Genomic DNA, 71,582 nt, shown 5'->3' on the forward strand with positions numbered 1-71,582 from the left:
TTTTTCATTATTGTTTGAATGCTACGATAGCTTTGGGCACTTTCAAGGTAGCCCAAAGAATATCTGTTGCAGGGATAGCAAAAGAGGTCTGGCTACTGTGAAGCCCAGATATGCGAAGCATTTCTGAAGTGTAGCTGGGAAGGAACACTGTTTTGGACGCGATCACGTGGCGTAAGACCCACAAGAATGGTAAATGTGGACCCACTTTTCTGTTATTTCAAATTACTATGCACTGCTTATCTGAAATTAATTTGCCTCTGCTTTTCATGAAAATGAAAGCCTCTGGGTGTGAATCATGCCTTAATAAACAACTTTAGTACTTCTGGCCAGCACAGGCAGCGCCTGTCGTCTTTGGGGGTGATTTGAAAGTGTGCAAAAAGAAACATCCGTCCGGTTACCTTGGAAGCTTGAAACAAAGATCTTATTGCCCCAGGGGAAAACTTCCCAGATTCTACCTCTTCACAGTGATGAATTCCTTCTGTATTTTATGATTCAACTTCTTAATGAAATTCTTATAAAATTCCGTATGAAATTTTCCTAATTATGGGAAAAAATACTGTCTTTACTAAGATCCGTGACACTGCAGCTGTTTCTGCACTATGGAGATAAATGGCTCTCTATGTCAATTGTCTCAGACAAATGACTTCTCTCTTTTTTTTTTTTTTTTTAAGTAATGGACATGAAATGGAGAAATAAGAGTTTCTCCCTTCTGTGCAATGTTGTGCAAATTACACTTTTAACACATCGGCCAACACAGAACTGGGTACCTTAATTTGTTCAACAGTTGATGAATCCCCTCCCATGTACCAGACATTGCATTGGGAGCGAGAGATACATCAGGAAACAAGACATAGTTCCCGCCCTCATGTAGCTTCACATATAGTGGGGAAGACTAATCAAGTATTTTATTTTACTTCCTAAAGATTTTTATTATGTGTGATTTATTGGAGAGAGAGCGAGCATGAGAGAGAGGGGGAGCTAGGGGGGAGAAGTTGAAGGAGAGGGAGAAGCAGACTCCCTGCTGAGCAGGGAGCCTGACAGAGGACTCGATTCCAGGACCCTGGGATCATGGCCTGAACTGAAAGCAGATGCTTAACCGACTGAGACACCTAGGCGCCCTAATCAAATATTTTAATTTGGGTAAGATGTCATGAAGGAAATGTATGGGATACAGGAAACACAAATAAAAGTAGAAGAGGAAAGACCTGCTTACATAGGGCAGGAAAGGAGTCTTTGAAGTGACACGGACATTAAGGTTTAGAAAGAGAAGGAAGCTGCTATGGGAAAAGCTGGAGGAGAAACATTACACCAGAACAAACAGAATGTGCTAAGGTTCTTGACTTGTGTAAAGAAGTGAAAGACACAATGGTTGGTGTAACATGATGGTTGGACAGAAGTGACATTAACATGAGTCTGGAGAGAAACACCATGATAGGATTTATATTTTAAGGTTACCCCACCTATTTTGCTAAGAACAGAAGTAGAGCGACCAGTAGCTTAGACTAGGAAGTAGTGGAGATGGAAAGAAGTAAATGCGGTTCAAATATATTTGTAGGTCGAGCTGATGGGACTTGTGAATGATCTAACTATAGGAGATGAGAGAAAGAGAGGAGTCAAAGAAGACGCCTGGGTTTCTGGATTAAGCCGCTGGTGAATGGCAGTGTCATTACAGCTGGAGAAGGTCAGAGAGAAAGGGGTTTGGAAGAAAAAGTAAGAGTTTGCTTTTTAGCCATGATAAATTTGAAATGTCTGTGGTATAAGGAAGAAGGTATAACAAGTTAACAGTTGTGAGTCTGAGCTCAGAGGAGAGGGCTGGGGACAGACATAAGGAATAATGCTGGAGGGATAGTAGTTTAGTCTTGGAGATGGGTGAGATCTCCTAGGAAGACCGTGTGAAGAGAGAAGAAAAGAGAGCTGAAAATTAAGTCTGGAGAACTGACCAGGTGAATAGCTGGGCTGCTAAAAGAAATACTGAAGGAGATGAAGAGGAGCAAGTGGTTTGAAGAGGAAATTGATGCTTTATCTTTGGAACTTGATAAATCTGGGGTACTGACTGGATTCTTGTCATTTCTGGTGTGGTGTCCCAAAATGTATAGGTCCCCTTGCTAATGTTAATGCTCTATTAACATATTATTTTGTGATTCAGTCTTAGTATAACTGTGAATTTTCAGAATAAACCATTCCTAATCACGCCTGAATTAGAGTTTGGAAGAGGAGAAAAACGCCACTAAGATCCATGACGCTGCAGCTGTTTCTGAATTACGGAGATAAATAGTTCTCTATGTCACCAGTCTTAGACAAGGGGCCATTTCTTTTTTCGTAATGGACGTGAGATGAAGAAAGAATAATTTGTTCAATGTGTAGCAAGCACACTTTACTGGTAGCACACAAGCTGAGGAGAATGCAGTGACACGACTCATATATGAGCACCTACTATGTGCCAGGCACTGTGTTAGGCTCTGGGGATAACTCAAAGAATAAGACAGACAGGACTTGGAGCTTCCAGACTAAAGGAGATGAAAAAAAATTAACTTACAAATAAAATAACTACAAAGTGTGGCAAGAGCCATGAATGAAACAAACATGGGAAATAAGTGCAGGGTGCTATTTCAAATCTAGATTTTTAGGGAAATGTACCTTAAATAGGTGACATTTACTTCAGTTGACTCTTAAAGGATGAGGAGTTGGTCCTACCAAGATTAGGGGGTGTGGCTGGCCACTGATGATCCACCAAATTGATTTGTGCAGTATTTGTTCCTGAAAAGTAACGGCAGGTTGAATAGCTCATATTGGTATTTCAAGAGTGGCACGCCCAGGGTTGGGGAGGTATTGGGAGTGGTCTGCCCTCATGGGGAGAATTTTATCACTGACGTTGCTTCAAATTGCGTGCATGTGGTAATAATAAAAAGTAGACTGACAGTTAGTTTTACTATGATTTTAAAATTTTTTACAGGCAATGCCCCTGTTGTGGGATGAATGATTGCCCCTCAAAAGATGTGTCCATGTCCTAATCCCTGGAACCTACAAACTAGCAGCTTATATGGTAAAAGAGTAAATGTTACCTTATGTGAAAAGATAGATCAAGAATTTTGAAAATGTATATCAGATGATCTTTTTAGTTGATCTGAATGCAGATATCAGACTGAGAAATTAAGTTACCCAGTTCTTAAGATAAATAGGTACATATTTTGATAGAGTTGTAACTGTAGAATTTGATGCTGTGTTGAGAGAAATGTTCCTTATTTCTAAGTTTGCTTACACCCAAGTAACTTAACCTAACTTAAGCTACATGCCTGGACTATGTAGACATTTTGTATTTCCATTCCTGTTGTACAAGGAGGCCTCCTGGTAGCTCATGCTGGCCCTCTCAAGACAGGACTACAGTCCTGGGCCTGGTCACAAGTTTTGTTTCAGTACGGACTAGTGTTAAGGACACTTAAACACACTGAGCAAACTCATTAAGTCTGGCAAATGACAAAATTCGAGTGTTTAAGAATATCTGCCAATGAGGGTGCCTGGGTGGCTCAGTCAGTTAATCATCTGCCTTCAGCTCAGGTCATGTGATCCCAGGCAGGGTCCTGGGATTGAGTCCCGCATCAGGCTTCCTGCTCCTTGGAGAGCTTGCTTCTCTGTCTCTCTCCCTCTGTCTCTCATGAATAAATAAAAAAATAAAAAAATCTTTAAAAAAAAGAATATTTACTAATTTAATGAAGAATGAGGAACTTTGTATGCTATTAGTCTACTTTCTTACCTTAAAGGCAAGTCATGTATAATATGAACTTCTGTTCAGAATATAGCTAGGTGATGACATCATAGCAAGCAGAATAATTCTGATGAATGTTTTTATCTCTGCAGTAGATAGCCTTGAGATGACCTTCAATGAGAGTGTAGTATTCATACTTTCCTGTGATCCTCTCCCTTCTTCTGTAGATTGAACTCATTTCTTCCTTTAAAAAAAAAAAATATATATATATATATATATATATGTTTTTATCATTATTTATTTATTTATTTGATAGGGAGAGAGAGCACAAGCAGAGGGTGAGGCAGGCAGAGGGTGAGGGAGAAGTAGGCTCCCTGATGAGCGAGGAGCCTGGTGGGGGACTCAGTCCCAGGACCCTGAGATCATGACCTGAACCTGAAGACAGAGGCTTAACCGACTGAACCGCTAGGTGCCCCTTGAGTTCTCCCTCTTGTTCTATGATTGAATCTGAGGGAAGACAATTGTGTTGTGTGCTGCCATTGGAGAGACCTCCAGTCAACAGCCCGTGAGGTACTGAGGTCCTCTGTCCAACAAACCATAAGGAACTGAATCCACCAAAAACCACATGAGTGAGCCTGGAAGCAGATGCTTCCAGTAATTTCAAGAGAGCCAGAGGCACCCAGCTAAGCAGCACCTGGATTCCTGATCCTCAGAAATGATGAGATAATAAATGTTTGTTGTTTTGAGGCACTAGGTTTGGGGTAAATTGTTACACAGCTATACATAACTAACACAAAACCAATCACATAACTTTTGAAATGCTAATTTTAAAACACCAAAAGAGAATGGGTGGGGATAAAATTGATATGTTGTAGCTTTCATGGCTATACTATTTATTTTCTTATAGGTTCTTAGGCATTCTAATCACACTGACCAGATTCCCTATTAGTGGTTAATTTCATCCGGTTTATGTGGAGTCTTACCAGTTTTATTCTTAGGGAGTGACCTTTTATACAACTTCTGGATGCATTTAATTATGGATTCCAACAAACTGAGAATACGTCCTGACAACTAAATACTTATTGATTCATTCAAACATAAATTCATTTCATCTACTGGGAACTCAAAAAGGAATGCAAAATGGCAGATTAATTCTCTTGGCCTTTTTTTTTTTTTTCATGTTCATAGGATAATTGGATGTTGAATTCATTGATTTTTTTTTAAAGATTTTATTTATTTATTTGACAGAGATAGATCACAAGTAGGCAGAAAGACAGGCAGAGAGAGAGGGAAGCAGGCTCCCTGCTGAGCAGAGAGCCCGCGGGGCTCGATCCCAGGACCCTGAGATCATGACCCGAGCTGAAGGCAGTGGCTTAACACACTGAGCCACCCAGGTGCCCCAAGTCATTCATTTTTTAAAAATACTTTCTTTTAGGGGTGCCTGGTTGGCTCAGTGGGTTGAAGCCTCGGCCTTCGGCTTGGGTTATGATCTCAGGGTCCTGGGATCGAGCCCGGCATCGGGCTCTCTGCTCAGCGGGGAGCCTGCTTCCCTTCCTCTCTCTCTGCCTGCCTCTCTGCCTGCTTGTGATCTCTGTCTGTCGGGTGAATGAATAGAATCTTAAAAAAAAAAAACCACAAAAAAAAACTTTCTTTTTTTAAAATAAAAGGAATAAATGCTCAATGTACAACATTTAGAGAAAACAGAAAAGCAAAAGAGAAGAAAGTAAAAGCCAACTCTGCGCGTGCTATTTGAAGAGGACTGCTATTGAGATGGAATGCACTACTGCTTTTAGCTGACATTTGCCTTTTTTCTTCAACATAATAAGACTTTTGGTCGCCATGAAAAGTCTGAATTTTAAACAGCTTCTTGGACTGGTGGCTCTTATCTATTGGCTTGTTCAACTTCAGCACCTGTCTCATCCTAAGTTGTTTTTTTTTTTTCCAGAACTACTAGCCACCTTGACCATGAAGTCCCATGAGTTTTCCCCATACACACTCAGGGTTTTCACCATCTTCACTTTTCAAACAGAGACATGATGGAGTGGAGAAACAGATTGGCAAGCCTCTTCTATGTCTTTTCCAGTGCTGCCTGGAATCAGTTTATTGACCACTTCTTTCAAATCATTTGTTTGCTCCTCTCAGGTCATGATTTCCATCATCTTCCCCTGGATTTGGCAGAACTGTTGGTGCTTAGTGGGAGAGGTCATCCAAATCTGATTATTTGAGTTTTTTCTTTCTTTCTTTCTTTCTTTTTTTTTTTTTAAAGTAGGCTCCAAGCTCAGCGTGGAGCCCAGTTTGGGGCTCGAACTCATGACCCTGAGATCAACACCTGAGCTGAGATCAAGAGTCCAATCCTTAACTGATTGAGCCACCTAGGCGCCCCTGATAATGGAGATTTTTAGTAAAACCAACAATAGAATAGACAGAGAAAATAACCATTGGTAGTCTTGACATCAACATGGGCTTCAACCTCAGTCTGCCATTTTTGATCATGGAGCACATTTTGTCACTGGTAAAATCCATGCCATGGAAGTTAGTCAGGCAGTTTTTGCCCTGAACATCCTCAGTAATTAGCTTGGATTTTCTAAATGCAACTTCATCGTTCTGCAGATCAGCAAGGCTTACTTCAAAAACTCCACCCTTGAGGCCATCAAATGCAATTTTCATTCCTTGAGTGCTCTAGACTAGTGTTTTTATTTCTTATATTGAACACAGCTGGTGCTTTCATATCATACTATATTTCTAGAAAATGGATTAGCCACTTTCTTCTTGGCAACCTTTTTGCAGCCTTTCATAAAGTGCTTGCTCTTACTTACTACCATAGTGCGGCTCAGACAGCCAAAGGGCTATTTGCCTATCATTTCAAAAACTGGGAAAACACTCTATTCTTGGTTAACTTGCTAATTGATTTCTCTGAAACTCAGTTTCTTTAATGAAATATATCTGAGAGTTTATCTTGATATATCTCATATTTAATAATTTGGTATCACTAACATTTGATATTTGACACCACTTACTAATATTATAAACACTATACTCAACAACTTTGTGTATATTATCTTATTTAAACTTCGCCACACCTTGTGAGTTAAGCACTAATATTACTTCCTTTTTTCAGCTGAGTAAACTAAGCCTTAGAGAGGTTAAATAATTTGCCCAAGCCAGGTCACTAAGCTAAGCAGTTTCAAAATAGAGATCCCATCTCATTTTTGTCTGACTACAGAATATAGACTATTCTGCTGTAGTTTCTCTCTCAAACTTTTCCCATAATACTTTTCATAAAAGCAAAATGTCACTTTTTAAAACTTTCATATTTAGAAAAGTTGTCATATTCCAGTTATTAAAAGACTAACCTAATTTACCCATACCTCTGTTCAATTCCTTTGAAAGTTTTTTGAAGTTAGTGTCTCTAGGCAAAAATATTAAGATCTAAAGGAAATATACATGAATAAAATTCTTTCCCTGCTGAAATAAAACAGTGGATGTTACTAGTGATTTGCCTCATTTTGAAACTGGAACTATCATCAGAAAGCCAATTTCTATTTATATAAAACTACATAATATTGTTTCTGATTATAATTTCTGTAAAGTTATAATCAATTGTTACCATTGAAAAACTCAAATTTTATCAGCTAAATTTCCTGCTGTTGTATACTTTTATTATAATGAAATAAAGGGCTAATCAATCTGGAAAGAATGAGCAGAGATATACAATCATACATGTTAGAATGGGAAAAAATTTGGAAGCCTCTTTGCCCATTCTCCTATTTTAGAGAGGAAAAAACTGAGGTCTGGAGAGTTAAATATTTCTAGATCTCTTAAGTTGTCATAGTACACGAAGTATAAGATTAAAGGTGTATAAAAAGTCATTTCATTTGATAATTAAGACAGTCTTGCAAATATATTTAACCAAGTTCCAAAACTGAATCAATAAGAGAAATGGATTAAAAAAATAAAACAAGGGGTACCTGGCTGGCTCAGTTGGAAGAACGTGTGGCTTTTGATATTGGGAGTCATGAATTTGAGCCCCATATTGGGTATGGAGATTATTTAAATAAATAAACTTTAAAAAATAAAATGAAATGAAACAAACAAATGACACCCAAATAACAAAAAGCATAATACCTGGTACATTAAAAAATGCCTAATCAATATTTGTGGATGAGCAAATGGATAAAAAGATTTTATTGCTTTCATTTTTCAAGTTCCCTCATAGTCTTTGAATGCATATTTTATACGCAACAATAATGTGTATATAGAATTTGTTACTTTGCTTTTTGCACTTGAATTATAGTGTCAATATTTTCCCATATCATTATAAAATATGACTATACCCTTTTAAAGTACCTATTGAGTTACAACACTTCTGAGATTCCCAAATGACTGTTAACCAGGGTGAGCCTCAAATTGGGAGTCTTCCCTCATTAAGGAATAAAATACAAAAACATATTACTTTAAAAAATTTTACAAAATAATGAAAAAATATCTAACTCTTTCAAAAGGTCATTTCTAGGAATTTGGAGGGGCCTGTGCACTGAAGGGCCCTGAACCTTCAGTAGCTTCAGAGTATACCCTGCCTCTATTAATAACAGACACCATCTTCACAGTGGTTGTGATACAGCATGAATGTTTTTTCAGAAGTTTACTAAAGTTTTAGAAATGTATATTACGGGGCACCTGGGTGGCTCAGTGGGTTAAAGCCTCTGCCTTCGGCTCCGGTCATGGTCCCAGGGTCCTGGGATCAAGCCCGGCATCAGGCTTTCTGCTCAGCAGGGAGACTGCTTCCACCTCCCTCTCTCTGCCTGCCTCTCTGCCTACTTGTGAGCTCTGTCTGTCAAATAAATGGATAAAATCTTGAAAGAAAGAAAGAAAGAAAGAAAGAAAGAAAGAAAGAAAGAAAGAAAGAAATGTATATCACTTTGATAGTGTTAGAAATTCTTTCTATCCAGCCAATCTGGCATCTATTTCAGGCCCTGTTATAAACTTGGTGGCTTTCAGTCATAAGCAATTCTCTTAACTAATTCAGGCCTCAAATTCCTTATCTCAAATTCCTTATCAAACAGGCTTAGTATCTATCTTAAAAAGTTACAAATGGGGGCACCTGGGTGGCTCAGAGGGTTAAGCCTCTGCCTTCGGCTCCGGTCATGATCTCAGGGTCCTGGGATCGAGCCCCGCATCGGGCTCTCTGCTCAGCAGGGAGCCTGCTTCTCCCCCTCTCTCTCTGCCTGCCTCTCTGCCTACTTGTGATCTATCTCTGTCAAATAAATAAATAAAATATTTTAAAAAAAGTTACAAATGAAAACAAAGATAAAATACTTGGTACAGTTCCTGACACATAGTAAATGCTCAATAAATATTAACAACTAGGATTATAGCAATAGTTAAAACACTAACCTACTTCCTATCACCATTAAAACTTCCCACACTGGGGGTGCCTGGGTGGCTCAGGTAGTTGGGTGTCTGCTTTCAGTGTGGGTGGGGATCCCAGGGTCCTGGGATTGGTCCCACCTTGGGCTTCCTGTTTGGCGGGAGGCCTGCTTCTCCCTCTCCCTCTGCTGCTCCCTTTTTTGTGCTCTCACTCTGTCAAATAAAGAAATAAATAAAATCTTTAAGAGAAAAAAACAAAAAACAAAAAACTTCCCACATTGAATGTAGGTAAAATAAGCTGTAAAATGAATTTCAAAGGATTGTACAGATTCAATTTTTTAATAAATTTTTAAAAATGTTATGAAAAGTAATAACTACATAACAGAACACTTGGAAAATAGAGAAAAGGGGGACAAAAGCATCCGTAATTTTACCAGACTTGTTATAGTTTCCTGATGTGTTTTTCTCCTTAGCGCAGATGCTATTTAAAAAATGTCTGAAATAGGGGCGCCTGGGTGGCTCAGTGGGTTAGGGCCTCTGCCTTCGGCTGAGGTCATGATCCCAGGGTCCTGGGATAGAGCCCAGCATCATTGGGCTCTCTGCTCAGTGGGGAGCCTGCTTCCCCCTGTCTTTCTGCCTGCCTCTCTGCCTGCTTGTGATCTCTGTCTGTCAAGTAAATAAATAAAATCTTTAAAAAGAAATGCTTGAAATAAGAATACCCAATTATTCTCTTTTCACAGAGGTTTGATATTATGGCATCATTGTTTTCAAATACATGGCACATTTCAAACATTTTATATAAAACTTTTGGAAAAATCAGATGGAAGAAAAGGTACATATTCTCATCCTGTATTTCCATACTTATTTTTAAATATTCACGTTTTACAAGGTTATGATGGTAGCATACATAGAATTTAATATTCTGCATTTTTTCTTATGTCATATCACAAGCCTTTCTCCATGCTGCTACATGCTACTAAGGCAATATTCATAGTAACTAAAGCACCTGAAGCCAAATTTCCTAAAATTCATTCAATTGTATGTGAAGAAAGTAAGGTAGGCTAAGGTGTGGTAAGTCAGAAACTCAGAGTAAATGCTTTTGGTTTGCCTGCAACTGTAATGTAGAAAAGGGAGAAACAGAAGTTAGAACTCAGGAATTCTTGCCTTCCAACTAAATGTCTAAGTCAGGAAAGGAATCTAAAACCCTATCAACATAATTCTAACTTGTACATGCACTTTTATTTCTTTTTCAGTAGATGAGAAAGTGGTGGAATACTACTCAATGGGAAAGACTTATTTGTCACAATGTTATTATAGGGGTTTAAGTTCTCAAAATTAGGTAAATGTACTCCCCATCATACCCTAAATGGGTCTTTCTTCAGATTTTAGCAAGGCGACACAAATCCTTCACTATAAAGAACAAGCCAATATCTGGTCATGGTTGTCTGAATTCCCCGACATATGCTGTCGTAAAAAGGCTTTTACCTTTTAATTCTGCTTTTGTGTTGATATTCACTAATTTCAGAGCACAGATTTTTCCCTTAAAGCTTCTTTGTTCCTTTAATATTGTCCTGCCATAATAAATCAAGCCATTTTATTTATTTATTTATTTATTTAGGATGTTTATTTATTTATTTTCCAAAAGATTTTATTTATTTATTTGGGAGAGAGAGACACAGTGAGAGAGGGAATACAAGCAGCGGGGAGTGGGAGAGGGAAAAGCAGGCTTCCCACTGAGCAGGGAGCACTATCCCAGGACCAGGGATCATGACCAGAGCCGAGAGCAGACGCCTAAGGAATGAGCCACCCAGGCACCCCAGAGTTTTATTTTTAAATAATCTTCACACCCAACGTGGGTCTCAAGCTCACAACCTAAGGTAAAGTGTTACATGTCACTGACAGAGCCAGCCAGGTACTCCTGGAGCCACATTTTAAAAACTGTAAAATATACACTGAGGAAACAATCCGTAGGTCCATTGACAAATGAATGGATAAACAATATGGGGCATATACATACAATGGACTATCATTCAGCTTTAAAACTGAAGGAAAATTTGATACATACTACAATACAGTGAACCTGGAAGATGGGTTAAGTGAAATAAGCCAGACACAAAAGATTAGATATTGTATCGTTTGACTAGTATGAGGTATCACAGAGACAGAAAATATTGGTTAAAAGGGAATGTGGGGAAGGAGAAAAGGGGAATTATGGTTTACTGGGTGCAGAGTTTCAGTTTGGGATGTAGAAGTCCTGGAGATGCACAGTGGTGATGGTTGCACAACAATATGAATGTACTTACTGCCACCGTATACTTAAAAATTGTAAATTTAAAAAAATCCCCCTAATGTAACATATACTGAAAATAGTGTAATATATATATGCATACTCGGTTTAAGAAGTAATTCTAAAGCAAATACATGTGTCATTACTATCTAGCTCAAGAAATAAAATATTATCAAAGGGTACTCCTGTGCCCTTCCCCAACACAACCCTTCTCTTTCTTCCTGAGTAATCACTCTCACTCACAATGTTCCTAACATTTGATTTTAAAAAATCAGGCTGTGATGTGATAATGCAGAATAAATTAAACCAACATTACAAGAGCAAGAGTATTTAAATTCCATTATTTTCCATACATGCAAATTTTTTTTTTAACTTAGTAACTTTTAAAGTGCCCTTTCGCTCTTGAAACTTCATATTCTACAATTTATCTTGGTTCTATAGTTGACCTCACCTGGGTTAACAACAACAACAACAACAACAACAAAACTACTTCACTGTAGATTGTAGATTTTCATTCCTCCCGCTCTCCCTTGCCTCCAACTACAAAGAAACAATGATTTAAACCCTTTGTGCCCTCTTAGAAAATTACACAGATACCCCATTGTGGAACCCTATAATCCCTTCGTGGAAAGGAAGAGATTAGCATATGAATACAAAGCAAAATGAATCCAGAATACAAAATGATCTACGGGATTGTGAAGCGCTTGTGTTCTTTAAAAAAAATGTATTTATTTCCTCTTTTTGTATTGCCCCTTTAGTGGTCTCAGGGTTAAGGGAACTGAGCTTCTCCTCTGGTTACCCGGAAAAGGATTAAAAAAAAAAGCGAACAGATTCTAGGAGGTGCAAAACCCAACAGATGGCTCCCCGAGCCAGTGGAATTGCCAGTGGAATCGCCAGTGGAATCTGCTACACTCGACGTGAGTTTGCTTGCGGGTAAGGAGTGTAGAAAGTGCCGTTCGCAGACTGCGCGGTGAAGGAGAGAAAGCGACAGAAGAGAGAGCCATACTGCTGACGTTGAAGGCCCGGCCCTGTGAGGTTGCACAGGGTAAGTGGCGTTGGCCAGGAGGCAGTGGCGAAGGGGAAGGAAAGAGGATTTGGGCTAGGGGCGGGGCCTGTGGCCCAGCGTGGCTCCTGATTGCTGGAGCGTCGCTGCCAATCTCGCAGGATCGCTCGGTTAACCAGTGCGCTGGCTAGACGCGCTCAGATATACTGAGTGAGCCCCAAGAAGCAGTCTCAGATCCTGACGGTGCAGCAGCCCGCAGCCTCAGCCAGGGAGTCCCAGCCGCTTTCAATGGAGGAGAAGCCCGGCCAGCCACAGCCTCAGCACCATCACAGCCACCACCATCCGCACCATCACCCCCAGCAGCAGCAGCAGCAGCAGCAGCCGCACCACCACCACCATTATTATTTCTACAACCACAGCCACAACCACCATCACCACCACCATCACCAGCAGCCTCACCAATACCTGCAGCATGGAGCCGAGGGCAGCCCCAAGGCCCAGCCGAAGGCGCTGAAACATGAGCAGAAACACGCCCTCCAGCAGCACCAGGAAACGCCGAAGAAGAAAACAGGTCTGGGAGGGAGGACGAGTGGGGGAAGGGGAATGGGGGTGGGGGGTAGGGGAGATGGGGGTGGGGCTGGATGTGGAAAGCGCGATCGCGGTCGGAGTGGTGTGTGTGCGTGTGTGTTTGTGTGTCTCTGTGACCTGCGGGTCTGGGGAAGCCCCCTTCCATTCTTCCAAAGCCCGGGCTGGGCCGCGGGGTTTGCAGCGCCCTCTCCTTCCCCTCAACACGGGAGAGGCCCAACCAGGCCAGTGTGACCTTCCCGGCCCCCGCCAGGGCTGGAGGGAGACCCGGAGGGTCGGCCTTAGAAGTCTAGCCTTATTATATCTTTCCCGTTTACCTTCCTGAGGCCCCGGAGGAACCTTAATCTTGTGGCCCTGAGTTGGGGTGACCACAGCTCCCCCCGCCAGAAGCCTTCGGGGTGTAGCTCAAGAAGGCCTGGCGAATCCCGACTCGGGTGATGTCGCGAGACCCTTTTGCAGGCGGCGAGGCGAGGGTAGGTGGGCAGAGTTGAGGAAGTGTCCTCCCTCACTCGCCACCCCAAGCCCACCTGTGGCCTTGGGGTTCCCCGTCTGGGGGGGCGGCCGGGACCCCTCGTCTCCCGAGTCATTTGCACCTCTAGATGCCCCCTCTTGGGCAGCAGATCCCGCAGTCTACCCTCACGGCTCCTCGCGAGGCCGGCGCCCCGGGCCCGCTCCCCCCAGAGCCGGCGCGGCTGGAATGTTCTCTCCTCCTCGCGGGGCCGCTTCCTGTCCGCCATGTTGGAAGCCGATTCCTGTCACCGACTCCGGCCCACTGAGGAGCGGAGGGGGAAGGGTGTCGAGGGGGCTCGGCGCGGCGGAGCTGGGGGTCTCGGGATCCCCACCCGCGGCCGCCTTGCCCCCCCGCACTGCGGGGGCGCCGTCGCCCCCGGCCCTTGGCCGCCCCTCCCCCCGTCGCCGGCCGGGTTGTGTAACCCGGTGGCGGCCGCGCGGCCCCGGGCGGGTCCCTGGGGTGAGGGGCGGGGGCGGTTGGGGTGGGGGAGGGAAGCGGCCACGAGGGGAGCGGCCTGCACCGGGCCCCGCGCGCCGGCGGCCGCGTTTCCCGCTCCCGGGTGCGGCGGGAGGCGCGGGCGGTCCGGGAGAGGAGCCGGCCTCGAAGTGGAGCCAGGAGCAGGAGGCCGCGGGCGGCGGCCGCGGCACTCCTTGGGGCAGGAGGGCTAGGGGGGTACATTTTGGGTAGAGGCGGTGCCTGAAGGCCGGGTGGGGTACCCAGCGGGAACCAGGCTCCCCGGTCACGAGTTTTTCTGCCACAGGAACCTCGTCTCCTGCCAGGTTCGCTCACGACTCCGCCTCTCAGGCTTTCACTTGGGCCCTTTCCTTCTAACAGCTCATTTTTTACAAAAAAACCTGGTTTAGCTCTCTCAAGCCCCCCAGCATTTACTTTCTGGGCTTGGGTGGTGATTTTGAGGAGCGAGATTAGAAAAATGATTGGATGGGGTAGCGGGCGAGGTTTTTTTTTTTGACCCCTGTTTCTTGTCCTTAAAGGAGAAACGAGATGGTTCATCCATGCGGTTGGTTCACTACCATCTTGCCTTGGACGAGGCTTTTTTCCATGTAAAAAGGAAAGGTGTTTTCCTATTTTCAAATTGATGCCGAGCCCCAAACTCTTGATTTGAACAATGTTAAATTGAGGGTAAAAGTCATTTTAGAAAACATTTTAGAAGAAATGAACTTTAAAAGTTTGTGACCAGGCAGATTTTTACAAATTAAAGGTTCTTTATAAATTGGAAGAGAAATGAAGGGAATGGTAAGAAAATGGATGTTAAACCCAGCATATCAGATGTGATACAAACAGTTACTGAGAGCTGGAGAAAAATTACTGTTCTGTTGAAGATTAATGTAATTTGAAGACTGAAATTGGAATGCCAGATTTTCCACTTTTGGGGGTAGGGACATCAGGTGTGCAGTAGAAATGAACATATACGTCTATTGCGAATTAATCTTAACGGATTGGAACAGTTTGAAAACTATCAGAAGATACACATCACTAAATGTTTTAACCTTAGGTCTTTTTCAGTTTAGAGGAAAGAAAATCTTTATCATGGTTGCTTGGAATATAAAGCAGTATTACTGTTCAGATTGGAAAATTTTATTTAGTTGGTCAGGTATTAATATACACCACCCCTGCAGGAATCGTCTCTACATACAGAAGAGCCCCTGAACCATTCAGCCTCCGGCATTCTTCAAAGTAGTATGTCTAATCCAGGAAGAGGATAAAGAGGGGAAACTGGGCTTAGCGATTTTGAGAGAATGTAAACAATTTGGGATGAACAGTTTTCCATGTGTGGCCTGGTCACGGTACTGTGGCGTCAACATGTATAATGCTAATTTACTAAGAAAACCGAGCATTTTTGAAATGTGTCTGTAATATGTTGAAGTGGGCTTTTATGACCCATTACCCACAAATCTATAAAGAGGAACCCGTTTTCATTTTCCAGAAGAGGGCGCAAGAGAGGGCCAAATGTGTTCAGTAATTTGGGTTTCTAATCCAAAAGCTAGATTTATTAGGACTGAAGTTTTGCAGAGTCCATTTAAAATAGGGTTAGATGCTTTAGCATGGCAGACCTGAATAGTGAAAGTGCAAAGAGCCCTTTGATTTCTCTCAGTGATTCTGTGGTATTTGCATGTTTTTCTTAAATACCTAAGTTTTTAAAAGAAAATGTCTCTTACACACTTTGTGTAAATTTCTATAGAAAAAAATTTTAAAGATTTTATTTGAGAGAGAAAGAGAGCATGATGGGGTTGGGGGGCTGCTGAGGGAGAGGAAGAAGCAGTCTCCCCACTAGACCAGGGCTCTGAGATCATGACCTGAGCATAAGGCAGATGCTTAACTGACTGAACCACCCAGGTGCCCCTAAAAAAAAAAATTCAGTTAAATGAGAAATGTTTTTTGTTACTAAAACTTGGGAGTGGAAGTATAGTGTTTTTTGAGCTGTTAATAAATTGTTAGGTGATTCCTGATACTGGAACCACTAAATATTAGTAATTTCAGGAAAAACTATTCTGGTTCACTTAAAAGTCTTGGCTTTGGTTCAGGTTAGTTTGGACATTGAAATTTTTTTTTCTTAAGATTGCTTACCTTTGAGAAAGTTATGACTAATAGGCCCAAGAGTACAAAACCTTTGTTTGGCCTGTTAGCATGAAATGGTGTATGTAGTGTTTTTTTTTTGTTTTGTTTTGTTTCTTTGTTTTGTTTTAGTCTAGGGGTACACAGGTAAACTTGGATCTGTTAAAAACGATGAGAGTCTCTATTTAGGAACTTGCTGCTTTTCTAAAGAAAAAAAAAAAAGAAACTTTCAGAAAACATCCTAAGGAATGGTCTCTTCTTTACTAGTAGTTTCATAGTTAGAATTTTTCCACCAAAAGTTTGATTTGATTGGCTATCCAAAAAACACATTCAGCAGTCAAAAAAATTTAAATACAATTCTGCAAAAGAGCTTTAACAAAATAAATTTTTTGTGTTACAAGTTTTGTGCCACTGAATCTTAGGAACGATTATAGTCTTGAGTTATTTTCTGAAAGTTAATACAGTAGGAGAAAATGCCTTTGTTCATTCGTAGCATCCTTATCTTTTTCTCTGATACGGAATGAGTGCCTTAAAATTACAGTAAATCCTGCTGTGCATCTTCCCAGACTGTTCTATTCCACATCAAATTATTTTAAAACAATGGTTCTCACACTTGGGGGGGGGAAAAAACAAGGGGTCCCTGGGTGGCTCAGTGGGTTAAAGCCTCTGCCTTCGGCTTAGGTCATGATCCCACAATCCCGATAGAGCAGGTCATGATGCCAGAGTCCTGGGATCGAGCCCCGCATTGGGCTCTCTGCTCAGCAGGGAGCCCACTTCCCTCCCTCTCTCTGCCTGCCTCTCTGCCTACTTGTGATCTGTCTCTGTCAAATAAATAAATAAAATCTTTAAAAAACAAAAACAAAAAACCTTAGATCCCTTATGCTTTTAAAATTCACAAAGAGCTTTTACTGTGGGTTATGTATCTATTGATGTTTACTGTATTGGGAATTAAAACAATTTCAAAACAAGAATATACAGCTCACATTCCTTTTAGCCTTCACAGGCTAAAGACCCACAAGAATGAATGAATAAAAGTGACAAAGGCAAATTACTTAGTATTCTGATTGGATGCCCCTCCCCCAGTCCCCTAAAAAACTCCCTTAAATGAATTTGTGTTTATCCTTCTGTTATGTATCTGTTTCTAATTACTTGACCTCAAAATGCTTTTGGGAACATTTCATAGAAAGGTGGATAACTAATATCACTGTTTAACTGGTAAGGAAATGGGAGAAAACTGTTGTTAGCCTAGTTAAATAACGTATGGTAATAAACTGTTTATGGCAGTTGAAAGTCTGAAACTTGAACACCATAACACGTTTTAAAATTAAATACCTTTCAAGGTTCCTGGGTGGCTGTCATTAGATATCTGTCTTTGGCTCAGGTCATGATCGGGGTTCTGGGAACAAGCCCCACATTAGGCTCCCTGCTCAGCGGGAAGCCTGCTTCTTCCTCGCCCACTTACCTGCTTGTGTTCCCTCTAGCTGTATCTCTCTGTCAAATAAATAAATAAAATCTTTAAAAATAAATAAGTTAAATAACTTGCGTTGTAGTTTTGTTAGTAAATAATACTGCATCACTTGTAGGCAGTATTACATAGTAATAGGAAACTATGTCATAGGCAGGCTGTAGTTCACATTTCCAGTTCTTTACTTTGTGACTTGGGCAAGTTAATTTCTCTGAGAGTCTTCTTACCCAGATATAAAATGAAGAAAATGTATCTTAAAAGAGTTAGAAACATTTGGTTTCATACATAAATAGTATGATCTAATGTCTGGGAAATGTTAAAATAAATTCAAGACTAGTGTAGAAAAATTTCACAAGTATTAGATTTTTCTTTAGCAGAATGCAGTAGAAACTGCTTATGGTGACTACCAGCCATAGAAAGGGATATATATATATACATATATATATATATGTGTGTGTGTGTGTGTGTGTGTATATACATATATATATATTTTTTAAGATTTTATTTATTTGAGAGAGAGCGCGAGAGAGCACGAGCAGCGGGGAGGGGTAGACAGTTGTCAGGGGAGAAATAGACTCCTTGCTGAACAAGGAGCCTGATGATGTGGGGCTCAATCCCAGGACCCTGAGATCAGGGCCTGAGTTAAGGCAGATGTTTAACTGAGCCACCCAGGTGGCCCTAGAAAGAGATTTTTAAATTTTACTGTAATACATACAATTAATGTATCAATATAACTTGATTTTTGCCCAGAGGGTAGCTCTGCTCTTAATTGTAAAGGAAATTTTACAACAGCCTGTGAGAACAATGGGTAAGTTGATTGTTAGATGAGAGAGTATGGCATACAGTTTAAGAGGTCTTGTTCTTCCTGACCTCAGACTTTGGTTTGAATTCCAGCTTGGTTCAGTCTCTTGCTTGGTAGACTTTACGGGGCTCACAGGTGTTTTCTCGTAGTTGTGAAATAATAACAGATAGTCAAGCTAATGCTCCTAGCATAGTGTCTTTAAATGTTAGGTACTGTTGGGGTGCCTGGGTGGCTCAGTGAGTTAAAGCCTCTGCCTTCAGCTCAAGTCCTGATCCCAGAGTCCTGGGATCAAGCCCCTCATTGGGCTCTGTGCTCAGCGATAAGCCTGCTTCTCTTCCTCTCTCTCTCTTTCTCTTTCTCTGCCTGCCTCTCTGCCTACTTGTGATCTCTGTCTGTCAAATAAATAAATAAAATCTTTAAAAAAAAAAAAAAGTTAGGTACTGTTGTAATCTGTATATTGTAATTGTTTAAAAAAAAACCTTTTTTTTCCCCCTCTAGGCTATGGTGAACTAAACGGTAATGCTGGAGAAAGAGAAATATCTTTAAAGAGCCTGGGTTCTGATGAAGCTACCAGCCCTATTTCCAGGGTCCTCAATGGCAACCAACAAATTGTAGACACTAATCTGAAGCAGACTGTAAAGGCCAGCACCTTTGGGAAAGCAGGAATTAAAACCAGGAATTTCATGCAGAAAAACAGTATGGACAAAAAGAATGGGAAATCTTATGAAAATAAATCTGGAGAGAACCAGTCTGTAGACAAGACTGATACAGTAGCAATTCCAAATGGTGTTGTAACAAATAATTCTGGCTATATTACTAATGGTTATATGGGCAAAGGAGCAGATAACGATGGTAGTGGATCTGAGAGCGGATATACCACTCCTAAAAAAAGGAAAGCTAGGCGCAATAGTGCCAAGGGTTGTGAAAACCTTAATTTAGTTCAGGACAAAATAATGCAACAAGAGACCAGTGTCCCAACCTTAAAACAGGGACTTGAAACTTTCAAGCCTGACTACAGTGAACAAAAGGGAAATCGAGTAGATGGTTCGAAGCCCATTTGGAAGTATGAAACTGGGCCTGGAGGAACAAATCGAGGAAAACCTGCTGTGGGTGATATGCTCCGGAAAAGTTCTGATATTAAACCTGGTGTGAGCAACAAAAAGTTTGATGATCGGCCCAAAGGAAAGCATGCTTCTGCTGTTACCTCCAAAGAGGACTCGTGGACCCTATTTAAACCACCCCCCGTTTTTCCAGTGGACAATAGCAGCGCTAAAATAGTTCCTAAAATAAGTTATGCAAGCAAAGTTAAGGAAAACCTCAACAAAACTGTACAGAATTCTTCTGTGTCGCCATCTTCATCTTCATCCTCTTCGTCATCTACTGGGGAAACTCAGACCCAATCTTCAAGTCGGTTATCCCAGGTCCCTATGTCAGCGCTGAAATCTGTTACTTCGGCCAACTTTTCTAATGGGCCTGTTTTAGCAGGGACTGATGCAAGTGTGTATTCTCCAGGGGGTCAGCCACTGCTAACTACTGCTGCTAATACTCTAACACCCATCTCTTCTGGGACTGATTCAGTTCTCCAGGACATGAGTCTGACTTCAGCAGCTGTTGAACAAATTAAATCTAGCCTTTTTATCTATCCTTCAAATATGCAAACTGTGCTCTTGAGCACAGCACAAGTGGATCTGCCCTCTCAAACAGATCAGCAAAACCTGGGGGATATCTTCCAGAATCAGTGGGGTTTATCATTTATAAATGAGCCCAGTGCTGGCCCTGAGACTGTTATTGGGAAGTCATCAGATCATAAAGTGATGGAGGTGACATTTCAAGGGGAATATCCTGCCACTTTGGTTCCACAGGGTGCTGAAATAATCCCCTCAGGAACTGAGCATCCTGTGTTTCCCAAGGCTTATGAGCTGGAAAAACGGACTAGTCCTCAAGTTCTGGGTAGCATTCTAAAATCTGGGACTACTAGTGAGAGTGGAGCCTTATCCTTGGAACCCAGTCATATAGGTGACCTGCAAAAAGCAGACACCAGTAGTCAAGGTGCTTTAGTGTTTCTCTCAAAGGACTACGAGATAGAAAATCAAAATCCTCTGGCGTCTCCTACGAACACTTTGTTAGGCTCCGCCAAAGAACAGAGATACCAGAGAGGCCTAGAAAGAAATGATAGCTGGGGTTCTTTTGACCTGAGGGCTGCTATTGTATATCACACTAAAGGTAACTCGTTTTTTCTTATATAAAGATTCTTACTGGTCGATTTAACTTACATTTATTAGCTGGTGTATTAAGGGTGAATTTTGGAAATTACTATGAGATTGTTTAAGAATTTGTGAACTAAGTTGACAGTAACAGTGGATAAAGCTGCTGATAAACTAATTTAGGGTCTTTGGCAATAGTACTATTTTGAAGAAATTTTTTTTCAACTTAAAAGCATTTAAAAATATATATATATACAAGTGTATTTGACTTCCTACACTTAGTTCAAAGAGTGAAGAAGGGTGGGGTTGTGCCTAAAGGGATGACATATTTTCTCTTGGGTTGTTTTTAAAATTTTTCTTTGAACAGATGTTCCCTCTCCTTTGCTTTTTATATCATAACGCTTCTTTATTAGTGAGCTCACTTGATAGTTCTAATACGTGTAAAATGAGTAGGAGCAGTGTTTTTGAGGAGGAGTCCAAAAAGATGGTGTGTCAAACTATTTTTTCTTTTACACAAAGGAATAATGGGTGCTGAATGGTAACTGGAAAATAATTTTGATAACTGCAACAGCAAGCCCAGTTAGCATTGTAGAACCAGGCACTTGGAGTCTGTACTTTTCATAGCCCTGAAGCCTGTGTTTAAAAAAGGAATCAGATATCTTTCAAGTTCCATGCCCATAACTTTTTTTAGAATATGGTTTCTTGGTGTCTTATTTTAAATTAAAATTCATTTTTTTCAGAGAGAGAGCGAAGGTGAGGAGGGGCAGAGGGAGAGGGAGATACACCGACTCCCTGCAGGGAGTCCACCTCTGGGCTTAGCAGGACCCTGAGATCATTATCTGAGCTGAAATCCGGAGTCTGGTGCTTATCTGGCTCTGCTGCTATTTGTGTCTTAAAAATTTGCTATATGGTGTCTTAAAAATTTGCTATATGCTATATTGTGTCTTAAAAATTTGCTATACTTATTTAAATACCTACAGCAAATAACAAGGCTTAGTGAATGATGTTTACAACCTTGATACTTTTGAGAACAGTAGTTTTCAGTCTTCCGTTTCCATATTCCCCTCCTCCCCTCACAAATCTATACCCCATGCGTGCATACACACACCTCAGATATGCTGCACATTCCCATTTTTAGTATTGGCTCATTTAAGCAGTGACCTGGAACTGCAGGGAAGGGGCAGCATATCATATAGTGGGGATGAGGTAATTCCCATATTCTCCCTGGAAGAATCACTGCCTCGGAGATGAATAACAAAGCTATTTATGTGACTTTTAAGCAAATTGCCGCCTCTGCATACCTTACCTTATCTGCAAACTGGAAGACATTAGTAAAATGAACAGATGTCCTTTTACTATTTTTCTTCCTTTAAAAAATGGGAGTAAGTAGTAGTAGTGCCTTTTGGGAGTTTAGGAGTAGAAATCCTGGCAGATAAAATTACCTGTCTTCACTTTTTTCTCCAGCACTGCTGTTTGGAAATAAATGAATTGACCAAGAAGTGGATGTTTTTAGGAAAGTCAAGACCAAAAAAAATTGCTTAGTTTCTTAAGACTTGTGGTTAATTATAAGTTAAATTCTGCTGGGGGAGTTGGCGTTTCTGGTGATATCTTCTGTGCCATCGGCCCTCCAGAGACTTTTACTGGGAAAATCTTTACCTGAGTATTTTGTATTGGTGGTCATTGTGTGAACCTGAGAGCATATCCGGTTTTCTTCCACAGCCTGTGGAAAAAGTCTGGGACAAGTTGTTCCATTAAGTGGCTCCTAGTTTTATATAGATTTTTATTGTGGTGAATTGTAAGCCTTTTTAAATGGGAGTATTAACTCCAATTTATTTCTAGGTATTCTGTATGCATTTTCCATATAGGTAAGCTAACTAGACATGAAATCAGTGGTATTTAGATGAGCTAAATGCCCCTACATGGATGCAGTTACATTTAATTTTGCTGATAGTAATGAATGATTTGCTTTAGTGAAGTGCATCAATTCAAATTTTGTAGTTGAATATTATTGAGATTAAATTGGTATTGATTGTGTTATTGCTGCATCCCCCTTCCCACCAACAATGGATAACATTCAGTTCAGTTAGTTCCTGAAGTGGCAGGTTCTTTGAATTACTGCCAAATGTGGATTGGTTTATTAGGTCACTAATTTCTCTTTTCTTTGAATTTGTTTTGAATTACAACCTTTTGAAGATCTGAAGTTCTTATAAGTGAAGGCTGGCTTGCCTTTTTTTTTTTTTTTTTTTTTAAGTTAAACTCTAAAGAAGGTAATCCAGAAGCTTACTGGAATATCCTTTAAAAGAACACCTGTATTTTTTTGGTCCTTTAGCGTAGTCTTCTCTTTAAACATTCAAAGGCGATCACTTACGAAGTTAGTTAGGCTCAGGAATAGAAGTTCTTATGCATACCTCCTAACTTGAAAAATAAGTTCTTCAACAACTTTATTTGAAAATAGTAGGTAAGAGGGTGCTCAGTAAGTTCAGTAGGAATGGTGCATTTTTTAGATTAAACATTAATTATTTGCAGCCTTGGAAGTATGTTCAGTAAATTTGAGGATATGAAATAAAGATAGATACATGAGGCATAAAAAAGGGATTGGTGGGAATTAAAATTCTTGGGATTTTTCTTTTAGCTTATGATATATGTTATGCTATTAACTTTCCTTAAGAAACCGAGGGTTAATCTTTATATTATCGGAGGAATATTGTACCATTACATAGTAGTATTAATATGTATGGTGAGACATAGGTCCTGTTTTCTATTTTTTTCAAGTGGCACTTAAGGGGTGAACTTTAAAGTGTTATCTTTTTAAATTGGCCATGAAAAAATTTATATTCAAAAGTGGAACCTATAATGAACCCCAAAGTACCCATGTCTAGCCTGAACATTTAAAAAGCTTAGTCATTCTTGTTTAACCTATCTACCTTCACAGTTTCTTTGGTAGGAGTGTCAAGAGCAAATTCCAGGTACCTAACATTTTACTCATTGATACTTCCATTGTGTTAGAGTGATAGCTTTTAATGCACGTACAGGACAGACAGCTGTTGCCTCCTTTAAAGCATTTAATAGACCCTAACTCTTTGAGGTGAATCTTTGATTTTGAAATGGTCATTTGAAGCCAAATCTGTTGAAATAAATAAGGTAGGTTGGTGTGAGTTGTGTGTTTGGTCAGTGTTTAAACCAGGTTGATTTATCTTGCCTAATACTGTGCTGAAGGTTATCAAGCATTCAGAATGCTGATATTTTTGTAATATTCATGAAAAAATAATTTTATATGGTAAATTTTATCCAGCATGTAGAGCTGCAAGGGGAGATGAATAAAATAAGGTGTAATTCTTGACGGTTGAAGTGAGTCAGCATGGCAGTTATCTAGTATAAAATATCCTTGAGAGGACACCAGGCGCTACAGTATAAAACTTTAAAAATTTGTTTCTCTGTTATCTATAGGTTATTGGCATAAATGATTTGAATTCACTAGATCTGGCCTACACCCTGGAATAAAAATGTATTTTAACTCACTAGGTGGTTCTCATTGCCTGCTAGGATTGAGAACTCTAGAGAGCTTTCTTCAGCTTAATCCTTTTTTTCTTTTCTCTGACACAGTTGTGCAGTAATTGTGTGTGTGTGTTTTCCTTTCACTTATTATGTACTTACAGGCAAAGTACTTCACTTAGTTTTGGAAGACTTTGAAAGATTGAGTCTTTTTCTTTGTAGAGCTTAAGTAGAGGCAAAAGTACACAAGTTTATCAGGCAAGATTTTAAGTGTATACAGATATAAATAGAAGACTTTAGTGGAAGGAGAATTTTTAATGGCGTAAAGGTGGGAAGAGTAAATGCGGGGTATGTTTTCATGGAGGCAGCAGCATTTAATCTGAGTTTTGATGGACGGGGGAAGATTTTTTGACGTATGGAAATGCAGAGAAGAGGAAAATAAAGAATGGATAAGTTGGAGAATTCTGAGTAAATGTAAACAGTGAAAGGGTTCTGCTTTGGTTATGGTGAGGGGACATAAAAGAGAAAGAAGGTAAGTTGCTGCCAGATCGTCAGGTCGGTCTGGAGGCAGGTGGGAAGCCACTGAATGTCAGGGAGATGGGCTGGTGGAATGGAAGTGGCTGAAACTGCACAGGAGACGGATGAATGCCGAAATATTCCTAATTTTTGTGTACTTGAAAAAAATCATTTGTTCTTAAGTCTGGGCTTCTAAATTTATAAAATAGTACATCAGCCTTTGTTTTATTTTACTGAAGAGCTTGAAAAACTGAGTTGGTATTATTGACCTGCATTCAGGTAGATTAATGTGGCACCAGTTTGTAAGATAGATTGGAAGGCATTTTTCTAATGAGCTCTTAAAATAGTCTAGGCAGAGGAGTAACAAGATTTTCCCATTTGTATTTGTAGTCATATGAATGTATTACTTATCTGAAAATAAATATTTAGTTTAAAAAGGGGATTTTAGGTTTGGGAGTGAGGAAGTTGATCTACAGGGTAGGAGGAGGCAGGAGACAAGTTATGGTTAATCCATCAAAGGGAAAGAAGACTTTTGTTTACAGAAGCATCTGAATACTAAATTTTCTCCTTTACACACAGTGTTGAGCAAGTATTTTCACCTTTACTGCATTTTACTATTACTGCTCCCTGATTGCTTATGGCATCACAGCTGTCTTTCTCATAATCTTAACTACAGGTGCCTAAAGATTTGAGTTTGGTTTCAGCCCTAGTTGAATTTCTTAGATTGGGGAAGGATCCTTTTGTCCCCCTCTATAATATGGGACATACAGGAATGTTTGTAACAATTTAACGTGGTTGTGAGATCCTTTTTTTCCTAGTGACTTACCATTTTAGCATCCGTATTAAGATGCTTGATGTTTCATTAAGTCTGCTTTTATGAGTGCAATAGTAATGAATTTACTTTGGTATTAGTCTGAAAGGTAACTTGTAAAGAATTTATAGAAGGTAAAATTTAACCCCCAGATTTTGTTAGCTTACCACCTGAAAGTGAGGGAAGAACCTCCCATGCTATAAAAGCAGAAATTGTCTATTACTATCTTAGTAATAGCAGTTTCATTCCAAGCAACTTGAATTTGATATTTTACCTTCAGAGTAAACTGGATTAGAATAAGCATGGAAGTAGAAATGAACCAGAACCCAAAAGCAAACCTTGAAGCTCCAAGTTTCTAATGTATATATTTAGAGGTGGTCCAGACAGTTCTATTTAGTCTGGTTTGGTGTAACTCCAAATTGGGAATATAAGATTGAAATTGAACCAGTGAAGAGTTTTAAGTATCTCCTGAAAAGGTGATGACTTCTAACTACTTCAGTCAGTCTAGGGCTTGTGAGTTTGAGCTGCACATAGGACGTAGAGGTTACCTTTAAAAAATTTTTTCAAGGATTTTATTTTTAAGTAATCTTTACCCCCAGCATGGGGCTAGAACTCACAACCCCAGACCAAGAGTCACGCACTCCACGGACTGAGACAGGCAGATGCCCCTAAAATTTTTTAAGCAAAGATAATAAGCTGCTAATTCTCTGGTATAGTCAAAAATGGAAAAGGAAAGGGTGGGGAGAAGATTCTGACAGTCTTTGCAAAAGAATAGGGAGGTACTATGGAGTGGTTGGAGAAGGAAATCAGAATAGCAAAACAGGGTGATAAGGTAGCCATCATTGATGAAGCATCGGAAGGCAAAATCAGTGGTAAATTGACCTGGGGGAGGTTCTCAATTGTGACAGTCCTCTTTTTTAGCCTTATATTTGACTGACTTCCTTTTTTGGTGGGGAGACATGCTTTTTATTTTGGTTTTTAGACTTTTAAAAAACTTAATATTTAGATAGTGTGCTTGTGTAGGGGCAAAGGGAAAGGGAGACAGAATCTCAAGGAGACTGTCAGCGCAGAGCTGGACACAGGGCTCAATCCCATGACCCTGGGATCATGACCTAAGCCAGAATCAGGAATTGGCCGCCCAAGTGACTGGGCCATCCAGAGCCACCCAGCCACGTGCCCTGAGACATGTGCTTTTTAAAATGTTTAAATATTTTTGGGGTACATAGGTGGCTCAGTTGGTTAAGTGTCTGCCTTCAGCTCACGTCATGATCCCAGGGTCCTGCGATGAAGCCCCACATCACACTCCCTGCTCGTTGGGGAGCCTGCTTGTCCCTCTCCAACCCTCCTCCCCTGCTTATGCTCACTCGCTTGCTCTCTCAAATAAATAAATAAATCTTTAAGAAGTTTAAATGTTTTCAGAAGATTTATTATTATTATTATTATTATTATTTTTGTAAAGAGAGGAAGTGTGTGAGGACAGGGAAGATGGGGAAGGCAAGAGAGAGAAAGAATCTTAACCAGGCTCTTAGCCCAGCACAGAGCCCAGTGTGGGACTTGATCTCACCACCCTGAGATCATGACCTGAGTGCAAACCAAGATTCAGATGCTTAACCAACAGCCACCCAGGTGCCCCTTAAATGTTAATATTAAACTGGGACAATAGTATCATTCAATTTTAAAAGTTAAAAAAAAAAAAAAGTCTCAAGTTTAACCTTTAACCTTAGCTTTAGTCTTTTTCTTTGGAGAATTAAATGCTGAATTTTTTGTTGGACCATATGTGGTTGCTGTTTTTGTAGGTCAAAAATGGTTGAATATCGGTTTCAGTGGACATAATACTACTTTGTTATATTTTTGCTTCCTGACTGATTTATGAGTAGTATTTTGTTCAAATATTTACATATAGCACCAAGCTCTGTGGGAAGCAGTTGTGATAAGGAGATGAAAAGAGATTATTCATGTCTTTAAGGAATTCCGTCTAATAGGGAAACATACACGGAAGGAAATACATGACTAGTATGACTGCTCTGTAGAAAAATATATAAAATTTGTGTGGAACATAGAGAAACTCCTAAGGGGGGGTGAGAGGGTCAGAGAAGGCTAGTCGGGATTTAAAAAGAAGTGGAAATTAGTTTATTTATTGTACAAGGAAAGTCATAACTATTTTAGGGGGAGGAAATGAAATAGTATTTGAACATGCTAGTCATTTCAGAGTGATTCAAGGAAAGTGAGTGATATAAGTTAAAAAGTCTTTAGTTGCCCAGTTTATTTATTGATGTACAGCTGTGTCAAATGCTGGAAATTTTATACAAGACGAACAGATCTAGTCTCTGTAGGCCATGAGAATCCATTGAAATGTTTTGGTCCCTTTCAGATTTATATTTTTAGAGGGAGAGAATGATAGCCATGGTGTAGAAGATAGAAAGTGAGACCCGATTAGGGGTGAGAGAAGCCTCTTAAAAAAAGATTACAGGGCAGAAATGTTCATAAGGTACCACTGCTTGACCAAGGCAGTGACATCTAGCTAGGGAAAAAGAGAGTGGCTAGAAAGTTAACAGTCTTAACTTTTAATAAGAATTGCTGTAGTTGAACACTCCCTTCCTAAATTCTCTAATTTGCATTTCCATAACTACTCACTTTCCTCCCTTTTACATCTTCAGCATAACCTGCCTGGTATCATTCTTTTTCTCAAATGTTGGTGTTCTTTCAGTCTCCCTTTCATGCTACCCAAACTCCTCTGAGTAATCTCATCCAATTCTGTCATTGTGTATTAAGCTCAAAACTTCAACTGCTTTTACTCTGAGTTCAAACCACATATATTCAACATCACCACTCTAGTCTTTGTATATAACACTGAATTCATTTTTTTCCAAACCCTGATGATTAGTTTATATGGATCCTGTCTCTAACATACCCATTTTTTCCTTTCTATCTCTAATACAACTGTCCTAATGTCTTCACTTTTGCAGTAACATTTACTGGGCTCTTTTTCTGTACAGTAGTCCCACCTTATCCGTGGTTTTGCTTTCCGCGGTTTCAGTTCCCCGCGGTCACTGTGGTCTGGAAGCAGATGATCCTTCTGAATCGTCAGAAGGTCAGTAGTAGCCTAATGCTACGTCACAATGCCTATTGTCATTCATCTCACTTCATCTCATCACTAGGCATCTATTCATCTCACATCATCACAAGAAAAATGGTAAGTACAGTACAGTAAGACACTTGAGAGAGACCACACTCACATAACTTTTTTTACAGTGTGTTTTTTATTGTTTTATTGTTAATCTCTTACTGTGCCTAATTTATAAATTAAACTTTATCATAGGCATGTATGTATAGGGGAAAACATAGTATATGTAGGGTTTGGTACTATTTGCAGTTTTAGGCATCTGCTGTTGTTGGGGGAAGGGTCTTGGAACCTCTCTCCTGATAAGGGGTATGACTGTACTATCACTTCACCCATACTCTGCAGTTACCTCAATTATTATTGATATTTAGTATAATAATCTCAGATATTTTCAGTGGCTTCCCTTCAGCTGTATGGTTTAAATAGGAAATTTTCCTTTGTGTGTGCTTTTGTGCTATCCCCTGAGTAGCAGAATAGCATTTGTCTTTGTGTAAGTCTTTACTTCTTAGTGACTTTTAGCTCTGTTCCCTGAGTAGTATTCTTTGTCTAAATCTTTTTGTTTTAGTGGCATCCAGCCTTACTAAATAATTTTGACCACGAAAGCATAGGTTAGCAAACTTTTTATATGAATGACTAGTTAGTAAATATTTTAGGGTTTGTGAACCACGGGGTCAGTCTCTCCTTGCAATTCTAGTTACTTGATTCTGTCTTGTACACAAAAACAGCCATGGCTAATATATAAAATGGGTGTGGCTCTGTTTCAAGAAAACTTGACTTGCAAAAACAGGCAGTGGGTAGAAATCAAGTTTGCTGACCCCTGCTTTAGCATACCTCCTACTTGAATATCACCAAGGTTTGTTTGCATGTTGATACTTCTATCTAGAAAAGCTGTTTCTTCTACTAAGCTCACGGAGCTAGAGCCTTTCTAGTTTCACATCTATATCCCTAGACCCTAAATAGTAATTTTTAAACTACTTGAAATTTAGAACTTCTAAGTTATTGGACATCTACTACAGGGAGCATTGTGATAGGGAGCTATGTAGGAAGTAGAAGTAGTCTGCTTTCAAAAATTGAATTGAATATTAAATTTTCTTTCGTGATGAGGTTGTGTAACTAAATATTTGAAAAATTTTATATGGTAAAATTTAACATTTGGATGGTGGCAGTCTAAATTGCAAAATTTTAACAAAATCGCCTACTTTGGTATATTTTCAAAGCAGAAACCATGACTGCCTGTGGCCATTTCTCAATAACTATTTGCATAATTAGGTGCTGGGATCCAACTTTAAAAAGAACCTGGAAGTAAAAGATTTTGGGGGAGATGATGAGGGCAATATTAGAAGTAAACTGTGTTACGACACTGTATAGTTGAATGTGCCTTACTTTGTTCAGCTTCTCTTATGGTAGTTAAAACAGTAAGTAACTTAAGTAAATAAGTTACAGAGTAACTCATTTTGTATTTAGAATCTGCATGGAGACTTTTGTAACTTCAAAAAGGGCAAAAATACAGTTTTCTCCTTTCCTATATATTCTCTTACTAGGTTCTTGTTAATCATGCAAACAATATTTGATTTATTCCCTTCTTTCTGATCTTAAGTTTCATAGAAACTTAAAATTCTAATCAAGGACATCAAGTTGCTACTAGTTATAGAAGTATTTAATATTAAATAACTAGAAGGGGAATTTCTCAGTTCAGTGTTTCAGATAATGTTGATTTATTTCTTGCTACAAGGTTGGTTGGCCATGGCTAATTTTTTAGCTAGGTCATACATCCCTTTACCTTCCTCAAAAAGCATAATCAAATTCACTGCTCCAGAGCCCTTATTTCAGTGTAATAAGACTTTCTTACCAGAAATCATGTAAAATCTATGTTTAAAACCTAAAACTAAATCAGGATTAAGCTAAGGAAATGATTTCAATCCATTAAAGAACTTGGGTGGTTTCAAACAGTTATATTTTGTCTTTAAAATTTAAAAGTACTAAAGTACTTCTCTGGACTCTTGAGTGTAGTCCCTCCCCATCTCCTGCACCAGAAAAGGATGGCAGGGTAAGAGGCAGGTTGAGGTTTGTGATGGGGGAGGAGAAAAGGAAATGTTAAAGCATAGGTGGGTCAAAATGGAAAGTTTGGTTTTTTTCAACATAATATAACTAAATACACATTTATCTTTACATTAAACAGTTAACAGTAATGAGCATTGAGTAATCAATACATACAGAACTCAGGAATGTATTTGTTGGAAAATGTGGATTTCTGTACTTTCACTAAAAGAAAAAACATTTGTGTTGGATTAATGTTTTTGAAGTCAGGTCAACCAAAGAAAGGCTGATCTTTGAACTTCTTAAAATAAGCCATTCTGAAGTACAGAAATGTTTAGGATAATGGCTCTAAAGACCATTTCAACTATTCCTAATTGTCTGAAACTAATAGAAATTAGAGGATAGATACTAGTGTCATGACTAGAATAACCTTCCTGCTTTATCTTCTTTTTTCCAGATTAAATTGATCACAATTCTCTCCCCTTAGACCTAGGAAATTTTCTTGACAATCTTTGGATGGATATCTGTCCAGTGATTTTTTTTTTTTTAATATATTATTTATTTGACAGAGAAAGTGAGCACAAGCAAGGGGAGGGGCGGGGGGGAGGGAGAAGCAGACTCTCCACTGAGCAGGGACGCCAGTGGCGGGGGCTTGATCTCAGAACTTGAGATCATGACCTGAGCCCAAGGCAGATGCTTAACCAACTGAACCACCCAGGTGCCCCTGTCCAGTGATTTAAAGCCCTAACGTCCATCTGTGCTCTTGGACCAAGTGATAACTAGTGTATTATTTCCCCATTTTTGTTTAATCAGGCATTTATTTTTTTTAAGATTTTATTTATTTATTTGACAGAGATCACAAGCAAAGAGGCAGGCAGAGAAAGAGGGGAAAGCAGGCTCCCTACTGAGCAGAGAGCCTGATGCAGGGCTCGATCCCAGGACCCTGAGATCATGACCTGAGCTGAAGGCAGAGGCTTTAACCCACTGAGCCACCCAGGCACCCCTAATTGGGCATTTATTGTGATACCTTGAATGCAGTGTTATCTGGATAATTAGTTTGAATAATTAACCTATTGTTCCAAACATAAAATTATGACAAATTTTCAAAACTTAAGAGTGAATTTGATGAGGGATAGAGGAGAGCAGGGAGACTGTGATCTGCCCTTCTCTGCCTCCAACCGTAAACATAAAACAAAAAAAGAATAATTTGAGATTTGTACACTTTTAGCCCTGGGGAGAGATTATGTTGTACCTTAACTATGACCCATGTCCAGATATATTCTATCTTATTGAGCTCCCGTTTTATTTTTCTTTAACTATAATTGGCCACTGATAAATTGTATGGAATACAATTACACAAAATCCAGTTATACAGAAGAAAATCGCCTTTTTGTCTTCAGAATAACAGTTGTATGGCCATGGGAAGAACACTTATTCCGTAGTCATAGTTAGGTTCATTCCTGTTGCTGTGTAGTCTTTGTTTACATTGTAAACCCAATAGGATATTTCCTTTCAAGGTATTGTAATTTCTATTTTCCTGTTCTTTGGTTCTTGTGATACAGTAGTCATCTATTGTTTTACTCATCAAACCTTCAAATAAGCCCTCTGTGAAGCTTTCCAGAATGCTTCCAGATAGAATTTTTCTCTGTATGTCACTCTAGTTTGGTCATGTGCATATTTTCTTCACTGTAAGTTATCAAAGTAAGCACATTGTGATCATATTTCAATGGAATTAGAGCAAATGAGGATTGTGTTTACTAATAAATGGGTATGGATTGGCATTTTGACCTTACGGGTTAAAAATAAGAGTAGGTGTGGTTTGAAGAGCACAATTGCTTGCCTACAGCAAAGAGTTAAGTAAAATTTTAATAAGGCCTTTTAAGCATCATGTTTAATCAAATTTGAGTACTTTATTCAGAAGACTTTTTGGTACCATTGGGTTATGATGGATTGCCAAAAAATACTTCATTTTTTAAATAATAATGAGCTGTTACAAAAAATACCACTTTATGGCATGCTTCAGCATATCTTCACTATTTGTATAGATAGAATTGCTCTCTTAGTAGTTTAATTTCAGTCAGTAATTCACTTTTTTTTTTTTTTTTTTTTTTAAGATTTTATTTATTTATTTGACAAAAAGAGAGCACAAACTGAGAGGGAGAAGCAGGTTCCCTGCTGAGCAGAGAACCTGATGCAGGGCTTGATCAGAGACCCTGGGATCATGACCTGAGCTGAAGTCAGGCACCTAATCAACTGAGCTGTCCAGGTGCCCCTGTAATTCACTTTATATTATCAACTTAAGGCAATCTGAAAGACACTTCTTGAGAATTCTAAGAAAATAAGAATGTTTTGTCTAAGATTTAGTAGAACTATGCCATTTCAACCCTATCTCCAGCCCAGTCTAGGTTTTTTAGGTTTAAAGTGAAAATCCTAGCTTTAAACTTTGCTCTACAAAACTTAGTATATAAAATAATGTTTGTTTGTTTTTCTTTGCAGAAATGGAATCTGTTTGGAATTTGCAGAAGCAAGGTAAGAATAGTTAGGTTACCTAAAATATTAGTACTAATGACTTAAGCATATGTTATGTTTGGGTAGGAGTAACATAAACAGTGACCCACCAAGGAAATAGGCTTTACATTTTGAATTATTTAATAACTGCAGTTAAAATACATTTGCTCCCATACCAGGATTGCTAAACATGGGATAACACTGTAAATGAAAAGAGTATATGAAAATACTCTTCACCTGCAAGGTGAAGAACATGAATTTTTTCCTCCCTGATTATGAAAGTAAGACAACATAAATATTTTTAATGTAGGAAACCAACATGAGTAAGTGTTTCCACTTATAGCCAGTTTTAATCTGTATTTGTGTGGTAGACAAAGTGGTATTCTAAGAACTGAAGTTCATAGTTCAGAAAAATATTGGCTCTTTTAGAAGCCTTATTTGGGCTGTATATTCTTTGAAATAGTATAGGGTTAAAAATCTAAAGAACAGCAAAGTAGCTTCCTTCATGAACCACATGTATAAGATGTGAATAGCAGGAAGGCAAAGGGAGTGAATAGTCCACATCTGATTGTTTGGAATTTTCCAAAAAAATCAAATTGGTTATCCTAATTGTGTGCTTTTCTAAATATGTTAAAATGTGGTAGCTGTGGAATACCTGAAATAAGGTAAGTTTCAGTCTGTGGAGGACTAGTCACTAATAGATTTGGGCTTTTAGAGCCCTGTAACTGAATTGCATCCCATTTCCCATCCACTTTGCTAGCTAATATAAGTGAGAAAGGTCACTGTGTAAGCCAGAAAGTGGCAAGATTAAATGTACATTTCCTTGGGGGCACCTGGCTAGCTCTGTTGGAAGAGCATGGAGCTCTTGATCTCAGGGGTGTGAATTAGAGCCCCACGTTGGGTGTAGAGATTACTTAAAATAAAATCTTAAAAAAAAAAAAAAAAGTAGGTTTCCCTGATTTCCAGGGATTGCTCCTCCTCCCATCTCTCTCATACTTAGGTCAGGTCTTACTTGTCTAACACAGCTGTGAAGATAACTAGCAAGCTCCTGAATTATTTTGAGTTGCTTTCTCTGTCCCTTCTTACTCAAAGGCAAACGAGAAAAATAGACTAGAAAATATACTCTGCAAAATTAGACTTCCTATATTTACTGTAAAATGGCTATTACTTATTAAGAGCTAGCATTATCTTCATGGCAGGTTGCTAGAGGACGGCTGTTACAGTCCTAGAAAGGATATTATCTCTGCGCTAAATTAGATTGACTATTAGGCTCAGGTGAGCTTGAGATCTTTAAAATTATTTTTAGGCCTTTATACTTTTACATTAGGTGACAAATTTTATTGGTTTCCTATTTTGTATTAAAAGCATGTATTACTTTTAAAAGTTCTTAGATAGGGGAAATGGTACGTAATAAAATTAATGCCTCTCCAGAAGAGGGGGAGCATACAGCTAAATAATTAGAATTTAGAATAGCACCTGAATCTTAGCTTATGCACATTGCAGAGAATAAAGACTGGGGGTGCTATGGGAAATTTGGAGGAAGAAAGAAATAAGTCATAATTAGGACTGAATTGATAGTTTTGCCAATCTTAACTGGAAGTTTTTGGTGTTAGATGTGCCTCGAACAGTTCCTTATTAGTCCATATCAGTTAAAGTAAATTTTGACTTCATTTTACTGAGAACAAAAGTTAATAAATCTGGGACGGCTTGGTGGCTCAGTCATTAAGCATCTGCTTTTGGCTCAGGTCCTGATCCCTGAGCCCTGCATTAGGCTCCCTGCTCAGCCTGCTCAGGGAAGCCTGCTTCTCCCTCTCCCACTCCTTCTGCTTGTGTTCCCTTTCTCAGTCATAAATAAGTAAAATCTTTAAAAATAATAATAAATAAATGAATCCAGGTGTTTGTTTTAGTATTGGATTATGAACGATTTAAGCTTTTTTTTTTTTTAAGATTTTATTTATTTATTTGACAGAGATCACAAGTAGGCAGAGAAGCAGGCAGAGAGAGATAAGATAGGAGGAGGAAGCAGACTCTCTGCTGAGCAGAGAGCCCGATGCGGGGCTCGATCCCAGGACCCCTGGGATCATGACCTGAGCCGAAGGCAGAGGCTTTAACCCACTGAGCCACCCAGGCGCCCGTAAGCTTTTATAATTGGGAGAAACACCTAAATCCTTTTTATTTTTATTTATTTATTTTTTTAAAGAAGATTTTATTTATTTATTTGACAGAGATCACAGGCAGACAGAGAGGGGAAGGGAAGCAGGCTCCCCGCTGAGCTGAGCAGATGTGGGGCTCGATCCCAGGACCCTGGGACCATGACCTGAGCTGAAGGCAGAGGCTTTAACCCACTGAGCCACCCAGGCACCCCGACGTAAATCCTTTTTAACTTAACTCAGCCCCTCTCTAATCTGTAGAAACTGAAGCCCTCACTGGCTAGAGGACACTGTTGCTGGAAATCCTTTGGGATGCAAAACTATTGGGTCCTGGAAAAGTAGATCATATGTGTGTTAATACAAAGAAGTGGTCTTTTTTTTTATTATTATCTCTTTCTCTCTCTCTCTTTTTTTTTTTTAAGAGGGGGGAAGGGGCAGAAGGGGAAAGAAACATTTTTTTTTTTTGTAAGATTTTATTTATTAATTTGCGAGAGAGAGAGAGAGCACACGAATAGGAGGAGAGGCAGATGGAGGGAGAAGCAAATTCCCCCTGAGCAGGGAGCCCAATGCAGGGCTCAGTCCCAGGACCCTGGGATTATGACCTGAGCTCAAGGCAGACGCTTAACCGAGCCACCCGAGAGAGAGAGAATTTTAAGCAGGCTCCACACTCAGCGCAGAGCCCAAGGTGGAACCCAAAACAGGGCTCAGTCTTAACCCTGAGATCATGACCTGAGCCAAAATTGAGTCAGGCACTTGACTGACTGAGCCACCCAGGTGCCCAAAGAAGTGGTCTTTAAATTGTGTTTTCGTAAAAAAGGAGGCAGCTAAAATGATGATGTTTATTTGGAATATGGGCGGGCCTTTTGGCATTCCAGACCTTATTTTTATTTATGTATCTATTTCTTAACCTTCTCTCCAGATCCCAAAAGGATAATCACTTACAATGAAGCCATGGATAGTCCAGATCAATGAAGGACCAGACTGCCTATTTGTAACCTTTCTGCAGCATTAGAGCCACCGTTCATGGGGGACACAAGGCTTTTATGCTCCTAAATCTTCAACGCAGCAGAGGAACCATAAGTAGAATCACAGGATAATATATACAAATATATATATATACATATATATATATAGTTATTTAAAAAAAAAAAAGGCAACTGAAAGTAATTAGACTTCTTAAGGAATCAAATTTATTTCAAGAGACTACACAAGGTTATTTAATCTCCGGTACTGAATAGTTTTTTTTTTTCTTCTGTTAGTTTTTGTTTTTAAGTGTGAATGCAAGTGATTAATGAATACAGACTTATTAACAAGCGTGGTTCTAAAGTTCCTGCTGTCATCAACTTGGGCAACAAATGACCCACTGGAAAGGCAAATCCACTTAAAAGATCTCTGTATCTTGTTCTGTGACTAAAGTGATACACTAATCACGGGGAACCCAGAATGATTCACCATTTTCCCCCACTCCTCCCTTGATCTTTTGGTTATACTTTGAGCCCTGCGAGAATGCTGGATAAAAATGCCTTGAAGTTTGCAGGGGGTGTATTTTTTTCTTTTTTTCTTTCTTTTTTTAGCGAATATGATTTGCATGTCTTGCCAGGAGTTGAACAGCCTCTATGGGGGTGTTGGGGAAATATTTTCTTTTCCTTTTATTTTTTGTGGGGTGGGAATAGGGGAGGGCATTGAAGTTCTGTAATTCTGGAATAGTTGGTGGTACATAGTTCACTTGGCTTTGGTTACATATTGGACTTCAACAAGTGAAGAACCCATGAGTGTCATTTAAGGAAAAGTTACAGAGCAGACAATTGGCTTTAGATATTTAATACGAGAAAATACTCCTTTGCCCATATTTTAATGTAATTGTGTAAGTGGGAGCAAAAATATATTCTGCTTTTCAACTGTAGGTGCTCCAGACTTGCTCTCTGTCACTAACACTAAATGTGCTGTTTTCCTTGTTTTTCATTGAACATCTAAAGAGAACCTTCTGTACCTTTCTGTAAATTCTTTTAATTTCTCAGAAATATCTAAAAGGGGAAGAAAAATTTCCATGAAAATTATAAAACTTTTCATGTTTTTAGCCAGTGAGGAGGTAATAAACCCTGCCTATAGAAGGTGTTTTCATGCAAACTATACTTCTGAGCTTATTAGCTTCTAATTATATCTTAATAAATATATTTTATTACTAGAGCAAAATGGGTTTTTTAAGGAAAATAATGTGAAATTCTGGAAATTTTCTTTTGGGCAGAGAAGAGCATTAGCCCTGTCTTATCATCACATTGCCATCCTGTTGCACTGCAGCTTGTATATAGCATGCTGAAATAAATTTTTGTGTGTGTGTGCAGAAACTAAGGGTCCAATTTAAGATTGGGTGATGTTAGTGGCATAAAAACAAGTTCTCTGGCCTGACATAGCATCACATTACACATACACACACACACATACACACACACAGAAATTAGTATATCCATGTATGTCAAATACAGGTTAAAATAGCAGGGCATTTATATAGAGAGGTGTAGTCTTCTAATAAAAGTAGACTGGATCCCCTGGGGCATTTGGGGGGAGAAGGTACCTACTTTTGCTCAAACCCTTTGCTTAAGAAATGTCCAGTTTTGAGCGACTGTAGTATGGATGAGTTTTCTTGTTTTGTTGATTATTTGAGACTTTTAACAAGTAGTTTGTGGAAGAAGCTGTTGGGCTCAACATAGAGTAGAGGAAATATCTTTAGTCTGGATTCCTGCCCTGCTTAGATTTTTAAAAGTATAAGCATGGATTGCCAATTCCACTTGATGTAAACAAAACTTTTTATACATAATATATATATATAATAACTTATTGTATCAGTCCAGGTTCAGAAACTTGTGGTAGGCCAGTTCCAGATAGTTTCATTTCACCTGTAAACTGTATCACTTTTACTGATATTGTAATTTTCAAATGTATAATATGTTTACAGATGTGCCCTGCATTTAGTCTGCCTTGTTCCTATTTTGATTTTTGTTGAGTCTCCTGCCTGCTTGCCAAAAGCTAGGATGCTTCAGGCCCATGTACAATTGAAAGCAGAGGCATCCTTGAGCTTTAAAGCATTGAACAAACTGGAAATTGCAACATACCACATACTGAAGTGAAAGAAGTCTGTGTTTTTGTGTTCTTTTTTTTTTTTTAAATAAAAATTTTCAAAAAGTTAAAAAAAAAAGATATAAGGTTGATTAAAGGACAAAAAGGCTCCAGTTTGTTTTATAGGTTTTAAAGTTCTGCTGTGTGTTCAATTGCCTTGTGTAACCACTTGTCGCCTTAGGGCCAGATTCCCCCTGTACCTCCCCCCTTCTTTTTTAAATGTCCATTTTGCTTGCCTGGAATTTAAAAGCTCTTCTGTCTCACAACTCACAAGAAACTTTCTGGGTTTGTGACATAGAGGTTGAATGAATATATATATTTAAAAAGGAGAAAAAAAAAAAAAACAGCCCCTGTCTGAATTGGGCTTTTTAATTTAGAAGCAATGCCTAAAAAATACCTTTAGAAATCTCTTGTTGCTTTCCTGCTTCCCTTCCATATAGCCCTCAGGCCTCCATGTTTAGAGAAGCCAAAAAGAATGTATCCCTTATCTGTTTGTCCAAAGGTTTTTGAGAGTCTCACTTCTAAATGAAACAATGCAACATTTCACCTTGATTTTCTCCACTGAAATTTCCTTAATTATATGGTTAGAGGTATATAGTTAGGAATGTCTCTTTCTGGGAACCCTAGTGCCCCATCATATTAATTGTCAGTATTTTTGGGCATTGGGTTAATGGACTTAATTGCCTAGGTACAAGCAGGACTTTGGGACAAATCTCCTTTGTGCTGTTTGGTAACACTTGTCGCAATCTTTCTCCTTAGGTCCTCACACAATTCCTTACAGAGCACTTATTAAAAAAAATCTTAAGAGTTGATCTGTTTTCTGATTATTTTTGTGTAAGCTTCTAAACAAACTTCAGCTGTGATTAATTTAGCACATTTAAATAACATTAATGTGTTATTGTTTGGTATAAAGAATTTTCCTTCAACTCAGAGTATTAGTACTGTAGCATAAACCAAATACAGTCTAGAGGGGATTTTTAACATCCCTCCATTATAAAGACTGAAAAAGGAGTGTGTGTGTGTGTGTGTGTGTGTGTGTGTGTGTGTGTAGTGTGTGTGTATGTGTGAGGGACAGAAGGAGGTAGTAAAATTAGTAAATGAATGTGTGTAAGACATTATATTAGTATTCAGAGAATGAACTTGTATTTATTTTGTGCCATTTGTTTTCATTACACAGAATAAAAGTCAGGTGGTTTTAATCCTTAAAAGGGTAGTATTTGAAAAATGGCACTAAGAATGAAATCATGACCTATTTTTTTAATAGCTATGAAGATACTAATTATGGGTGAAGATTTCTTTTTAAATCTGTCTTGATTGTAGGCTTCTGTGTCACATACCACTCTTATAGATATCTAGAATAATTCCCCTTCCCCACAAAAGACAGGGTGTATTTATCTTTCTCTTTATTCACCCCCACTTTGCTGAACTGAAGTTAATTGCATAGCCTTTCCTCTGACTTTCTTAGTAATGAACTTTGACGTAAAGTATATTTACAGCATCTGTAGTTAGCCCCGCCTCCTCCTTTCTGGGAGGGGATAGACAATAATTAGGAATTTGTTAATGCCAGTTTTTTCTTCGAATAAATGGCTGGAGAAGGTATCTCCATTTTAGAATTTTGCTGTTGTTCTTAATCACCTGCTTATCTACTCATTGAGAATTTGCAAAAACTTTATAAAGAAAAAAAGTGCTGCATTGGTTTTTCAAATAACAGTTTCTAGGGAAAATATGGCAAACCTCAGTTACGAGTATTGTCCACAGTACAAAATGTGTTTCGTCACAAAACATTACCATAATGGTAGATTCATATTTGGTTTAGTCTTGTTGCTAACCCAACTGGAGGCCTCTAATGGTTTATCTTGAAAACTTTCAAACGCAAAAAGCCATTTAGTGTGAAATTTTATGTCATATTCAATGGCCACAGGCAAGGAAAACTGGAAGAGGACTTATTTTAAATTGTTAAGTAAGGGGGAGTCATTTTGTCAAGGCTATTTTCAGAGAAAAAGGTTTGAAAGTCCCATTTCCAAGGATTAGGAGTATAGTTCTACCACTGGGCCATATCCTTGATACATGATTCTTGTATACCTATGCTAACTGCAAAATAGACTAGTAGGACAGGTACATATTAGGGACAGTTTTTATAATCAGGTCTGTTATACAACGATGTTGTACTAGTTGACTTTGATTCTGACTGGGCAGTGTCCATTGATAATCCTACCCAAAACTGAACTGCTGCATTTTGAAAGGTGTAGGATTTGCTCATCTTTTCCTCCCCAAAGTATTGATACTTGTTTAAAAGGGAGGGTCAGAGGACAAGTATGTAATAGCTGCTCTAAGTTTGCAGATGCATAGGTTATCATTAGTTCTTAATACTGATGTTATTTTTATTAATGTGATAAATGAGCAGAGCACCAGGATTATTTTATGGTGAGAAAGATGGGCTTATGCTTTGAGTATCTTAAAATGTTCTTTTTAAGTACACTTAAATCTTTTCAGATGCGTGAGAGCCAGGACCACCCTGGTTTGGTTTAAAGAATGATAAATCATTGGCTCCCCTCAAGTGCACTGCTTACTGAGTTTTAAATTAAATTTCACACTGTTTTGCCACTCAATAAGAATAAATAGAATTTTAAGTTGTCTGCGTAATAAAAACACCCGATGAAGCATGAATAGTATGTTGCTTTTGCATTACTGGGAGTGTCAAATAGCAGTTATGGGCGAGAAACCAATGGAACAGCCATCCTCCCATGTTGGGATTGCTGATTCAGACTTCCCTATTTATCCATAAAATTTTTGCTTATGTCCAGAGTTCTAAAGCCATTTTATAATACTGCAGTATCCCTTTTCTACAGCCTTACTAAAATAGCTACAAACCTATTCCAGTTCATTTTCACTTTCATTGTATATCAAAGTGTATACAGACCAAGAAACCAACTTGAGGTAAATTACATAGCTTTCCATATACCCTTTTTTTTTTCCTCAGGTGCTAAACAAAGGCTCCAAAAAAATGGATACTGCTTTAGTAATGTCTTTTATTCTTAAACATTTCTTTTGCTAGATGTAAAGATTTGGTGTTAAAAATGGTTTTAATATGTAAATATGAGTGAATGCCTTTAGTTTGCCCCTGTTTGTCTATTATTAGTCATTTCATTTATCCTCTATAGAGGAGGATCCTTGCATAATCTTAAATACATTTCATTAGTTGTTGCATTTCTTAGAGTGAAAATACAACTGTTTTCTGTCTTGGATTAATCCTGCTGCTGCTATGAGAAACTGAAAATCAAGAATGTGATGCACTTTTTACATTACTATATACCATACCTTTATAAGTTGCTTTGAATACCTTTCCTGTAGCACAGCCACTAACAAAACTGAATGAATTAAAATTTTTTCTTGAGGAGGGAATCAGTACAAATAAACTATTTATGGTATTGGCCTGTGAAGGGCAATAACTTAGGAAAATAAAAATTGTATTACACTTTTTGGCCTTAAAATATCTTCTACTACTGAAAATCTTTTAAATCTTAGTTTTGTTTCTCTTATTCCCTCTCTCTGCCTCAAAAAGAGGATTTGGGAAGAACGGTTTGTTGCTGATTTATCTTGTAGAAAGAAAAACAATTGTCTACTAGATAAGCTGGGGAGTTTTTGTTTGTATACAGAGGAGAAATAATGCCATCCGGAGCCAATCAGATTTAGTGTAATCAAATTAATCAAAACTCAACTATTCTGCTTCTCCTAGTATGTTTTTACTTAGCAAAGGTAACTTTAGTAGGATGCTACTTGATGAGAGGAAAAGTCATTTCTCAAGCACATACCCAAACTTGAAGGAGACTTAACCCAAAATAATGGAGGAGAAAACACCAAATGGGGTGGAGGAATATGAGAAAGATAAGTGGTCCAAAGCTATCTGGTTATATTTTGATGTTGCCAATATTACCAAGCCAAAATTTTAATTTGCTTATTTAATATATTTGTTGGCCAGAGATCTATTTTTATATCAATGTGCCTTGCATGTATATTTTAAAAAGTTTGGAAAGGCCATGTAATAATGCCTGAGATAGTTGATGGTTCTTAACCACCTCACTAATTTTTATGCAGTATGAAATGCTCATTCTATCGCCCAACTGGTGCTCTCTGTTTAAAGTTATAGATCTTGTCACAAACTGGAACTATTTTATAAACTGGGGAAGTGATTTAATTTACTTTTTTTGTTGTTTCTTTTTTTGTTCTTAATCTGTTAGTGGCTGTTCTGTAGTGGGAAATAGTAAAAGGATTCTTCACTCCCTTTCCCTACCCCCTCAGCACCTTCTTCAAGTAATGTGATGACACCATTTCTTGTGTGCTTTGAAAAAAGTTTCAGCTTGCTGTCTCCTTTAGTGTTATTTTAAAAAAGTGTTATAAAAAGCATTGTTTGCAAAATCTAGGGAGATAATGGAGTCCACTTTAATTTGGAATTCTTTTGTGAGCTATGATCCAAGTTACTGGCTCTTTCCAACTAAAAAATTTTTATTGTTAAAGCACCTTGGCTTAGAAAATTTTAAGTATTTATGTCTGCAACAATTGTCTCAAAATAATGAACTGTGCAATTCTTGTCATTAAAAAAAAAAAAAAAAAAGATCTGAACTCTCCCTAATGTGACTTGTTAGTTTCTCTGTATTTCCTGCCAGTGTAAATGTGAAAAGCTTTGCTTGCATTACGTTTTAGAAATGCATTTTGCACACTCGAATTTTGCTGAAGCTCCATGAAAAGGTTAGATCTTAGTAGATGAATAAAGCTATGCACATGTTTTGAAAGTTTAATTTGTGTGTCATTACCAAAAGTGACCTATCCTTATTACTTTGCTGTTCTTAGCTTTACCATCATTAGAAACGTGGCTCAAAGTAATAGTTCTGGGCTAGCTCATCAGTAGAACTAGAAGAGAGGAAAACTGGCACCTAATTTAATAAACTTCAGTTTAAATGAGAGCTGGGCTTGTATCTACTAAAGGGCTTTTCTTGAAACAGGGCAGTTTTATCAGCTTTACAAACTTTTGGATGCTCTTACTTCCTCGTGGAAACTTTGATTTATTTGATCAAATAGAAATGGGAGGTAACTCAAATAGGAGCGGAGGACCTTTGCCACATGGAGTTCTTTGACAATTCTGTGTCTTAAGCCTGGTTTAAAGGTAGGATAACCATTTTCCCTTTATTGCTTTAGTATATGTTTGGTCTTACTGAATGAATGACTTAAGATTAGAATCATTCAGCTGTTTAAATATCAAAGCACAGGTTGTTTTAAAGATAATGTGTATCTTTTAAAAATTGCCCAAGCTGATTAGAATAACGTTTAGAAACTGGGCGAATTTGGTTAAACTGCTGCAGTCTGCATGTACTAAATAGCTTTACTTCATATGGATGTGTACTTTTAACGATTGTGTAGATGTACTGGCCAGGTTTGTCAAATCTTTTAAAAGATTGTTTTGTAATCTCCTTAGAACTTTTATAGAAGAGGCTAAATAAGTAGAAGATAATAATGCTATTTTCCCCATGCTCCTAGATATAAAAGAAATATTTCTGATTTGTACGTTTTTTTCCTATGTTGAGAGGAGGGTTACTTCTCTATCATCAAGTGTGCTCTTGAAGTATGTTGTTGACTTTGAAAACAGCAAAACCCTTCCTTCCGAAAGTGACAGAAACTAAATCTAGTAGTCAAGATTGGAAATGTAGTCCATCGTGCCTGGCCTTAAAAGGCAGAAATGAGGGAGTATAGCATCATCTTAGATGGCCGTGGCTACTCCTCAGCATCTGTCAGTAGTTCACTTATGTTTAGTCTTAGAATATGTTGAAGGAGCAAAGTAATTTCTGTGTCTTGTGTGCACCAGCACTTAGGAGTTGTGTTACCTCTTCTTAATCTGCGGGAAAGGATAATTAGTGGACTACAGTTATGTTGGAGGATGTTTTTCCTTCCCTCTCCCAATTAAAAAAAATTTTTTTCAGTGTTTGTTTCGCCCAGTCAGAAAGATAGGCCTTTTCTAGATAAAAGAACAATGGCCAGAAATTTACCCTTTTGCTAATGCTTAGGTATTTGCCATAGCTGTTTCTGATGTCCTGGATTCTGAGGAAGCGTCAGTTACACGATGATCTTCCTTTATTGATGTCTTACTCCATGTTCAGTGTTTTAAAAATATAAATTACAAACACTCTACATCCATACCCAGATTTACTTATTTTATCAGAAAAATACCTTGAGAAATTTGTAGATCAAATTAAGAGACAAGTGTACATTGTTGAATAAAAAATTTTAAAGTTTCTGAGGTGTTTGTGTTCTCTTTTGTGTGCTTTAAGTTTTTTAAGAATCTGAAAACTAAGATGGTGAGACATAATGATACTTTTTTAAAGGGTCAAATGTACAAATTAAGTCTTAAGTGTACCATGGTCATATGTCATTAAGACAAATACAGGTTATCAAAGTGCTTAGAATTGGCATATTTGTTTAAAAATGAGCCATGGGAATAGCTATCCTACCTTTTTTGCATGCCCATTGAACCTTACATTCTTAACAACTGAAATAAGCCAAAACTGAGCTCAGCAATTAAGCAACTAGAATAAGTGGCCAAAATTTTGGATTTATTTGCAACTTTATGTAGAAATCCATGGCAATGCATATTTGAGAAATTTCCCAAGTTTGTGTAGCATTGATTTGTCACAAGTTGAAAAAAAATCAGGGCTAACATCAACATATTAGAGTAGGGAATGAGAAGGGGAGGAGATGTAGAAAACATTTATGGAAAGTGTCTGCCACTACATAGACTGGTACATTTCATATGCTTTTATGTTTGAGTTAGGGAATAATTTCCTTGGCCTGGTGAGTTACTTGCAAGGATACAAAAGGGAATTTGGGGTTTCACTGAAGTTTGTCTTTACAAATTCTCATTCCCATAGGTGTGATTCATATAAAAGTATGGTGGGATACCTGGGGGGCTCAGTTGGTTAAGCCTCTGACTCTTGGCTCAGGACTTGATCTCACAGTCAGGAGTCTGAGCTCCATGCTGGGCGTGGAGCCTACTTAAAGGGGCACCTAGTGGTGTGGTTAAGCTTCTGTTTCCGCTCAGGTTGTGATCTCAGGGCCCGGAGTTGAGACTGAGCCCTACACGCTAAGCTTGGAGTCTGCTCAGGTTTCTCTTTCCTTCTGCCCCTCCCCCGCTGCATGCACACTCTCAAGTCTTTGAAAAAAAGAAGTATGGTAGTTAATTCAGTCTACACACTTTTTCTTTTTTAATGACATTTATTGTGGATTTCAGCAGCTAACCTAAAACTCGTTCTGGATTGCTTAGCAAGGTTTCTCTTACTTGGAGCTTTTAGTCCACTACTGTTGGATACGGCGAATTGATTGAATCTGCGAAGTCTGGGCGTGAGAACCCCACTCTCTCCAGTGTTTATAGTCTCCTCCATGATGGTCACATTCCAAGATATATTGATAACCACGGTATCCAGGATACTGGTAGCAGACCCAGCTAGGAAATCCAAAGCACATTAGATTGTTAAAACTAGTTAGGAGCACGGTCAGTACCCTGAAACCTGAGCCTCTTTTCCTCAGCACAACTGGTACAGAGTGCTTTTCACCTTGGAAAACAACAGTCCTCCTGAATGTGCCAGGCACCGTTTGTGAGCATTACATGGCGACAGCTAGTCAGTCAAAAATCAACTTGGACTATGAGAAAGCGTAAAAGGGTGCCTGGTTGGCTCAGTTGGTTAAGCGTCTAACTTGATTTTAGCTCAGGTCATGATCTCAGGGTCTTGAGATGGAGTAACCTACTCCGTGGGCAATCGGCTTCTCTCCCTCTACCCAGCCCCCTGCTTATAAGCATGCACTCTCAAATAAATGAATCTTTTTATTTATTTTTTTAAAGGTTTTATTTATTTATTTGACAGAGATCACAAGTAGGCAGAGAGGAGGAAGCAGGCTCCCCACAAGCAGAGAGCCCAGCGTGGGGCTCGATCCCAGGACCCTGAGATCATGACCCGAGCCAAAGGCAGAGGCCTTAACCCACTGAGCCACCCAGGTGCCCCTAAATGAATCTTTTTTAAAAAAATAAAAGAGTAGTCAACGTTAATTCCGTAGAGCAATATTTGAGAGGGAATAAAACTGACCTTAAGTGAGAGTTGGTACCAACAACTTGAAATTTGAAAATTAGTAACTAGAACGTGCCAGCCAAATTAGTATACTAATGTATGAAATCTGATAAGATGTACCATTGATGTATTAGTATTTACAAGATCTACATTTGCAAGAGTTACTTTGAAATGTGCCCCATCCCTGTTTTTGCACTTACGCCCCACATTGTATCTTCATGGACCCAACTTCGTTGTTGAACCAACCCATGGCTTGCAAGGAGGGGTAGTCATCACAGATCTCCCACTGGCGTCCAATGAAGTTTTCCTTCTCAAAGATGGTAATCTTAGACTCCTTATGATTCTGTAATCCAGAAATTTTTAAGAAATCATTTGGTACCAGTGTTAACTTCTTCTTTATCTTTTTCCAAATTCAAGATACTCCTGGTTTACAGAGGGGAGTACATGATCATTGATCGTAAAAATACTTCAGGCAATATAGAAGTAAGAACTACTCAGTACGGTCTGGTCCAATGTAATAACCGTAACATTTCAAATGTACAAATAACATGTAATACTATGGGGCAACAACAGGTCGACAAAGAAAATAGAGCAGGAAAAAATACTTGAAACACACAGCCAACCAAGGGATTAATATTCACTAATATGAGAAAAGATCACAGAAATGAATAGAAAAAGTAAGCTATGTTGTGCTTGTGTGCGTGTACTGTGTTGGAAACAACCTAAAGTCCAGTAGGGGATATGAATACTATACAAGCATTAAGGCAGAGACTAACGTGTATGGAGTACAAAGACAGGCAAAACTAACTCTCACTAGTCACCCTACCGCACTTTTGAAGATCCTGGGCTCTTGAGTATCCACTTCCTGCCACTCCTAGCTTAATGAAAATACCTTCTACCAGGGAAGAACCAAATGGCAGATTTAGAAACAGAGGGACCAGTGTTTTTCTTTCCTCTTTTTACTGTTCTCCTTCCTGCTGCATTTCAGCATAACTGATGAGAAGCAGCAGTGTCAGTCCATATGCAGCCTCTCTTGCCCCAAACCCCCACATGCACAGAGGTGAAAAATGCAGAGACTCACAGCTGAACAGATGGGGCGGAAGGACATGAGGCGCTCAATGTGGTAGGCATTACTCCCGCTCCAGGCGTCCCAGCGAGGGTATTCTCCTCTCTCCAGGATAAACTGTTGCCCACAGAAGCTGGTATGCTCAAAACCAACCCAGCTGCCAAAGACAAGTTGTGGCGTTTGTTCATGGTGTTCGGAGCCTATGTGGCCTCAGGGAGAAGGCATCTTTTGTTTTAGATGTAAAATATCAAGCCAGATCCAACAGAGCCAAGTCACAAGAAGTGGGAAATGAGCTGACGGCTACAGGAATACGTACAAATATTACAAATGTAATATTTGTTTTGGTTGTCCTCTGAAAGGGTTTGCCTCGCTGACCTGAGTCATGTGTATGAGCAAAGTCAGTCTAAAATTTTATTTCCTTTCTCTCCAGGTTACCTTATTCTCTACTTGGAACTCCAGGTCAGGATCTAGTGACTGACTATTGCTTTGGTTCCAGCCAAACCTATTGGCTTCTTTCTAAGGAAGCAAAGGGTTGAACAGGCAGCTGATGGGCTACTAGTCTCTTGTTTCCTTTTAGCTTTGTGGGTTCTCGCTCCTGCTGTCACACCCCTATTCCTCATTTACTAAAACACCTTGGATCAATTTTTCACCGCCAAACCTCAGTTACTGGTGACGCCTTAAAGTATTTTACTCCCTTTAAAGGGTTAGCTCAATTTGGTGGCTCACAACTTGTGCAAAGCCCATTTTGCTTCGGCCAAAGGAGAATGCTTTCCATGTGTTTTCAGGCCGATGATAAAGGCCTCAACTATCCTGCCAGAGTCAGAAAACAAAACAAGAGTCTAACTTGTCAAAGAAATTAATCAACAAGAAACTCCTCAAAAATTAGCTGGGACCTAATATGGCTCTCACGTCCTGGGGTTTAGTTCCTTTTTACACAGAGATTAGGGAGTTAGCTGGAAAGAGGTTGCAGTTTGACGTTTTCCTCTATTTTCTGTAGGCAAGACAAACTGAAGGATCCTGTGGCTATTCTGAACAGGATATCAGGTATCAGCCTGTGGGCTCTAGAGGCCCGGATCTGATTACTGGCACTCCCCCTCCCCATGGTCTACATTTCTTTAATGCACCCCCCCCACCACCACCACCAAAGCGAGTACCAAGCCACTAGGAACCTCATGTTCCTTCTAGCTTTGAGTTACTAAATTACACACATAGTGATTTCTTTTGAGATTACTGCCATAGGGAGGCCTCTTTCCCAGAACAGATTAGAATCTGGCAGGGGGAGACATCTTTCTTCCCTGATCCCCACCTTTATGGCCCCGTTTCTACAGAGACCACAAACAAGGGCCCTGAGGTCCTGCTGAGGTCCATACTCACGCGCCACATTCCACCTTGAGAGACCGGACATTATCAAAACTGCGCTCAGAGACATTTGGGCAGGAGCTGGTGAACTCCATCCTCTTGCCCTGGAAATTCTCCTGGTCGTAGATGGTTATCTGAATGGAATTGAACAGGGAAACAGAATTAGAATGTGGTACATCAGGAAGAACAGAAGCCCCAGTCAAGAGCTTGACTTTTGTCTGACCCTGTGTTTTCCATCACTAGCTGTAGCCCAGGATGTCTGGTAAGGTCTCTTCCACTACAGACAGGATAGGAAGGGGCTTGGATTAATACCACTGGTTGGTGGTGTTTACATGCCCAGGCTAGGAATGAAGTATGGGGATGAGTTTATGACAGGAATCGTTTGCCAGGAACAATACCTGGCCCAGTGGAAAGGATAATGATGATTCCAGGCCTTCTTGTGGATTATTTCTTATCTTCTCCAGCCACATTCACTAGAGAAACGCATGGTGTAAACCGAGAATTGTGATCAATCCCTTTCATACCTTGAGCTAGAACTTGGCTCTTGAACCTGGCTAGAGGACAAACTCCCAAAGCTGTGAACTATCCCTCAGAGTTGACCCAGTGAAGAAGGTAGGAGTGTTGAGGAAAATAGCGAAAAGCTGAGGCTCAGCCGCTTCGGCTAATGGTTACCATCAGCCTCAGGTTGGGAGTCGGGAGACCTGGGTTGGGATCTGGTGGCAAATCTGTCATTTCTGGACCTCAGCTTCTCCACGGCAGCATATTCCACTCTGGGCTGCTCTATTTTTTTAGTTCTTTTTTTATTATTATTTTATTTTCAAGTAATCTCTACACCCAACGTGGGGCTCTAACTCACACCTCCAAGATCAAGATGTGCACGTTCCACCAATTGAGTCATTCAGGTGACTCTGGGCTGCTCTGTTTCAAGATGATTTTCGGGGCACCTGGATGGCTCAGTTGGTAAGCATCTGCTTTCGGCTCAGGTCATGACCCCAGGGCCCCGGGATCAAGTCCCACATCAGGCCCCCTGCTCAGTGGGGAGCCTGCTTCTCCCTCTCCCTCTGCCTGCCGCTCCCTGTGCTTATGCTCTCTCTCTCTCTGTCAAATAAATAAATGAAATCTTTTTTTTTTTTTAAAAGATGATTTTAGTAGTGTGGAGGAGAGGTGACCTAGAATACGAGGTATCATCTTCCACACACCGAGGGCTTCCAGGGTCATCCTTCTGTCAGAATGGGGCATTCTGAAAGATCCTTCCTGAGACAACATCTGGATGTTGTGTCCACCCTTCCCCTAAAACTGCTATCTTATTGGTCGGTCACTGTCCCGTGGAAAAGCACAACCCCGGGACCTGCTCACAGCGCCTCTCATCCGCTGCCTTGGGGGACTGCTCAGTATTCTACCTGACGGGGGTGAACTTACCTTCCATGGCCCCACGGACCCCGGCATGGGGTTGGTTTGAGCCATCGTGGTGGTTGGAAGGGTTTCTGGAAGACAAGACACCCATCAGTGACATGGCCTCTGGGGGGCAGGGGGTGAAGTGACAGCAAAGGAGGAAGGAAAGGGGGCTTCAAGTCCAGTAGATAGAGTTGGCCTGGGGTCCCGGTTTTGCCTTCCATTAGCTGAGCCTCCGTCATTTCCCCCTGGCAGAGCTTCCACGTGCAGTTTCAAGGGGATTCCAAGCAACCGTGCAGGTGACGTGTGGCCCAGGCCAGGTGACCTCTTGGTTTATGTGGCTGTTGCGCTCTTGCCTGCTTCCAGGTAACCCCTGTGGGTGGCAGCACTGCCTCTGTCTCACCTACCCCAGGATAAAGTCCTTGGTGACTGACCCTCCAGTCCACACGCAGCGTGGGGTCCCCTCTCCACCCGGCTCCTCACAGCCCGTCGCCAGCTGGCCGCGCGCGACCCCGCCGCCATGGCCTCCCCGGGAGAGAGACATGGCTGCTCTTCCAGCCTGTGGTGACTTGCTTTCTTTCCTGGTGTCCAGCACTCATTGGAGCACCTCCCTCTGTCTCTCTGTTGAAGGTGGCCTGGGGGAACATCTCAGGGGCAGGGCCTGGGTCTCCTGACAGAACGGATGCAGCGCCATGTTGGGCCCAAGTCCGGGCAGTTCGGGGTCGAGGGAGAAGATGGGTGGCGTTGGAAAAGCCTTACTGAAGGGAAGTGCGCAAGCAAAGGGGACTGATAATAGCGAAAACAGTGGCTCTATGCCAGGCCCTGTTTGAGATGCTGGGTATGCATTTAATATACTTAATCTTGATACCAGGCCTGTGAGGAAAGTGCTGTCATCCTCTCCATTTTACAGGTGAGGATGCTGAGGCCCATCGAGGTCAGGTAGACAGGAAAGATGGTAGCCAGAGGAAAGGAAGGAAGGATGGGAGGGAGGGAAGGACGGAAGAAGAGAGGCAGCTTTCTTGGCCCAAAACAGCCATCTGTAGCCCTTCTTTCTGGCTGGTCTCAGGCCCAGGGGCTGATGCGTGTGCCACACTCTGCAATGCATCTTTCCATTCTGCACCTCTGACCCCCCGGACTTTTCCCTCTGCCCTGGGAGCCTGTTCATTTCTGGGATCGCCATGCACCCTCTCAGCCTTGATGGCGAGGCCAGGGCTCACTGCCATAAAAATACTCCTCTCCAGGCGCCAAGGGAAGGCTGCCTTCCCCAGAGTTCCCCACTCTTCTCCAGCCAGGCCAGGGCACCCTGCAGGGCCTTACTCACCCAGCTCCTGCTGCACGGTCTGGGTCTCCATCTGGTGCCACTTCCTCTGCGGCTCTGCTCTTTATAGCCCTGTGGCTGAGGGCCTCTGGCTCTGTCAGCACTCTGCTTTCCCTCAGCTTTTGTTCCCCCTGATCCCCAGAGCTTTGGTGGCTCAGCCTGCTGGGCGGGCATCCCTCAGGCTTTTGTTTCAACTGGGGAAACAGAAATCCACAGAGGCGCTGTTGCTGTGGGCAAGGCTGGCGGCGGGAGACCTTGGCGGTGGCCATGGACTTGATTTCAGAACAGCGGCGAGGTGAGGACAGGTGTCTGTGTGAGCGCCGGGCCCCTACCCTTCTTCAAGGTCCTCATGCTGCCCTGGGACCTTCCTCGGACCCACGTCACGGCCAACACATCAAAATGCACCTCATTTCCCACCCACAATGTACATTTTTTGCTCTGAAGAAAGGTGAAAGAACCATAAAAATTCTGAACTTTATTAGGACCAAAAAAAAAGGGGGGGTTCGCTGTGTTCTCAGGAATCTTTATTATACTATATTTATATAGAAATCTGATGAAACTGATGAATCACAGACCTGTACCCCTGAAACAAATAGTAAATTATATGTTAATGAATTGAATTTAAATTAAAAAAAAAGAAATCTGTAAGAATTGAATTCAATGATGGCTGATCAGTGGACATGAGTCTCTCTGTGGTGATTGTATTAAATATTCATTTTAATTTTACAGTTTTATTTTAAAATTTAGTGGCCAGTGAGTCTTTTGGGGTTCTTAGTATATGGTTTTAGGACCTTGGAAATCTCACAGGCCCAAGGTACTATATGCCTCCAGTACCCTAAAAGCTTCGATGATCTCTCCCGGGAGGTTCAGAACATTTGGGGAGAGGAGTGCAGAGGAATCATGGATTTCCCCAGGAGCCACGAGGGACGGATGTGTTGCTCAATTTTCACAGCTGCTGTGAGAAACAGGGGTGAGGAGGGCTTTGAGACAGGCAAACATGGGTTCAGATCCCAGCTCTACCAGCTAGGTGATTCTGGGCAAGTCCATCCGCCTCTCTTAACCCTGCAAAAGGAGATAATATCGACCTGACACGTTCTAGGTTAATTACCGCTTATCACCCTCCTCTTTTTCTGGTGATAGATACTGTAGAAAATTCCATAGCAGCTTGGAGAGAGGAATAAACTTTTCCCAGGAAAGTTCTCCCAATCCCTCTCTGCCAATCAGGTCCAGCCTGTGACTCAAGATTGGTTGGAGAACCAAAACCCAGGGGACGAGTTCTGATAGAGACACAAGTATTTGCAGATCTGGGCAGAACATTCCAAACATCTAGGTCCGAGGCGGAGCACAGAGTGCCATCCTGGATGCTTCTGCTGCTTGATTAATTGGTGATGTCTGGATCAATGGCTGGCAGGGGACAGAATTGCGTTGGGGATCATGGTAGGCACTGGCTGGCTGGTGGCTGTGCAAGGGATTAAGAGACCAGCAGTCCATGGCTGGTGGTTCTTCCTTACCTCTCCCTCCATTCCTGCACAGAATTAGGGTCTTAGGAAAACACCTGTCGGGTCATTTGTTCACTCAGTCTTTCCCTGCCCCCTGGACTGGCAATGTGCTCTCGTGGCATCCCGTACCTCTCCCCCTAAGTGCATTGGTGACGCTGTAGAAAATACTTTAAAAACTAGAAATATTGGGCTCCAAGAAGGGCAACTGAGACACTGGGGGCTCAGGTAAAGGACAAAACTTCTCACAGTATATTTGTCTGTACTTTTTGAGTTTTGAACAATGTGAACACAGTTGCTATCAAAAGATCACTCGAGCTATATTTGAAAAGAAAAAAGCTGAATTGCTTAATTATCTGGCTCTTCCACTGGACTTCGTGCTCTGGGAAGGCAGTGACTTCCTCTGTCTTGTCATTGTATCTTCCGTTCTGGGCATAACTCCTAGCTCGGAATAGGTATGTTTTGAGTGAACGGATGTATAAATGAATGACATCCAATGATAAATGAGGCTTTGTACCCCCGGGGGCACAGAGGTAACATTGAGATAGTCCTGACCCTCATGACAACTGACCTGCTTGGGTTATGTTTGTGCTCTAAGTAAATACTCTCAGCGTCTTCATTCGGGACTTTATGTCCCGTTTAAGTGTCAGTATAACAAAGACTGATGGAACCAAGTTTTACTTTTTCCAGAAAAGTAGGGCTCTTATGTTTGATCGAAAAGCCCAAACACACACGCACAAAACTATAGGGCGACTAGGGGGTGGGGAGGGAGTCAGGATTATTGTGCGACCCATTTACGAGTATCGATCCAATATGGCGGGAGTCATGAGCAGCCCCAGCCCGTCCTCCTCCCGCTTTCCTCAACGAAGCCTGAGGAAGTAGATCTCCAGCTAACCGTTATGCTTCCCGGATATCACCTCCATATTGGTAACCAAGTTCTCTCTCCGGCGTAGATTAGGAAAATACTGTCTGCTGGACTCAACTGCCATTGGACGGAGGGAGAGCAAGGCCTCAGGGTAGCATCAGACACTTAGAGCTCAATAAATGTCAACTACGTTATCGATTACCCCAAGTCAGACACCATCTTGTGCCAGATTCTCACAGACACAAGTGGGAGCAGCCAGCAAAGATCTTAGAAAAATGCATCAGATGAACATTTTCTTTGAATTTGGAGAAGACCACCTTCATTCAGTTTTTCTTTTTTTCCCAAGGGGTTTTTGTTGTTGTTGTCACGTGTGTTTATTTGATTTTAGAGTACATTCTGTCAAAATCTCTAAGGCCCCTGCTCTACTGGGGACATGGATGGTGAACCGTGTTCTCGGCCCACCTACTCGTGAAGTAGGGGCAGCTGGCGGTCCAGCAGGATGGGCTGTTGAGTCGAAGGTGAGGGAGGCCCTTCAGGGGAACAAGACAGCCCTCCAAATGTCACCTGCTCCGTTTAAACTACGAGCCCCTCAAGACTAGGGCTGCAGCCTACACATGGAAGACACTCAGTAGAATCTTCTGGATGGCTTGGACCTCTGGCTTTGCCTCTGGGCCAAGGGAGCCTCTCAGGATGAGGCCCAGCGCAGGAGGGGTGAGGTCATGGGGCCAGGGCAGCCCCTGGACTCAGCACTTTGTGGCAAGAGCATAATGGGGCTGACCAGGCGGCTGAGCAGCACTTCTGTTGTTTGGAAATAAGCAGGATGGGTACAAAGCAAAGGGCTCAGTCAGCGTTCATCCAGCACCTACCTCCCCCACAAGGGGCTGCTTCTGGGGGACCCATTTTGCCCTAGTCCTAGGGGGAGAGATAGGGGGCCTCGCTGGGCCTGGGAAGGCACAAGGGCTGGCAGAGAATGTGGGAGGCGTCCTGAGCCTCCCATTCTTTCTGAGCACTTGCTTTGGGCCCGTTCCTCTGCATCCAGGAGCAAAGGACACACACCTGCTTGGGACACTGTTGTCCGGAGGGCCAGCCTCCCTCTTGGGCTCCCTTGGTAGGTAGCTGGCTCAAAGGCATTTCAGCTGGGTTTGGTCTCACTGAATTTCATGACACTGTGGCTGAAGTCCTGTCTTCTAGGCGAAATCCCACAAAACTTAGAAAACAGGTACAAGGATGGGCCTTACCCTGCCGGCGACCACCAAGCCCACTCTGTTCCACACAGCCCAGTGGCCCAACCTGGTCCCACTGAGGAAGGCAAGGGTTAGCAAATCAAAATATAGGATACCCACTTAACTATGACTTTCCGATAAACAATGAATGTGTTGTATGTAAATAGGTCCCGAACATTTTTGTATACTAAAAGCTTATTTGTTGTTTATCTGAAATTCAAATGTCCTGCCCTTTCTCTGCCAATCTTAGTCTCCCTCCATCTTTGTCTGGGCCGTCCTGTGATGCCTGTCTCCCTCTCTGCTTCTCCCGTCCTCGGGAGAAGTCAGTGCAAAAAGCCACTGTCTTCAGGAAACCTTCCCTAGCATACCCTGGTCCACATCCCATAACAAAGAGGAGAATGGAAGATAATTATTTTTAAAAGATTTTATTTTTTTGACACAGAGAGAGAAAGAGAGAGAGCACGAGCAGGGGGAGTGGAAGAGGGAGAAGCAGGCTTCCTGCTGAGCAGGGAGCCTGATGCAGGGCTTGATCCCAGACCCCAAATCATGACCTGAGCCAAAAGCAGACACTTAACCGACTGAGCCACCCAGGCACCCCGAGAATACGTTTTTAAGTGTTTTCCCAAATGCTTTCTTATATAATCTTCCCAAATAACCATGTGAGATACTCTTAACTAACTCTTCTTACTGTAGGAGAAACAGACTCAGAGAGGGCATGTTCCTTACCCAAGGTCACATAGCTAGGAAGTGGCAGAGGCAAATTTCAAACTCAATTCTCTTTGGCGCCAAAATCTTTATTCTTTACCACGTGGCTTTTGGAGTCCTTGCCTTTCACTCGGATGAACAAGCGTGGCTCATGGGGAATAACCATAGAAGCAACTTTGTTTTCACCGGCTCTGCTCCTGTGTGCTTTTTCTTTGTTTTGTTTGTTCGTTTTCCCCCACTTCCCCCTCCTGTACATTTTTTTCCGGGGCACTAGTTTCTCTCCCTTGTCTCAGATGGAAACTTGGGCAGTGTCTTGGGTTTTCTGGTCACTTTCAGGTCATAAAAACTTGGAGGGTGACTTTCAATCACAAAAGACAGCCTCACTTTTCCATTATTAGAACATTCAGTCGTAACCCAAACTTCAATCTCCTTTCAAAGGTGTGTCTTTTTCTCCCTGCCACCCTAGCTAGGACCTGCCTTAGACAGAAAGCCTGCAACGAGGGGACAGACACTCTTTTCCTTCCCCCTTACTCATGGGTTTCTGATCCTCCCGGGGCTGGAGGGAAGGGGAGAAGGAGGAGAGCAGTCCTGTAGTAAGATGCTTCACACTGTGTACCTGGAAACTCTTCTAAGCTGCCTGACTTGTGGGTGCTGAGTGGATCGGGAGAGCCCCCACCTAGGGCCCTAGACTCACTCTGACGAGGACCCATCAATCCTCCAAGCCGTCTATTGGAATAAATCTAGTCCAGCCCCATCCCAGCTCCTTCTGAGGCACCACCCACCTCCGGTCTGCGGGTAACACTCACGTGTGCTTTGCCAGGACAAATTCTTTCCCTCACCCCTCAGCAGTTGCCCAGCCCAACATCTAACTTCTAGATTTCTCACAAGAGGGACACAGAGCAGTCTTTCCCCAGGGGCCTAGGAGACTTTTCCTTCTGTTGAGGTGAAACTCTTTCCACTCCTTCCCCCGAAGGGTGGTGGGGTTCACAGCACAAGCTTTGTCCATAAACTTTCTCCAAGTTCTGCCTCTCATCTCTCCAAGTCTATATATCCTTGGGGTAAGAAGGGAGGGTTAAGAGCCATCAAATCAGTTCTTAAACACCTCCTTTGAAATTTCTCCAAAGTGGTCTCTCCCCTACGTGTGACATAAACAGAAACCCGGAGCGGGATTTCTGATATCTATTACTTTAACATCTCAGCCAAATGTCCATGCTTTCGTTTTGTTCTGTCTCCTCGTGCTGCTCACCCACTATACTCCCTTTTCTCCCAGTAGGACACATTACGTCCTGTTTTCATCAGCCATGGCCTTTCTCCACTGCCAGCCCCTGGAACCTACAGTACCTGCAACCCCAACAGGCTCCCTTCTTCACCGCCTGCCCTGGCTCCTCACTGATACCTATCCTGGATAACACCTTTTCTATCTTCTTAAGAACTTCACTTATGGGGCTCCTGGGTAGCTCAGTCCGTTAAGCGTCTGCCTTCGGCTCAGGGGCTTCTGGGATCGAGTCCTCCGTCAGGCTCCTTGCCCAGCAGAGACCCGGCTTCTCCCTTTGCCCCCTCCCCCCCACCCCCCCCCCCACCGCTCATACTCTCTCTTTCTCTGTTTCTCTCTCAAATAGATAAGTAAAATCTTTAAAAGAGTAATTCGCATATTTTATTACAGAAGTAGAGGTAACTTAAATCATATATTAATGAAAAATGTATAATAAATGTTTTTTTACAAACTCAGCAGCCCTACTGCCTAGAGGCTCTCTCTGTCAACTGTGTTTTTTTTGTTTGTTTGTTTGTTTGTTTTGGTACTCACTGATTTTAGATGTTTTATATTGATTTCCTATCTTGGCAGATCAGATTTTAGCTCTTTTCCCCTCCCCACCCTCCTGTAGATATATTATAAATTTTGCTTAAATCAATATTTAGTGAATCTGTTTCTGTGACTTTGTAAATATTGTTTTTTACTGGACCAAATAACACATGATAACTTTTTTTTCCTTTTTTTAAAGAATTTATTTATTTATTTGACAGAGATCACAAGTAGGCAGAGAGGCAGGCAGAGAGAGGAAGGGAAGCAGGCTCCCTGCTGAGCAGAGAACCTGATCCCAGGACCCTGGGATCATGACCTGAGCCTAAGGCAGAGGCTTTAACCCACTGAGCCACCTAGATGCCCCAACATTTTTTTTCTAAAGTAGGCTCCACACTCAGCATGGAGCCCAACATGGGGCTTGAACTCACAACCCTGAGAGCAAGACCTGAGTTGAGATCAAGAGTCGGTTGCTTAACTGACTAAGCCACCCAGGCACCCCACTTCTCCTGTTTTGAACCATTTTTTGCTTTTCCTGGAGCTAAAAAATAACTTATTTTTTTTCATAGGTTCAGTTTTCCAGTGTTTTCATTAAATACCTCTTCATACAATATTCTTCATAATCGACCTTGTCAGATCATCTGTTGGCTCCATTTTCCCCCCCAGAAAACTCTGTCTGGAAGTCTCTGTCATTCTTCTCCAGTCTGAAGAAACTTTTCTTTCTTTCTTTCTTTCTCCCTTCCTTCCTTCTTTCTTTCTTCTTTCTTTCAGATCTATTTATTTATTTGAGATCCCGGGGGAGAGGCAGAAGGAAAGGTGGAGAGAGAGAATCTCAAGCAGATTCCCCACTGAGTGCAGAGCCCAGTACAGGGCTGGATCTCATGACCCTGAGATCATGATCTGAGCTGAAATCAAGAGCGGAGGCTTATCTGCGCCCCCCAGGTGCCCCTGAAGAAATTCTTTCTATGCTGCTGCACAGGTCCTTCCCAGAGACTTCTCTTGGCAAACATCCTGGGAATCCCCTGTGCTATACTCCAGGGTTGAATTCCGTATCTTCCTCTCATAGTTTACTTTTTTGTTTTTATTTTCTTATTTTTAAAAAGTAAGCCCCACCTAACGTGGGGCTCAAACTGATGACCCCGAGATCAAAAAGTCATATGTTCTACTGACTGAGCCAACCAGGTGCCCCTCAGCGTTCACCTATTTGATTTGGTAAAGCACCTTCACTAATAGCATCCTGAGAAATGGTGCATGGAGATGAATGTTTTAAGATCAAAATGCATAAAAATGTATTTTTGTATGGTCATGTTTGACTGAAGGTTTGGCTGAGTATAGAGGACTAGTTCTCTACAAATTGAGATTTTCCCTTTGTCTTTTATGTGTGGTGCCTTTTTGATTCCTGATCCTTTGTATGAGACTTTTTATTTTCTTTCTAGAAGCTTTTGGAGTCTTTTTTTTTTTTTTTAATCCCCAGTAAGATGAACTTCTTGAGGCTTTGCCTGGGTGAAAATCTTTTTCCTTTATTTTTTCTGGGCATTTGGTAGACTCAACCTTCAAGAAATGTATCTCCTAAAAAAAAGAAAAAGAAAAAGAAAAAGAAATGTATCTCCTTCAATGGGAAATTTTCCTGCATTGTTTCTCTGATCATTTCCTTTTTTTTTTCTTTTTCTGTTTTTAAAGATTTTTTAAAAATTTATTTGACAGAGACACAGCAAGAGGGGGAATACAAAAAGGGTGAGTGGGAAAGGGAGAAGCAGGCTCCCCGCTGAACAGGGAGCCCAATGTGAGGCTCTATCTTAGGACCCCGGGACCACAACCTGAGCTGAAGACAGATGCCCAGCGACTGAGCCATCCAGGCACCTTCTCTGATCATTTTCTGACCTCTGTTTAAAATCTCTTTGTCGGGGCGTCTGGGTGGCTCAGTGGGTTAAGTCTCTGCCTTCGGCTCAGGTCATGATCTCAGGGTCCTGGGATTGAGCCCTGCATCGCATCGGGCTCTCTGCTCAGCAGGGAGCCTGCTTTCCTCCCTCTCTCTGCCTGCCTCTCTGCCTACTTGTCAAATAAATAAATAAAGTCTTTTAAAAAAATGATTAGAAGATTTAAAAAATTAAAAAATAAAATAAAATCAAATCTCTTTGTCTGCAAATTCTACTGGTTGGACGTTTGACCTCCTGAACTGATACTCAGGCTTCCTTATATTTCGTTTTATTTTTCTCTTTGTCTTTTTGTTCTGACATTGAAGAGATGTCCTTAATTTCAGCTTTTGCTCTGATATTAGTTTCCCCCTGGTGCTCTAGCAAATCATCACAAGATCCTGGCTTCCACTGACACCAATTTCGGATCTCCCAGCTCTGTAGGCAGAGCTGCATTTCTTCTGTAGGCTCTGGGGGAGAATCTCGTATTCTGCCTTTTCCAGCTCCTGGAGCCTGCCTGCATTTCTTAGTGCAGGGTTCCTCCCTCTAACTTCAGAGCCAGCAGCATCCCTTCTTCAAATCTCTCTCTGCTTCTCTGTCTTTCTGACTCTACCTGCTTGCCTCTCTCACAAGGACATACCCAGATAATCCAGCCTACTCTCTCCACCTCAAGTTTCTTTCTCATATCTGCAAATTCCCTTTGCCCTGTAGGGTCATGCTCTTATGTTCTGGGGGCTAGAGTGTGAACCTTTTTGGAGGTCTGTTATTTTGTCTACTGCAAACGCTTTGACTGAAGCTATTATTTGAACTATCACGCTTTCAATGTCCAAGAGCCAATTTTGTTCTCTCTGATTATTTCATTTTAAAAGCATTCTAGTCTTGTTTCATAGCTGTAATATTTTTGTTGATCTCTCTGAGGATATTGTTCCTTCTTTGAAGTTTTCTTCTTCGTCCTACATGATCTCTATTCCCTTTGAGTTCCTTTAGTTCTGTTTGCTTGTTTTGATTTTTTTTTTTTTTTTAATGTTGGAGGCTTTTCTCAAATGTGTGATGTTCTGTAGATGTCCTTTCTTATTCCAGAAAAATCTGGCTGGAAGCTGATTGGGAAAACCTGATTCGAAGTGCTGGATGCCTGGGTGAAGATGGTCAACAGGAAGGTTCCATTATAGGATAAGAGGTAGTCAACCTGTTTTGTTGTTGTTGTTGTTGGGATCAGTATCTGTAGGTATTTTCCTTGGGTTGGTTCAGTTTCTGCTGAGAATGGTTATGTCTCTGGCTGTTCATTTTCTGGAGCCAGGTGGAAGGGGACAGGTGCTAGCCTAGACTCTCACTTCCTCTTCCTGGTCTCAGCTCAGCAGCTCACCTCTCCCCTCCTCCGTGTCCGGTGTGCTGTCTCCAGGTGCCCCTCTGATTCAAAGTCCACACAGTCTTTTCTCCAGGAGGGTTTTACCCAAGCAGTGGGTGGGAAGGTAGGGGTACTGAAAGCTAACGACTCTTTCTACAGATGTTCACGAAGTCCTGCTTTTGGGGCTCCTTGAGTAACCCAGCCTCCCTGGGGGTAGTTGGCACCCCAATTCCAGGCCCTTTTCGATGTTTCCAATGTATGATTCTCACTGCTCTCTTTTAGATTAGACCGTCTTTTCTGTTATCCTGGCTGGGATATTTACCATTCACTCTTTTATTATTATTATTTTTTTAAGTAGGCTCCTTGCCCAACATGGGAATCCAACTCAAAACACTGAGATCAAGGGTGTTATGCTCTACTGACTGAGCCAACCAGGCGTCCCCATTCTATTTATCTCTCTATCTCTCTATTTATCTATCTGTCTATTAGGCTCCATGCTGGGCATGGAGCCCAACGCAGGGCTTAAACTCACAACCTTCAGATGAAGACCTGAGCTGAGACCAAGAGTCAGACGCTAAACAAACTGAGCCACCCAAGCTCCCTCCCCCACTTTTATTTTTAAGTAAACTTTTACAAATATCAGAATATGGGGTGCCTGAAAAAAAAAGAATATGGGGCATCTGGGTGGCTCAGTGGGTTAAGTCTCTGCCTTTCGCTTGGGTCATGATCTCAGGGTCCTGAGATCGAGCCCCGCATCAGGCTCTCTGCTCAGCAGGGAGCCTGCTTCCCCCTCTCTCTCTGCCTGCCTCTCTGCCTGCTTGTGATCTCTGTCTGTCAAATAAATAAAGTTTTAAAAAATCTTAAAAAAATAAAAATGTCAGAATAGTTTTAGATTTACCAAATTATTACGAGGGTAGTACAGAGAATTCTCATATGCTCCCCTCACCCAGTTTTCCCTATTATTAATATCTTATAACAGTTTAGTACATTTGTCACAATTAATGAACTGGTAATAGTACATTATTATTAACTAAAGTCTATACTTACAGAGATTTCCTCAGTTTTTCCCTAATGTCTTTTTTCTGTTCCAAGATTCTAGCATGAAAACCATTTTCTATTTTAGTTCTCATGTCTCCTCAGGCTCCTTTTGTTTGTGACAGTTCCTTACCCACTCTTTGGTTTTGATGACCTAGACAGTTTTGAGGAGTACAGGTCAGATATCTTTACAGAATGACCCTCAATTAAGATTTGTCTGATGGGAGGCCCCTGGGTGGCTCAGTCGGTGAAGGGTCTGCCTTCGGCTCAGGTCATGATTGCAGGGTCCTGAGACTGAGCCCTGCATCGGGCTCCCTGCCCAGCCAGGAGCCTGCTTCTCCCTCCGTCTGCTGCTCCTCCTGCTTGTGCTCTCTCGCTCAATGTCAAATAAATAAGCAAAACCTTAAAAATAATTAAAAAAAAAGATTTGTCTGATGTTGTTCTCATGATCAGGATGAACTGTTGTGGGGAGGAGGACCCACAGAGGTAAAGGCCCATTCTCATCATATCCTATCAGGGTTGTATACTATCAAATGAGTTATCACTATTGATGTGAATCTTGATTACTTGGCTCGAGGTAGTGTTTGTCAGGTTTCTTTACTTGTAAAGTTTTTTTTTTTTTTTTCTTTTCCATACTGTACTGTTTGGAAGAAAGTCACTGTGCACAGCCCACATGTAAGGAGTGGTGACTTTTTTTTTTTAAGATTATTTATTTATTTGCCAGAGAGAGAGAGAAAGGGAACACAAGCAGGAGGAACAGCAGGCAGAGGGAGAAGCAGGCTCCTTGTTGAGAAAGGAGTCCGGTGCAGGACTCGAACCCAGGACCCTGGGATCCTGACCTGAGCTAAAGGCAGACACTTAACCCACTGAACCATCCAGGTATCTTGGGAGCAGTGACTTATGCTCCACCTGCTCAAAAGCTCCCACTCGCTTTTTATCTTAAAGGTTTAATTAGATATCCAATATCTATAAAGAACTTTATCAGACTCAACACCCAAAGAACAAATAATCCAATCAAGAAATGGGCAGAAGATGTGAACAGAGGGTTTTCCAAAGAAGATGTGCAAATGGCCAACAGACACATGAAAAAATGCTCAACCTCACTTGGCATCAGGGAAATACAAATCAAAAACCACAGTGAGATCCCACCTCACATGGTCAGAATGGCTAAAATCAAGTCAGGAAATGACCCATGTTGGCAAGGATGTGGAGAAAGGGGAAGCTTCCTACACTATTGGTGGGAATGCAAGCTGGTGCAGCCACTCTGGAAAATAGTATGGAGGTTCCTCAAAAGGTTAAAAATAGAGCTACCCTATGACCCAGCAATTGCACTACTAGGTAATTATCCAAAGGATACAAACATAGTGATTCAAAGGGGCACGTGCACACCAATTTTATAGGAGCAATGTCCACAATAGCCAAACTATGCTATGGAAAGAGCCCAGATGTCCATTGACAGCCAAATGGATAAAGAAGATGTGAGATACATACATCTCTCTCTCTCTCTCTCTCTATATATATATATACATGATGTGATATATATATATATATATATATATATATATGCAATTAAATGCTACTCAGCCATCAAAAGGGATGAAAACTTCCCCATCTGCAGCAACGTGGATGGAACTAGAGGGTATTATGCTAAGCGAAATAAGTCAGAGAAAGACAAATATCATATGACTTCACTTATATGTGGAATTTAAGAAACAAAACTGATGAACGTAGGGGAAGGGAAAAAAAAATAAAACAAGAGGAAAGAAGAGAGGGAGACAAACCGTAAGAGACTCTTAACTCTAGCAAACTGAGAGTTGCTGGAGGGGAGGTGGGTGGAGGGATGGGATATCAGGTGCCGGGCATTAAGGAGAGCACTTAATGGAATGAGCACTTGGTGTTATATGCAACTGATGAATCTCTAAATTCTACCTCTGAAGTTAACAATACAGTATATATTAATCAAATTAAATTTAAATTTAAAAATTTGTAAAGATCTAATTAGAAATTACTATGTCTTCTAGTTTCATCAGTGATGGAGTTTGGGGCACTTGGATGGCTCAGTTGGTTAAGTGTCTGACTCTTGATCTTGGCTCCTCATGATCTCAGAATCCTGGGATTGGCTCCATGCTCGTTGGCTTCTTCTCCCTCTCCCTCTGCCCGTCCCCCTGCTTGAGTTCTCTCTCTCTTCCTCAATTAAATAAATAAATCTTTTTTTAATGACAGATTTTGTGTTTCTGTTTTTTAGTCTCCGTGTTCTGTTCCTGTCATTTTTAACCTTTCTCCTACTGATTCTTTCCCCTCAACCTATAAATAGGCTTCAGGATTCATCTCAAACAAAACCCCAAACCCACTCAAGACTCATCTTCCCCTTCTGGAGATCACCCCCTCCCCACATCATGGCCAGAGGTCTTAAAGAAATAGTGACTATTTCAACATCTTCACCCCCTCTCACTTTCTTTTTTCTTTTTTTTAAAAGTTAATTTATTTATTTGACAGAGATCACAAGTAGGCAGAGAAGCACGCGAGAGAGGGAGAGAAGCAGGCTCCCCGCTGAGCACCCAGGCACCCCACCTGCTCTCACTTTCAATAACAGCAATCTTATTTCTGTCCTTGCCACTGTCCTTGACTTCTGTCCTTGCTTTGGCCAGGGAGATCAGGGACTTCCATATTGCCACACCCAGTGGACTCTTTTTTCTCTACAATATCTGTCCCACTAAGCATGTCCTTCTTTAGAAACACTCTTTTCCCGTGACTTCTGACTCACCACTCTCTGCTGCTCCTCCTGAATCTTCTTGGTCCCTTCTGTTGCCCCTGCCTGCTCCTCGTTCCATGGCAGTCTTCCTTACGACTTCTTCTTCTTCTTCTTCTTCTTCTTCTTCTTCTTCTTCTTCTTCTTCTTCTTCTTTTAAGATTTGATTTATTTATTTGACAGAGAGAGAGATCACAAGTAGGCAGGGAGGCAGGCAGAGAGAGAGGAGGAAGCAGGCTCCCTGCTGAGCAGAGAGCCCAATGCGGGGCTGGATCCCAGGACCCTAAGATCATGACCTGAGCCAAAGACAGAGGCTTAACTCACTGAGCCCCTCTTTTTTTATTATTATTATTTTTATTAACATATAATGTATTATTTGCCCCAGGGGTACAGGTCTGTGAATCACCAGCTTACACATTTCACAGCACTCACCATAGCACGTACCCTCCATTACCCAACCACGCTATCCCTCTGACCCCCACCCCCTAGCAACCCTCTGTTTCCGGAGATTAAGAGTCTCTTATGGTTTGTCTCCCTCCCGATTCCATCTTGTTTCATTTTTCCCTTCCCTACCTCCCACAAACCCCCGCCCTGTCTCTCCAATTCCTTATATCAGAGAGATCATATGATAATTGTCTTTCTCTGATTGACTTACTTCTTATGCCCCTCTTTTCTCATTCTACACGTTCCTTGGTTAATCTCATCTATTCCCAAGACTTCAACAACCACTTTATGATGATAACTCTCAAATCTATATTTCAAATTCAGACATCTCTCTTGGTATTAGTTTCCTAGGGCTACTGTCCAAGTTCCCATGACCTTGGCTTAACACAGCGTATGCTTAACTTTCTCTGAGTTCTTTAGGCAAGAGGTCTTAAATCTAAGCGTCAGTAGGGTTGGTTCCTTCTGGAGCCTCTGAAGCAGACAGTCCCATGCCTCTCTCATGGCTCCTCGTAGTTGCCAGCAGGTCTTAGCATTTCTTGGGGTATAGATTCATCACCCCAGGCCCTACCTCTGTCTTCACATGGTGTTCTCCATGTGTCTCTCTGTGTCTTTCCATGGCCTCTGAAGAAGGACACCAATCACTGGATTTAGGGTCCCTTCTAATCCAATAAGATCTCATCTCAATTTACGTAATTTCATCTACAATGACCCTATTTCCAAATAAGGTCACATTCTGAGATTACAGGTGGACATGAGTTTTGGGGAGACACTCATTATTTAATTCCAGTTTTGAGTATTTGGCTACCTCCTGGACATCTCCGGTGAGATGGTTTCCAATCAGTTCCTCAAGCCCAATATAGCCAAGCTGTTCAGATTATCTCTCCTGTCACCCCCCCATCCTCAACCTGTTCTTCCTCTGATTTTCCCTATCTCGGAGACGGCACCACCCTCCACAGTTACCCAAGTGAAAAACTAGAGAATCAATCTTGACTTCTCTCTCTTTCTCACCGTCATAGCCAGTCTTTGGCTGAATCTTGATAATCCTACCTCCCCAGTAGCTCTATAAATCCTTGCTTCTGCATCCACACTCTATTAGTTACCATAAGTTTATCTGCAAGTAATAGAAAACCCTAATAATGCAAACTTATGCTGGGACAAGAAGAAAATTATTTCGTTTATTTAACAAACAATAATGCAGTAAGGTAATCTTCAGACTTGGTGGATCCAATAATGTTTCAATGGCCTGGGTTTTTTCCATCTCTGTTCTACTGATTTTAGTGTTGGCTTCATTCTAAGCCTTGTTGCTTTCATGATTGTTGGATGTTTTCCAGTAGCAATTGGGGCTGTGTGCTTCATTGTTCACATCCATCAGGAGAGAGAGAGAAAGAGTAGCTTCCTGTGGCTTTCCAAAAAGCAAGGAAGAAATTTTCCAGTAGCCTCCAACAGCCAAACCTCATGACTTACCAGCCATAATTAACAATAGTTAACATTTTGTCATATTTGCTTCTGATCTTTTTTCTTTTTGAAATAAATCTTATTGATAGAATGGAAGATTTCTTTGTACTTCTCCCTAGTCTTATTCCCCCTTCCCCTCCTCAGAGGCAACCACAATCCTGAAGTTGGTATGTATGCCCTCCATCTCTGTTTGTATATTTTTACTACATATTTAGAAAACATATGTATAGTTCTTGTGTGCATTTGCAAAAAAACACATTAAAATGTACATGTAAGTTGTGTACATGTAAATGTACATGACACAAATTCTGCAAATCACTTTCTTCTTTCAACATTATATTCTTGAAATCTGTCCATGTTGATATGGGCAGATCACGTTCTCTCATTCTGTAGACTGTATAATATCCATAGTAAATGTCCAATAATTTGCAATCTTACTTTGTGTCTTTGTGTCTTGATTTTCTGTGCCTCTTCCCACCACTCCTATCTTCTGACCGAATTCTTTAAATTCTCTTTTTTTCTCCATTGGTTTGAAAGGTATGCATTCTATTTCTGGTGTTTTTATAATTACACTTTCATCTTAAAAGTGTCCAGCTCCTCTATCCTTCTGAATAAGATAAAGCTCTTAACTCTAAACTTCCCATTCCCATCCTCTATGTTATCGTTCAGTTCCTTATTTTATTTTGCTTTTTTAGTAATTGATATATATTTAAATTTGCTAATTTATTTACTACCATTCTTTCTTGCATTTTATTCCTTCCTCCTGGGTTTTTCTTCCTTGTTACTAAAGTAATCCTTCAATAGTTCTTTCAGCAAATTTCTTTTTTTTTTATTTTTGAAGATTTTATTTATTTTATTTGAAAGAGAATGAGCATGAGAGGAAGTAAGGTCAGAGGGAGAAACAGACTCCCTGCAGAGCCATAGCCCGATGCGGGACGCGATCCCGGTAATCTGGGACCATGACCTGACCCAAAGGCTGATGTTTAACCGAATGAGCCACCCAGGCACCCTCAGCAAATTTCCATAAGTAATACACTCTAAAAATCTTTGTATGTCAGGGCACCTGGGTGACTCAGTCGGTTAAGAGTCTGCCTTTGGCTCGGGTCACTATCCTAAGGTCCTGGGATGGAGCCTTGAACTGGGCCTCACGCTCAATGGGGAGTCTGATTCTCTCTTTCCCTCTTCCTCTCCCCTGACTGGTGCTCACTCTCACTCTCTCTCTCTCTCTCAAATAAATAAGCAAAATTTTTAAAAAATCTTTTATGTCTAAGAACAACTTATTTCACCCTTTTTTTTTTAGATTTTATTTTTAAGTATTCACTGTACCCAGTGTGGGGCTTGAACTCACAACCTCAAGATCAAGAGTCACATGTTCTGACAGCCCAGCCGGACACCCCACTACCCTCACTTTTGAATGTAAGGATAGCTGGAAATAAAATTCTTGGTTGACAGTTATTTCCTTCAGTATCTTGCTAGTTTCATGTCATTTTCTTCCGGAAAGAGCAGCGATGATGAGAAATCCACCATCCATCTGAATATTGTTCCTCTGTAAGTAGTCTATTCTCTTTTGTAGCTTTTAAGATTTTCTATGTCTCTTTGATACTCTGCAATTCCACGGGATGGATCAGACATGGACTTAAAACTTCTACTCAGGGGGCACCTGGGTGGCTCAGTGGGTTAAAGCCTCTGCCTTCGGCTCAGGTCATGATCCCAGGGTCCTGGGATCGAGCCCCGCATCGGGCTCTCTGCTCAGCGGGAGCCTGCTTCACTTCCTCTCTGAATGGTTTCCCAAAGCCTCTCTGCCTACCTGTGATCTCTGTCTGTCAAATAAATAAATAAAATCTTTAAAAAAAAAAAAAACTTCTACTCAGGATTTGTGCTTCTTCAGTTGGTGTCAGCTCATGCTTTTCTTCCGTTCATGAAACTTCTCTACCATTTCCAGTTTGTATACTGCCTCTTTCTTCCACTCTTGTCAATTTTTTCCCCTCTGAACTCCTATTTGGAGCTTCTACTTCCATACCCCATGTCTTTTAAAATCTCTTATTCTCTATCTCCATATCTCTTTATACCACATCTTGAATAATTCCTCACATTTGTCTTGTAATTCATTAATATACTCTTTAGTAGGATCTGGTTAACTATTCAATCTATCAAACTTTTTTTTAAATATTTTATTTATTTATTTGACAGAGACAAAGAGAGAGAACAAGCAGAGGGAGCATCAGAGGGAGAGGGAGAAGCAGGCTCTCTGCTGAGCCGGGAGCCCGATGTGGGGCTCGATCCCAGGACCCTGGGATCATGACCTGAGCCAAAGGCAGACGCTTAACTATCTGAGCAACCCAGACTCCCTTAAACATGGTTATTTAAATTAGCTTTCTTTGTGTTTCGTGAACTGAAACATTTTTTTCAGATTGTCCTTTACTTATAAATCCTGGGTTACAAATTTTCTCATTCATTGCCTCTGCCATCTCTCTGTCATGACATTTACCTCTATTTACTTGTTTCTTCACGGGGCAAGGTCTTGTTCATTCTTTGGAGGAATTCCCGTTGAGGTTATTTTGTGTTTCTTTATGCTAGTGTTCTATAAGTTTCACTACTTCTGGACCAGTTTTTGCTAATTTCTTGGACTGGGGTTCTCAAACGACAAGCATGTAGCAGGTGCACAGTTGCTAGCTCTGAGATGGGCAGTGTTAGAGCCCTGCTCTTTCCACCCGCATTGAGCTCTCTTGCTGTGTTCCATGGCCCGCTGGTGCAGTGTTCCTAGAAACCGTTTTTATCTACAAGACAGCCCTTTCATTCTTGATTCCGAGCAGGAAAGCTCATTCCAACTCATGGACCTGAGGCCGCATCTCTCATCCCCAGAGGGACATTCTATTCCTGCTTCTGATACCCTACAGAATGCTGGGCTTCAGCTTGTATAAGCGGGATCTGAGTGTATTCTGTGACGGGTCATGAGGGACCATCAGGAGTTTCTTAGGTCCGCTTTATTATTGAAATCTAACATACTTATAGAAACGTGCATAGAGGGGTGCCTGGGTGGCTCAGTGGGTTAAGCCTCTGCCTTGAGCTCAGGTCATGCATGATCTCAGGGTCCTGGGATCGGGCCCTGCATTGGATTCTCTGTCCAGCAGGGAGCCCGCTTCCCTCTCTCTCTGCCTGCTTCTCTGCCTATTGTGATCTCTCTTTCGTCAAATAGATAAGTTAAATCTTTAAAAAAAAAAAAAGTGCGTAAACTGATGGTTTTTATAAAGTGTGCACACTTGTATAATTGCCACACAGATCAAGATAAAGAACGTACTGGCAGTCCCCACCAAAGCCTCTTCAGACTCCCTCTGGGCACAACACTTCTGTTCTCTGGAAGGTAACTACTATTCCTATTTCTAGCAGCATTAGGTTCATTTTGACCATCTTGTTCTCTATATATACAGAATCATATGGTAGGTATTCCTCAGAATCTGGCCTTTTTTTTTTTTTTAAGATTTTATTTATTTGAAAGCAAGTATGAGCAGGGACTGGGGAGGGGCAGAGGGAGAAGCAGACTCAGGGCTGAGCAAGGAGCCCGAAGCGGGACTCGATCCCAGAATCCCGATTTCATGACCTGAGCCAAGTTAGATGCATAACTGACTGAGCCACCCAAGTGCCCCTTAACCACTCAGAGTCTGTTTTTTTTCTCTCTCATCATTATATTTGTGAGATTCTCCTGGGTCATTGCATGTAATTATAGTTCTCATTGCTGTAAGGTATTCTCGTCTATGAAATACCACGTTTTTTAAAAATTCATTCTAGTATCAATAAACATTTATGTTGTTTCCACTTTGGGGTTATCATAAACAGTATTGCTATAGCCATTCTTACATAAGTGCTTGGTTAAGGTCTATATGTGTTTCTTTGGGGAACACACCCGGGCAGAAGTGCTGGGTCATACGATGCTCGGTGCCAGCAGCCACCACCAGATGGTTTCCCAAAGCTGTCATCCTAATTCACGCTCCTGCCAGCAGTCAGGAGCAACCCTCATGTCTGTGGACACATAGCAGAGAATTCAGAATGAGAGTAGATTTTGTCCCTGGACTACGCAGGACTGAGAACTAGTACTGTTCCCTTTCAAGGAGAATAAATCAAGACTGATATCAGAACTCTGGTTTGTATCTCTTATACTTCATGGTCTCTAACTACTAAGTATATCAACACTACTACAATTTCGTGAGCTTGTACCATGTGCCAGGCACATGGGTTCTAAGGGCCCATTTCATCCTCATTACAACCCTAGGAGGGAGCCATTAATATTGTTTCAGGTTTCAGGTGATGAACTTGTTACCCAGAAAGACACAGGCACCACCCCAGGGTCCCAGGACCTGCAGGACAGATCAGCAGCTGCTTGAGCACAGAGCCTGGGCTCTTCGTGTGCCCTGAAAATGCGTGCCTGTGTTCTCATTCCAGAGCATGGGCTCAGCCTTTTTCAAAAAATTCTTTGACAGCCTTCCTAAAGACCTAAATCACAGAGCCATGTATGGTCAAATAGGACTACTCGGACCAATGAAATTTGCCCAACTGTAGCTTGCAATGAATGAATGCCTTCGGACCAATCACCTTGAAGAATTCTGCTTCTAAAAGTCTTGTTTCTTTCGGGGGCACCCTGTGCTCCGCCGGCTCAGTGCTGGTACATAGTGGCTCCTCTGTAGCATTGGCTGAACGGAATTGTGGGAAAATTCACGTGTGTGCTGTTGGTGGGGGGCCTCTGGGTTGCAGCTCTGGGCTCCTAATCTCTGACCACCAGGGGGCACATGTCTGTCCCTAGAGCACCCTCACTTGGCATCTCCCAAAGCCAGTTCCTTGTTGGCGGGAGGGGAGGGCCCAGGGTCCCAGGGAAGGGAAGGGCTCTCTGCCAGATAACTCTGAATTTAGAAAAAAGATACAAGGACAATTGGGTTTTTCAGGTGTGGTCCGAGGACCACCAAGTCATAATTACCTAGCATGTGTGATGTAAATGTAGTCTGCAGCTTGTTTGCCCTATACCTACTCAGCCGGACTTTCTGGGGGTAGGGTCTGGGAATTGTATGTTAA

General features: G+C 41.0%; 2 protein-coding genes and 1 pseudogene across 2 annotated transcripts; 1 reads left to right on the forward strand and 2 right to left on the reverse strand.

Annotated features, from left to right (window-relative positions):
* Nucleotides 1-5,558: 5,558 nt before the first annotated feature.
* LOC116861680 lies at nt 5,559-6,525 on the reverse strand (annotated as a pseudogene).
* Nucleotides 6,526-12,493: 5,968 nt separating this feature from the next.
* On the forward strand, nt 12,494-39,060 carry NUFIP2 (nuclear FMR1 interacting protein 2). The gene is made up of 4 exons (XM_032848462.1): nt 12,494-12,931; nt 18,796-20,520; nt 32,975-33,007; nt 36,056-39,060. The coding sequence occupies exons 1-4, from the start codon at nt 12,649-12,651 to the stop codon at nt 36,106-36,108; spliced, it is 2,094 nt and encodes a 697-aa protein (XP_032704353.1). The 5' UTR covers nt 12,494-12,648; the 3' UTR covers nt 36,109-39,060.
* A 6,531-nt stretch (nt 39,061-45,591) lies between these two features.
* CRYBA1 (crystallin beta A1) lies at nt 45,592-51,527 on the reverse strand. The gene is made up of 6 exons (XM_032848470.1): nt 51,497-51,527; nt 50,203-50,267; nt 48,799-48,917; nt 47,440-47,581; nt 46,559-46,701; nt 45,592-45,739 (listed from the first exon to the last, which is right to left on the reverse strand). Exons 1-6 carry the CDS (start codon nt 51,525-51,527, stop codon nt 45,592-45,594), a joined length of 648 nt encoding a protein of 215 aa, XP_032704361.1.
* Nucleotides 51,528-71,582: the final 20,055 nt, after the last annotated feature.

This window comes from Lontra canadensis, unplaced genomic scaffold (assembly GCF_010015895.1).
Source record: "Lontra canadensis isolate GAN:19392208 unplaced genomic scaffold, GSC_riverotter_1.0 scaffold204, whole genome shotgun sequence".
NCBI classification, from domain to species: Eukaryota; Metazoa; Chordata; class Mammalia; order Carnivora; family Mustelidae; genus Lontra; species Lontra canadensis.

Bases quoted from the DNA above. Each gene is read 5' to 3' on its own strand.
- CRYBA1 (XM_032848470.1), bottom strand. From the start codon at position 51,527: ATGGAGACCCAGACCGTGCAGCAGGAGCTGG. The intron at 48,918-50,202 runs GTAAGTTCACCC...AATTCCATTCAG, and splicing joins GGTCCGTGGGGCCATGGAAG to ATAACCATCTACGACCAGGA. The intron at 46,702-47,439 runs GTGAGTCTCTGC...TCTGGATTACAG, and splicing joins TCCGCCCCATCTGTTCAGCT to AATCATAAGGAGTCTAAGAT.
- NUFIP2 (XM_032848462.1), top strand. From the start codon at position 12,649: ATGGAGGAGAAGCCCGGCCAGCCACAGCCTCAGCACCATCACAGCCAC. The intron at 20,521-32,974 runs GTAACTCGTTTT...TTTTCTTTGCAG, and splicing joins TATTGTATATCACACTAAAG to AAATGGAATCTGTTTGGAAT. The intron at 33,008-36,055 runs GTAAGAATAGTT...CCTTCTCTCCAG, and splicing joins TTGGAATTTGCAGAAGCAAG to ATCCCAAAAGGATAATCACT.